Here is a 71,510-nt window from a genome sequence, read left to right as displayed (position 1 = left end):
ACAGAAGTCAAGCCCATATTCACACAAGATATAATAGAGGCAAGGAATAAGGTGGATACCCTGAGAATTAACAGTAAACACTGGAATTATTGTAATTAATTAAAAGAGACTATATTTTGAGATGGAGGGAACTTGGTGGGCTCACTTGTTTATAGGAGGTATACCAAGGTGTCACAGTGAATTTGACAGTGATATGTTGATGTTTAAAAAATTCAAGGAGGTGAAGCAGGCTCGAAAGAAACCACACATGCACCAGCACACACGCGTTTCCTCCTTCTCCCCATACATCTTTCTCTCCCTCCAGTCTGCTCTCCATCTTCCTGCTCTTCCCCGTCTCTCCTGGTATTGTTGATTTTGATAGCTTCTGTCAGTTTGATGCCGTGTTTACTGGTTGAGCTCTGCTGCTGGAGTGTGTGTGTGTGTCTCTCTCTTTCTCTGTCTGTCTCACTCTTACTTTCACCCTCACTCTCTCCATGGATGCTTGGCCTTGTTGACACACTTCACACTCCTCTGAGAGCAGTAAATATTTAAATGTGCTCACGTCACACGCATATACACACACATCAGCACTCTGAAGTGGGCACGGATGCACACATATACGCGGTTAAGTGGTGAAAATTTGTCGCTCCCTCCCTCTTTCGCTTTCACTCTGATTTTTTCGCTCTGTCTCTTTGTAAAGGTCTCATTACCATCTGAGAGTGAAGTGAAGATGAAAGAGAAGAAAGCAGAGGGGAGGGCGGCAAAGAGATGATGACAGTAGTGAGAGAAAGGAAAAGAAAAAAGAAAAGGAATAAAAGATAAAGTGAAGGTGATGGTGATAGACGAGAGGAGTTGGAGGAAAATGGCAGATTGACTCAACCTACCTTACACACACACGCACACATAGTCTGGCCTTTTAAATGACAGCCCTCTTGAAACCTCGCTGAATATTAATCATCACACACAGAATGTGTAATTTAAGAGATAATGCCACTTGAAACTCAGCTCTAATTTTCAATTAGAAAAGAGATGATTCAGGGAGTGGACCCTGTGACATTTACATCTGTGTGAGTGTGGGTTCAAGTGCCTGTATGCACTGTGTGCGCATATGTGTGTGTAAATCAACATCTGAGTATAGTCAAAGACAAAGGAAAGTTCCTGTATGTGTGGGCGTCTATGTCCATGTCAGAAATCCACTGACTAAAGACCCTGCTCTCATTCAAAGCATTTGTTTCAATGTCTCATATCCATATCCCATAGTGAGACATCTCACTCATGCTACTCTGAGAACCAGGGTTATGCAAGTAACCTAAAGTTTTGCTGTTTGAACCAAAGTTTTTAGCACTTAGCTGGAAATGGCACCAAACCTTGTGTGTAAATTCTTTGCCATTCACAAGTTAGTTTGGTCTTGCTTTCAGCCACATCTCTTAGCCCTACGCATGTGGTCTCAAAGGGATAGTTCACCCCCAAATCAAAAATACATATTTTTCCTCTTACCTGCAGTGCTATTTGTCAGTCTAGATTGTTTTGGTTTTAGTTGCACAGTGTTGGAGATATTGGCCACAGAAATGTCTGCTTTCTCTCCAATATAATGGATCTAGATGTCACTCAGCTTGTGGTGCTCAAAGTGCCAAAAAATACATTTGAAGAACTCAACAGCAATGTCTCTTTCCAGAGATCATGACTGGGTACTTGTGAGTAGTTTCATGTTGGGACTATTTTCTTTCACCCACCGTGCAGAACCAAGTGAGCATCTACTGCTAGCTCACCTAGCTAACATGATTTCTGAAAAGGGACAGTGCTGTTGAGTTTTTAAAATGTTTTTTTTTGTTTGTTTGTTTGTTTTTTGGCACTTTGAGCACTACAAGCCGAGTGCCATCTAAATCCATTATATAGTGTCCGCCTGAGGTGACGTTTTTCTGTAGGATGACGCAGAAGTTAGTGTTGCCCTGGTTCCCTCGTCACAAAGCCTATGGGATTTTCCATTGGATTTTAGATTATTGACGAAATAAATTCTGTGGCAAACACATGTTTATGATATTTTCTTCAGCAAGATGATCTCATGACATGAGCAACAGTTTAGGGAGTCAGCGCATGATTAAGAGCCGCACAGGAAAAATGCAGCTGTGAGTTGTCCTCTGAAATCGCTAACTGTGGCTAACAGTACTAGCATTGATGACAGAACATAATTCCTACAAAACTCATGGGTTGCAGTGCTGGGCCTAACACATTTGGTGCCCTAGGCAAGCTTCCCTTGCTTCCCGTTTTAAGACACATGAAGGCTTCAAAGTTCATGAGTGGAATATTTACTGACATATTTTAAGTTGTAGAACAAAACATGAAAGTCTCTTAAGCTTGAGTTAACCACAGACCTTATTATCAGGCATTGAAACAAAAACCCATTGACTTTGAGACAAGGGAACCAGAAGTGCTAAAATGCTAACTTATTTCCAGGTTTCATTCCTGGCTCTATTGGAGAGAAGGCAGACATCTCCACGGCCGATATCTCCAACACTCCTAAACTCACATCAAGACAATTTTTACTGATAAATAGCGTTAAATGTAAAAAAGTAAAATATTTGTTTATGGGGTGAGCTGTCCCTTTAAGTAATGAATTTCAGCCACATGATAACTTGTGCACAGAAAATGCTGACTACTGGTCTCCCCTCACCCCACCCTTGTGTATTTAACATTTTTCAGGCGACATTTAGGCTATTGAATAAAAGTATATGGACACTCGAGGCTACTGGGATGCTCTCTCCCTTGTGTTGTAACTGCAAAATACATTTCTGGCTACTGAGCTGCTCTGACTCCCACAGATGTTTGTAATAACTTAAGCACCACTTAGTTTTCACCTCTTTTTCCTCAAAACAGGAACAGTTTGTTCTTTTGTTCAAGCAGAGTTTTGTCACGTTAAGGTGAAATGTGTGTTTGTGAGTCTGCTTCTGTGAATCATCACACACAGAACTTTAAGAATATGCACTTTCATCTGGCATGGTTTGCAATTTTACCAGCACTGTTTGCATTATTGTCCCTTTCGAAACTCTGCCTAAAATCTACATTAATGCTTTGCAGCCAGTGCTGCAGTAATTGGTTCAAACTTGAAGAAGTTGTAAAACAAAGCTTATGTTTTCTGCGCCCCTTCATAATGCCCACTATTCATGTATTTATCCTCTCCCCTCCGGTTCTTTTTCCCTCTCCTCTGTGCCTCTTTCCCCTCATCATCATTTCTCCTCTTCCATCCTCCATCTTCTTTACCCCCCTCCCTCCCTGCGATCATTTATGGAGTGTGGAGGAGAATAAAAACAAGTTTAATGTACAGTAATACATCATGCCATGGCTGGTGTGCCAAGCGGCATCCATTTTGTGAAGCTGTTGTGTTCACTTAGCAGCAGTGAGGCTAATTATTGCAAATGGCAGCTGTTGAAAGGAGTATTAATGTGTCCTTTCTACATGGATACGTCCAATATTATGGGCTGATGAGAGTAGTCACGGGCTAAAGTTTAAAGAGAATGAGAGTGACAAAGAAACGGCGTAAACTGGATTGCGTGTTGTTGGGTAAAAGCCCCATAAATCTAACTGTATTCATTTTAATTAAAGCTGTCACCGACTAAAGGAACTGCAATCATCATCCGTCTTGAAGCCCAATAATATTTATATGTGGAGCATTTTGATGTAACAGCTCTTTGACTGTGAGAGATTGTAATTATGTGACCCACAGTGTGTCCAGAAGCGTGTTCTCTACTCTTGTTATGAGATCTATTTGATATTCCAAAGAAGAGAAATCTCACTTCATGTCTTTTTTTTTTTCTAGATAAAGACATTATGGGCTAAATGGATAATGGAAGGCATTTTTCATATAAATGTAATGGAGCAAAAAAGTAAACTTGCATGACAGATTATTATTTCGCTGTGTGGGGATTCTAATGACACAGTCTGAGCACTACTCATGAAATATTGCCCACACTAGGCCAGGAACAAGGAAAAAAGACAATTCTTGAAGGCTTCATCTCTAGCAATACAGCGGTGACTCCATGGGGGGCAATGTCAGTCTGTCTCCTGGTCCACTTTGGTCCAGACTGAAATATCTCAACAACCATTGGCTGGATTGGATAGACATTAATTGTGCTGACTTTGGTGATCAGACTGTGACTTTTCATCTTGTGCCACCATGAGGTTGACGTTTGGGTTTCTAAGTTAAATGACTCCACAGCTATTTGGTCATCATTGCTGGACCAGTGATAAAATTACAGATGAAGCTCAGCATGAGTCCATCAGGAAGACTTTCTTTATGCTTCATCCATTCACTATTCTCTCCATCCTGGAGTTATCCAATTAAACCTTGCCACAATCTCTATCAGCCAATCAAGGTGCTACTGCCAAATTTGAAATCTGTTCCCCCCTCTGCTGCTGTTAGCTGTCATTTTAGGTAGAACCATCGTGCCCTCCTCCACCCTGTTCACCTCCAGCCATTGTATCCAGAGTCCAGGACGAGCTCACCGAAAGCCCATTCCCCTTCTCATCCCTATCAACAGCACTTCTTCATCTTCTTCTTATCTTCATCCCACCACCTCTACCACCACCAGCGTCTAAGGGAGGTTCCCTATTCTACTATGTCTTCATCACCCTCCTCAAATACACCTTGATGGGGTCTAATTGCCAAAGACGTCACATTTCCTACTTATGTGCACAAGTGTTGAATATTCTTTTCACTAAGGATGAGTCTCTCTTGATTGAATGAATGAATCCATCGGCAAACTCTTAATTCTTGTAAATAAGTTATTATGCTCTACTCAACAGAAGTTTCACTCATCCTAGGAACCAGATAAAACTTTCGTGATGATCATTGTGTCATGGCACCATAACTTCCTGTAATAACTTTGCCAAGGGACATAGAAGTCTACCTGCAGCCCCTTATGAACTACATAACTGTGCAAAGGTGATCAGAGAGGAGTGCTTATGAAGCACGTCATAGACATTGTCAAATGCAACGGCAAAGAAAAATGCTGCATGCTAGTCTTTGTCTAAGGGCCTCATGAGACTTTTCATTCGATGGGACACACTATATGGGGTAAAATGACAAAGTGTTGCGCTCTTTGAGAACACACATTTCGGCTTCTGATACCCCAGGTTTGTTGGATCAAGCCAGTAATGGCTTAATGTTGTGGCTTGTGTTATAGTTCAACTTTTTTATGCACTGGAACTCATAAATAAATGTTACAGTCATGCAAGTCTTTTTAAAAAATCCTGATTTATGGTGGGTTTGAGTTTGGATTTGATTTTAAGGGGTGACTGGTAATCAGACATCAGATGTCAATTACTCATTTGAAAATTAAACATTTGCTCCCCGAGCCTTTTTATGAACTTGATGGGGTGTGTTTGGATATTAATACGTAACAATAAAAATCTATGGAGAAATGGGCTAATGAATCTTGTGGGAATTAAATCCCCCTCAAATCAAATTGAGGCGTATTACATCAATTTAAAGTAATACCCTTGTTCACTGGCTGTTATATAAGCATATCATAATTCTTCACATTGTCACGAGCATTCACGACACTGTGGCAGGCCGCACCAGTCTGTCAGCGTTTGAGGGTTTTATGACACAAGGCAACAGGCAGAACACTGTTCATCAAATAAAGTAAAGGGATTAAATATGTTTGGGGGTCATTAAAATGTCACAGAGTGAAAAGAGGGAGATTAAAAAGTGTTAGAGAGAGTGTGACGGGGCAGGAGGAGAGACAGAGATAAGAGAGATTTAGAGAGTGAAGTGCTGGGACACAGATAGAAGAAGGATCTCCCTGGAAGATAAAGAGAAAAAGTGAGAGTTGTGTGAAAGCACTTTTTCTGCTACAGGGTTTATGAGAGGTTCCCTCAAAGCTTTAGAGGAACACCTGTTCAGAGCTGCCTCCAGGTAAAACACTGCAACAGAGGTGTATGTATAGCATTTGTCCAAAACTGGTGTGTATTAAATGAGTGTATATGTGCATGCACTTGCATATTTGCAGCTAGTTGTCTTGTTGCAAGTGTGTCTGAATACCTAATGTGTGCACCGAGGCATTTGGGTATTACGTACGTATGTGTGTGCTGATAAGAGCTCTCACTCCATTCCATCTTCCATCCATCCATCCATCCATCCATCCATCCATTTTCATCCGCTTATCCAAGGCCAGGTTATAGGGGGAGCAGGCCAAGCAAAGCACCCCAGACATCCCTCTCCCCAGCAATGCTTTCCTCCTGAGGGACCCCAAGGTGTTCCCAGGCCAGATAAGACATGTAATCCCTCAAGCATGTCCTGGGTCTGCCCCAGGGCCTCCTACCAGTGGAAGGTACCCAAAAAACCTCTATTGCAAAGCGCCTAGGAGGCTTCCTAATCAGGTGCCCGAACCAAAAAGGTGCAGCAGCTCTACTCTCAACTCCCTCCGGATGTCCAAGCTCCTCAGCCTATCTCTAAGGTTGTGCCCAGCCACCCCACGGAGGAGACTCATTTCGACCGCTTGTATCTGCAATCTCATTGGTTCGGTCACTACCCAGAGCTCATGACCATAGGTGAGGGTTGGGACGTAGATTGACCACTAAATTGAAAGCTTTATCTTTTCACCACGACAGTCTGGCGCAGTGCCCTCATCACTGCAGACGGCGTGCCAAACCACCATTTCACTTCCATTCGTGTATTAAAATTCATCACAAAGTGGAGGCAGAGAGGTTGGTGAAGGCTTATTATTGTGGTGTATGCATTGCTTTATTACTTTAATAGGCCATTATTATAAGGAATATTAATATGAACAAGTCCGACACTTTATTACATTCATACTGTGATAAATGTTAGAATTAATGCGGGTTAATTATGTGTATAAAACAGTTTCCAGTTTGTTCCATCAGTGAGTTTTTCCATTGTATAAGAGAGACCCCTGCCGGCCAAGACGGGTCACTGCATTCTGACGACGTACTTCCGTTTCCGGTGTAAACAAACGAGCCAATATGGCGACTTTCACAGTGAAATAGGAGGCATGGCAAATTTCTACTGTCAGATATGAGTGTTAGTTGACACTGGACATGTTATAAAACACAATGGCTGAACCGAGGAGTGATGGGAGTTTCGCTCGCTACTACTGCACCGCCGGAAACGGGATGGAGACGTTTTTAATGGACGAGGTGAAGCGGAAGCTGGCAGCTGAAGATGTGAGTGAAGAGACAAATCCACAGTCACACCGGGTGTGCAACACTTCATTCACCATAGTTTAGTTTTACTGGTTTAATAGACAGATGTGAAGACGCCCTTTGTGTTGTGCCTGTGCTTTGAACCAGTTCGAGACAAAAACCTAGACTTAACTAACTTGTTAGCAGTGGTGGTAAGCAACTCAGTGCATGTATTCAAGATTCAATACTTTATTGGCCTGTCATTGTAGTCGATTGGAATTTGTTTCAGTGAGAAATAAATAGATAAAATAAGTGAAATCCGAACAATTAAAAAGAATAAAACAATAAACACAGCAACACCTGTGGGGGGGTTAGCAACAACATCAGCCCACAGATAAAGTGCATAATAAAAATACAGTTTGCAGCCTCATGGCCTAAAGGGCTGGATCCATAGTGTTAAGGAGCTCTGGTTTGTGTGCTGTTCTGGCATCTGGTTGTTCTGGTCTTAATGCTTCTCAGTCTTTTGTGAGAGGGGAGAAAGTTAAGAGGCAGCTGGGTGGGAAGGGTCCTTTAAAATCTTAAGGCCTTTCTTTTGTAGCCTGGCCTTGTAGGTTTTTCTGGGGCCCTATTCACAGACGTGCTGAGAACACTCTCAGAGAGCTCCTAACTTAGTCTAAACAGTTTTAGTAAGGAGTCTTAGCTTAGGAGTGATTTAGGAAAGTTCTCTGAGCAACTCTGAGCAAGGAAGGGACAGAAACTTTTATCTTAATGAGAAGGTGTGATTGACCCCAATGTTATGTGTTGCGCTTGCTTTTGATGTGATTGGTTGTCCTTTAGTGAGCCTGCAAGGTGTTTCCACACCCAGTGGAAATAAAATGAACTGCAGACTGTGAAAATGTTGGCATAGATAGATAGATAGATAGATAGATAGATAGATAGATACTTTATTCATCCTGAGGGAAATTCACATCTTCCAGCAGTATCCACAGATTGACCACAGATCTTTTAAGATAAAAGATCAGGAAAAATAACACTTTAAAAAAGGCATGCCGTAAATACTACTAATAAATAAATGTTAGTGTGATCATTCTGCTGGGGCCATATTCACAAAGCTTCCTAGTGCTAAGAGTTGCGCCTAGTGACAAACTTCTAGGAAGAGTCTTTGAAATGTGATGTTTTCTTAAAATTTCCTCTTATGGTTGAGACTAGGTCCTTGACAAGATAAAAGTTATTCACAAAGTGTCTTAGACCTTAAAAGAGCTCCTAAGGTGAGGAGGACTTTTAAGAGGTTCTTCATCAAAGGAGAAAATGGTGGAAACACAAAGAGGTCGGAGAAATATTCTCCAAACACTGGATGACAGTGAGTAAATGAAATGCTGCAGATAATATCATGCAGGAATAATATTTGTGGCTGATGTCATTAGGGATACACACACATTTCCCACCTAAGGCCATCACACCAGAAACAAAATGATCACAACACTGAGATATTTGGAAAACAGGAAAACTGCAACAGTGCAGCAGTGATGACTTGAGTCTGTCTCAACCTTCCATCAGCAGAGTGACAATGACAACACTTTCACAGTCAGCAGTTCACTTCATTTCCAACTGGGTGTCCACACCTTGTAGGCTCACAAAAGGGTATGTCTGTGACAACCAATCACATCTGTTAAAATAATGCATCGCACCTAGCAACAGGGTCAACTACACCTCCTCACTAAGATAGAGTGATCCTGATACATCTCATCTCATAATCAATTTTATTATTTGTTTTTTTGCCTTACCAGTTGCCACACTTGGTAAATATTTGGGATTTGTTATGTGGAATAGCACCTCTGCTCTTTTCTCTAAAGATTCATGTTGAATTTCAGAAAAGTGCATTATTTTTCATGATGTTAGTGGAGGTGATTTGTTTCAGGTGAAGTGGACCCTGTCTACTATAAAACACTGAGGGAAACTGAGAAGTATCAACACCTGATTTGTTTATTTTTTTTACTGTAAATAAGGATATCAGTGTCCACCTCAACAATCTAGTACCGGTTCAATATCAGATTTCAGTGTTTAATTTAAGATATTTTGAGACAAGACCGTTACCAAAGAGGCATAAATATGTAATTGGCCTCTTGGCTCCAGAGTGAAGTCTTTACACACTGACCTGCCCTTCTTGTTGTTGTGTGTGTCCAGGTGTGTCAGATGCCAGGTAAGGTGTTGTTCAGCTCCTCAGCAGGGATCAACAGGGTCAGTGAGCTGAAGGCTGCAGAGAGACTCTTCCTCCTGTTGAAGCAAGACTCACCTGTGCGGCTGTCTGCCCACATCAGCCCAGGTACCAGCCTCACTCATTAAATACACAGATACATGTAGTATAAAACATGAAGAATATCGTGCCAGATATTAATGAGATGCTGAAATCATCTAGGATGTCTTGTTTTACTTAATATAATTGAAAAGTGATTTTTTAACAGATGAATAATGTAGAAGTAAAAGTAATGGCATCATAATAATGATTAACTGATACTGACTTTTATGTTGTGTCCTCCATAACACTCATAGCAAAAGCAGCCTCTGTGCTGCAGTCCCGACTCTTGGGTGACAGCAATCAGTGGACCAGTGCTGTAATGACATGGAGCCGCCTGCAGGGGGAGCTGGCAGCCAGAAGGACTACTGCCAAACCACAGAGCACTACTCTGGGAGTGACAAGGAAGAGGGAGGGGGACAGAGGGAGTGAAGAGCCTCAGAGTGAGACAGTAAGGAGAGGGGGAACGTCGAGCGGAGAAACCTGTGGAGGTGAAGCCCAGACACTGGAGAAAAAGAGGAAGAGGGATGATGAAGACAAAAATGCAAAGAAAGAGGGAACATCTGGGAGAGAAAGAAAGAGACGGGATGATGAAGAGGGGAGGAGGATGGTTATGGAGTTTAGTAGCTGTGGACAAAAGGGAAAAGAAGGAATCACATCAGAAACAGGTTTGTGTGGCAGAGCATCAGTGTGTGCCCAAGCAACACCAGGACCAGACCACAGTGTGGACAGAAGCTGCAGGAGGATGGATGGCACGGCTGAGGACTCAACTGTGGAACATGGTAATAACATTTTTTCTTTTTCAGCCTCAATTCAACATGTATTAATTACACTTACTTTTAAAGCTTTTCATTGCTGTTTGCTGATTTTATTTTCCTGTTGCTTTCCATTTACTTTGTTGTGTCTTCCTCCTTGTAATAAAGACAAGACTACTGAGGGAGGAGATAACACACTACTGCAGCCCAGGAGGATCAACCCAGAGCCTTTGTCTCCTGTGTCGGTCTCTTTTAGGATCAGCTGCAAGTGTACTGGATCTTTGTCCAGATTCTTCAGCACACAGGTATGTAGTGGACGTTAAACTGCACATAACAAAGCAGAGGACAGTCAGAATGTTATCTCTGACAGGTGTGTGTATAGATTAAGAAGGAATAAAAGACATGGAACGAAAATAACTGTGTATAGTCTTCAGAGGAATATTGTGTGTTTGCATGCTGTGGCTAATACAGGAGGTGAGCAGAGTGATTGGAGTAGGTCTGAGCAGACTGCTGGGCTGGAGGGTTGACCTGAAGAATCCACAGCTGGAGGTGAACGGTTTTTATTGTGTTCCTGATTATGTTCTTTATGTCTTTATGAGCATAAGTGGTGATATCAAAGTTATATATCATATTTAATTACAGTAACTGCTCCCTGTGCTCTCCTGCCTTTCCTTTCAAATGTAACATCATTGGTTGTTTGCTCTTGTCTGCAGGTGCATGTGTATCTGAGTGATGACCACTGCCTGCTGGGGATCCCACTAACCAGGTTATTGACAGACACACTCTTCTCTTCATTTAACATCCATGGAGTTTTCTGGGAGGGGCCATCATTCCCCTTAAAGACACAGACTTTGAATAGCAATGCCAAACATGATTGTAAATACAAATCTCAGAAGCACTGGATGTAGACGCTGTTGTGGGGTATACATGTGTTTCTTATCGCAGCTTTAATTAATTTGATAAGCAGTTATAAATCATGGACCTCCTGTCTCTTTCCTGCAGGTTACCTCTTGCTAACCGGAGCTACATTAAAACCACAGGACTGAGGTCGACTGTAGCCTGGGCTATGACCTCACTGGCTCAGATACAGGTAGCCTGCTGCTGTATTCTTTATTCATGGTTTCTATATTTGTGACTTCTGGCTTTTGTTTATGTGCTGTATGCAACTCAAAGGGTATTATTAAACAATGTAAGCATGGGCTTTCCTTTGGTCTTTGTTGTCGAGAGAGATTTTGTGATTTACAGCTTTTGTTTGTTTGACCAATCCCCTAAAAGACTAGACTCGTTAAATGTGACCATTGAGCTGTGAAGCTGCCTCAGTAAAGCTGTCCTCATTGTAAATATGTTTGCTGTCTGTGTGCTAAAGCATTTTAGTGTACAGTAGTCACACTGTGATGTAATGCTGCCCCTCACTCACAGTATGCGGTTAACCAACTGTATGTACTGTACATTATCTCCTGTTTCCCAGCCAGGCTTCTGTGTGGTCGACCCGATGTGTGGGGTGGGAACCATCTTAATAGAAGCAGCACAGGAACACAAGGTCAGGACAGAGATCTACACAGAGCTCCTCAGGAGTCCTGTATGTCTCTCAAGTGTAGATGTGAACTTGGAGGTTTTGGAATTGGACAAAACATATGAAGCATTTTAAAAATGGTTCATTCCTGGTGCACATGGCTGCATATTTTATACAGTTGTTGACCGGTTCTCTGTTGTTTAGATATAAACTAATACAGTCTATCTGTAATATTTTCTGGTCACAATTGGTGCACATTTTCAGTTGTTTTCTGTGATTTAATACATTTTGTTTATTGATTACTTTTCATTTGACAACTCATCCCTGTTCAATTAAAATATCTAGGTTTTTGTTTTAAAAAATAAGTATCAAGATTTATACATTGCGTGTACTATTTAGTAATAGTAGGGATCGACCGATATGTTTTTTTCAGAGCCAGTACCGATACCGATTAATATGAAACAGAGATACCGATAGCCGATATTTACAACCAATATATGTCTGCTGTAAAAATCATTGATGACACAGAATTGAAAAAATAAACACTGACAAAACACTACATTCATATGCAATTAAGCATATATTTATTCTGAGAACTTTTCCATTGAAACAGTACAGGTTATTATAACAGCACTCATAAAAACAGTAAGTGAGGAAACGCTATCATGAGTAAGGAAACACCAGAGGCAGGATAAAAACTCAGAATAAAGAACGAAATAAGTAACAAAGTTGAAGAATATACCAACTGAATAAAAACAGATAAATAAATAAATACACAATAATCATAAATACAAAATGTAAAAAATAAAATGAAACACAATAAAATAATAATAAAATAAAATAAAGGAGAGCTCAATTAAAAGCCAGGCTAAAAAGGTAGGTCTTGAGTTTGCTCTTAAGAGCCTAGAGTGGTACAGTAGGTGCAGGCAGTGAGAAGCACGCCAGCAGGGCAAAACAGCTCAGCTAAGGAAAATAAAACGGTATATCAGCATATCGGTGGAAAAAATCACAGATACCAATAACCCTAAAAATTTGTTTAGGAATCGGCCAGGCCGATTATCTGTCGACCTCTAATTAATAGCATGCAGTGTGAACACCTTTACTATAATCTGATGTGTCACTCTCAATGGTTCTTCAGGCTGCCTGTTTCCTGGGTACAGACATTGATGATGGACAGCTGCAGAAGGCCAATGAGAACGTAGCATTTGCAGAGCTGGGAAACAGGATACACCTGCTGAAAGCTTCATCTATGAGTAAGAAACCTGCACTGAATGATCACTGGAATAATGTTAAGTATATGTGATCAAACCTTTTACATTAAGGTCATGATCATATCCAGAGAGACCTCCCGTGGGTGCCTCAGTAAAATCAATTTCTAGGTGGGAGTTGTATGGTAATGTTGACAGTGCATGCTAAAAATATCCCTGTGTCCCTAAATTAATGATAATTGGTTACAGATGTCACACTCTTATCATCATATGCGTGCCATGTTCAGGAATGTAAAGCATGCCTACCTCTGTGTGTTCCAGTGTATATTAGTTTGTACATGCAATTATAGATATGAAATTGCATCATTTATTGTTTTGAAATATGAAACACATTGGCTCAGAAAAATATATTGCCTTTTTATTAAATTTGGCTGTGTTTTTAAATAACTGTCACATAAACATAAAGATAGCTCAAATTAAAACACATTGTGAGCGCTGTTAAAGCGTTCTCAGCATGATAAATTTGTCACACTGTTACAAATGGAGTCATTAATCCCTCAGAGGTAATGAATCGTGAATCTCAGGTGATGAAGCATTGCACTTAATCCACATCTAGCTTTTAGAAATTGCTTTTATTTAGCTTTTATTTAGTTGTGGGGATCCAGCGCGGCATGTTTTGGATGGGACTCAGTGAGTGGGAGGTGAGAGTGAACCCTGCTGTCGTGTATTAAATTACCTCTTGGCTTGCCTGTCCTCCTCTGTGTGTGTGTGTGTGTGTGTGTGTGTGTGTGTGTGTGTGTGTGTGTGTGTGTGTGTGTGTGCAGTGCTGCCTCTGCCCAGTGCCAGTGTCGATGCTGTAGTCTGTGACCTGCCATTTGGCAAGAAGTTTGGCACCAAAACAAACATGGCTGCCAACCTGCCACTCATCCTCACTGAGATGGAGAGGTTTGTCCCACTGTGTGCCTGTTTCTATCGTTTCTTTTGGAACTGTTCAGTGAATCAGAAAATGGTACCAGTTTTTCTGTGTGTGTGTTCGTGTACCGTGCAGAATTCTTACCCTGTGAGTCCAGTTGCACATCAGAGTAGATCCTTAACTGTGTACAATGTAAATACTACATTCTGTCCTGTTACATTTAAAGTAAAATGAACACCTTTTAATTTGTTTGTAGACAAAAACATTGTCTATCCAAAAGAAAATGGTTCCAACTATAATCGTTGTTTGTGTGTTTAGAGTCCTCTGTATTGGCGGTTGCCTGGTTCTCCTACTGAGCCCCCAGTTATCCTGTCTCCTGAAAAAACTCCTGGCACAGAGAGATACCGGACCAGCGTCTCACCAGGAAACAAAGCCTCAAACCGGGATACAGGGCTGCCCATCTCCTTCTCCAACAAAGCAGCCGACATCCCAAATCCACCGGGAGGTCAAATCCCCACCTACCCAAGAAACAGACCCTCAGTCTGGGCTGCAGCATAATCTGCCTCCTTCTCTCTCCTCCCTGAAGCACCAGGCAACTTTTAGAGTCAGCTTAGGTGTGATAGATGGACTCATCCATAAATATGTCAAGATGGACTCTTGATCAGTGATGGTGGATGTTACATTTCTAAGTAATTAGTTGTCATGAAAATTAAGTCATTACAATGAAATGCTACACATTACTGGAACTACTTTGTCAGTCTGTTTGTTACCTCGCTGTTTTTCAATTGTAAATAATATGAAGGCATATATTTTTTGAAACAATGGTGAATTTTGAGTTTTGTGAGCTTTAAAATTTGTGTGAGCTGTGGATTAGAAGTTTTACCATTCGAGAAGTAAACCCTTTATCCACCTTCCTATCCTGCCCCAGGTAGCCAAAATGACCTGGCCCAGAATCGTCCAGAACTCGGCATGCTGGATGAAATTAGGCAGGCTGCGTCTGGTTGCCTGACTCGGCATGAATGACGCCCCAGAATCAGGCCAAATCAACTGGCCTGTCTCCGGCTGCCGACACTGTCATCACTGGCCGTTATCGAAAATGACGTGGCCCAGCATTGGGCCAAACTCGGCATGCCAGATAAAATTAATTGGGACGCCTCTAGTTGCCTGACTTGGCTAAGACTCGGCATGAATGACGCCCCAGAATTGGGCCAAATCAGCTGGCCTGTCTCCGGCTTCCGACACAGCCATCACTGGGCTGTTATCAAAAATGACGTGGCCCTGCTTCAGGCCAAACTCAGCATGCCGGAAGAAGTAAGGTGGGCCACATTCGGTTGACCCAGATTTTGCTACCACCAACGGGCCAGAGCCTGTTTGGTGTCATCTGCTGTTTCATCCGGCAGCCGTGTCTCAGCCGGAATAGGCCCGTGTTTACAATGCTTAATCAGGCCCAGATTTGGCAACAATCAATCATCAATTCGTCGAATAGGATCATATCTATGATACCTACACCTGGGCCAGATTTGGTAAAAATGAACAGGCCCAAAGCTGGCTCACACTTGGCAGCATGGAGCCCGAACACAGCCGAGTCAGCCGGCACTCAGCCATAATTGGGCCGAGTCCTACGGCTACCTGGGACATACAGTTTACATTTGAATCATCTTAGCTGCATTTGAGGGAACTTGACTTGCTCTGTAGGTCTTGGAGTAGTTATGTTCTTCAGAGTGTCATCAAATTCAACAAATAGACCAAACCAGAAATGTTCCAGCTTGTCTCAAAACTGTGCTCCCTATCCTGTCAGTAGCACTCAGCCCCAAGCCCACTGGTCCCTACTTAAGATGCAAATATATAATTACACTTACAAAAAGGCCTCAGTAATTTCCTGAGGAGTTTGGCACTGTGGTCTTTAGCAAACGTCAGTCAAACAGGAGTTAATAGCTGGTCTTCTAATCAATACATATTTGGTGCTCTTGAGAGAATTAACGACACTGAGACGGTGTGTGCCCATGTTCATGCTCAAGATGCAACATGTCAGTGCAACAGTGTGATGAATTTTCAATATTTTTGGACGTCTATCAGGCAGGAGAATAAGCTATATTAGGCTTTTGCAACATACATTTATTAGTATGATCAATTCATTGTCAGTTTGGGTCTTTTGTTGACCAAAATTATAGAATATTAGCAGCCTTAGCCTGTAAGGAGACTGAAGCGACAACAGTAAAGTTTTCTGTAACAGGAGTTTTGTTTTGCCTGTAACACAGACCCCATTAGCTGAATCACAATGTTGCCATCTGCTGCTGTTTAGCCCTGCTTAGCCCAGTTTACACAGAAGGGCCAGACAAGGCCACACAGGGCTTAGTGTTTTCATTCATTTCCCTCTTAGATGTAAACTTCCTGTGTTTTGCTGCCTGTGCAGATTAGAAAACGTGGCTCCACCTTTGCTGTATGGATCCAATGGTGCTGGGATGTAGTACAATCAATATAGGTGTGGGTTAGAATCAGGTGTGTGGTGTTTTATTGTCTGACTTTTTAATTTAACCCGCACAAACAAATTAACACGTGTTTTCTTTGTGGTATTTTTTGCTTATAATAGTTTTATTACCACAGTTTTGTCTTGAAATTAGTCGCAATGTTAAATTGCAGCTCCATCTCCCCAGTCAGACCACACTCCATGGAGAGGGTACGCCATGATGTCCATTGCGCATGCTCAATGCGCAGTGGAAGCCATGTTGGAGCTACAGTGGACTCGGACTGGGATTTTCTGACGCCGTATGTTTTTCCTAAAAAATCTGTTCCCATACATTGTTGGAGTTCGTCAACCGTGCGCTATCGGCGCCGTAATCGGCAGTGGAAATGATGAACTCCAGTGTCGACCTGTCCCGGCGGAATCCGCAGGAGGATTTCGAGCTGATCCAGCGGATAGGAAGCGGCACATACGGCGATGTGTACAAGGTAAAACTGCAGTGAGGGGAAGCAGCCACACACTTCCATTATCGGACACACACTGGTTAGACGTGTATAGCTTGCCTTTGCAGCCCTTCAGTGTTGTCGTAACAGTAGAAAACAAATTATGTGGCCATTATGAGCACCTTTGGGAAATACGTGCCTGTTCGTGTCGATGTTTACTGATGCAGCAGCTAATCTGCTGCCCATGCACCAAATTCCATTATCGGACACCTAGCCAAGATGATGTTTGATGACTGTTATTGTTTTGGCCTTTCTCCTCGGCTGTCTGCTGACATTATAGACACCCAAGTTATCCACAAAGAATGCCAATCACTAGTTAAACAAATTGGTTGCCGATAAATTATCAATAAGCTAAGCTAACGTTAAGTTTAACCTTTAGTCGGAACTCGAGCGCTTAGCTTTACGTTACGGTAAATCTGATGTTTGTCGAGCAGAAATCAGTTTGTAGCTGCTCTACAAGTGTGGGTCTTTGTAAAGAATTAACATATGCTACAGCTACACATTCACACGTTTTAGACTGTGGCCATTATCTAAATATTAAGCTAAATATTTACCGTTAAAATTAATCAACGACTGACTGAGACGCGTCCAGTAAAATACGTTTAGCTAGCTGTCCGAGAACGGACGCAGCTAGCTTGATAGCATCAAGAAGCTAACTAGGCTTTTCGCTGATTTGTGACAAAATAACAACAAGCAGTGATTTGTTACCTGTGTGGGAGCACAAACTAAAGCAGAGATAACTTAGTTAAGTCACTATTAACCGTAATGCTGCATAGCTTTTGCTGAATTTCCCCAAACTCTCCCGGTTTTGTCCTGATAGATTGACAGCTGCCTGCCTGGAAATCCAGTTTGGCTAAAGCGCTCAGAGCAGAGCAAGCTACAACAACAACCATCATTTCACCACTATTTATTGCTATTATTCACGTTTTAACACCAGTAAAAGCTAATTATCAACTATTAAAGAACTGGGGTGTTCATTTCTTTGTAGACTGTATGATTTATGTCACCGGTATAGCTGTTATCTGTGGTCCTACACTTCCAAGGCCCTGATCTGGGAGCAGGGAGCCTGCATCCTAAACAGGAGGCAGTTCCTGAAGTACAACCCAGCTCCACCACAGTCACTGGGTATCACCATGTTTATGATATGCTACATAGAATAATTGCAGCCTTAATCACATAACACAATTTAGTACAATACAATATACAGCAAGGCTTCCACAGCTCATGCAAAATTTATATGATCACAGAAAACAGTGAAGTAATGCTGCAGGACATAAAAACAAATTCACCCATGCAGGATGGGGTTACTGTAAATCCACTGCTGCAACGCCTGCACCATTGGGACAACTCCCACTGTCATCCCTGGGCTAATGAGCTACAATCATTATTTTATTTGACCTTAAATATGAACTTATTGTCTCATACGTGAAGTATAATCTAAACAAAAGACAAAGATCTTTATGTGCACAGTTGCGCTCAGGAACGTTACCATCAGCCTTAGAGACTGGATGGTTTAATGCCACCCCAGAGGACAGAATTTGTTTGTTGTGTAATTTAGGTGAAGTTGAGAATGAGGTTCACTTTTTGTTTTCCTGTCCTGTAGATGACAACATAAGGAATGTACTTTTCAGTAAGATGACCTCTACCTATCTTTATTTCTTTTGGCTGGATGATCATGAAAAATTTGAGTTTTGTTCCAGAAAGGGAGCCTTTTTGTAGCTGAATTTCTTCGCCATGCCTGGGATAGAAGGGAGAGTGTTCTGTTTCTGGACTGAGTAGTTAAGTAGCATGTATTTTTTGATTGTTACTGCAGCGTCGGTGTAATGGTGTCTTGTAAACCCATGAGGGTTGGAAGAACTTAACTGACACCAGGGCTGGGCAATATTTAACCTCCTGAGACCCTGCATCCTCCAATGAGGACATCACATTTTTGGTGTCCTGCACTTTATACTTAATTCTGCTTAACTCAGACCTGTTGTCCTCATTTGTGGACACTTTTCTGTCCTATCTTGTGGTAATAAGAGCAAAATACACTAATCCATGTAAAAACAAGATGGCAGCCATCTCTGCCAAGTCAGTCTGCAGCTGATCCTGACACTTGTTTATTTATGATTAATAATGTTTGTGGTTTGATATGGCAACTAATTTGACCAATTTTAGCAACAGTTACAAGCTAAGACGTTGTTAATTAGGAAGTAGTTGTTTGAGAAACATTGGGAATTTACCATCAGCTTGTTGAAAGACAATGAGACTTTATTATCATTGACAATGTTTACTTGTTGTTTTTTTATACTTAACAGATCCTACTGATCCCAAATAGCTTGGAGAAATAAAAAATGCATACCAAACAAAAGTTTGGGCCTCAGGAGGATATAGATACTATATCAATATCAGGATATTAGACTACATACCACCTTAGATTTGTAATATCGTGTTGTCCTTTTCTGGTTTTGAAGGCTGAGTTACAGTAAAATTATGTAATTTCTTGGACTTTCCAGACTGCCCTATTTTTTGCCTTTGCCTACTTAGTCATTATGTCCATACTGCTGATGATTATCAGAAATCACACCGTGTAAATTTCTTAGGAAAGCACCAAAAGTCAACTCTACAGCATCGTCGAAATATCAGGTATTTGGTCATAAATATAGTGATATTTGATTTTCTCCATATAGCCTAGTCCTATTTCACACCATATCAGATAAAAAATACCATAAAGCAGGGTTGGAATTGAACTTTTTTGGGTGGTTTCCAAAATTTACCAGCCTTTCAGTAGATAATTGTTGTTTTTTTGTCTGGTGAGTGAAGCAAATCTAGCAGCTACTCACTTATTCCCCTAATTTCCAACCCCTAATTTCCAACCCTGCCATACAGTGTAATAAGTTCAAGAGAAGCACACTATGAGTTCACATTGATACCTCATCCTTGATGGGTTTTGAGACCTTATCTTGTATCACCCTCACCCAGTTGATTTGCACATCAGCTCTCTATTTCAGGCAGGTTATGCAAGTTAAACATATACAGTCGTAGCTCTGTCGTTGTTTGTGTTGCAGCCACTCTGTAGAGGTATTTAATTTCACCGCTGTGTGTGGGAGAGGCTTTTGGCAGACTGGAGATTCATTAAACACTGTAATAGGACGAGATAATGTTTGGTTAACCTCTAGGCTCTTTGTGGTAATTACAGGAATATAGATGTATGCTAAAGACTGGAGACGTGAAATGTATCCAGTCTGTTTTAAAGGTATAGCTGCCACAAAAGTATATCCAAAAACACTGCTGTCTTTCGTATTTTTTTTTTACCCTTTTTTCCAACAGAAAAGCTAATCTTGTTTGTTTCTAATTTCGGTTCCGTATCTTGCCTTGTTGCAGACACATATGTCTGACAGGATCTCTTCAGCAGCTCAGTGCAAACTGGCCTGCGTCACAAACAGTGTGCTGCTGATTAACAAAAACCTTTTATCTATTTTACATTACATGACAGAATTATAAGTAAGGGATCCTCAACTTTGCACACAGCTGATGCATCCATTCATAAAGCTGATACACTGTAGAGAATACAGTTATTTTGAAGCTGTTTTGGGGTTTTGTTGAAGGACAGTCAGGGGCTCAAACCTGAAACCTCTGGATTAAAGGATGTCCTGCTAAGCACCAGGGCACTTGGTAAACCTCATTGATGCCTATATTTGGTTCTAGTGCTCTGTGAAAATCTGTGGCTTGGATAGGAATGTTTGAGGAGGAAACAAAGTTTGAAGTCGAGCTAGGTTGTTTTCTCCTGTGTTTGTGGCCTCGTTGTGTGTATTAGTTGGAAAGTGAAGAGGGAGAGTTGGCTGATAGTGAGGCTGGCCGTCTGACCACGGGATCACATGGTTGGTTGAAGAAAATTCATGACGCAGATTCAGTTGTTTCGTTCTGGACTGTATTCTTACCAGGAAGTAAAATACCTCAACAGCTTTGATCATTCAGTAGCAACGAAACTCTCCATTTGAACTCCAGACTAATGAAATTCTTCAGGTGCTCCTTGAGGCAGGGTGAGGCACGGCTGACTTCTGCAGACACCCTTGAAGCTGTAGTAAAACATTTAGGGTTGTGTGTACTGTGTATGTTTCACACTGTAATGATTATTATTGCGCTCACATTCCCAGAATGATTCCTAAAATTCTTCACAATACCAGTTTGACTTCTCGTCGTACAGTCCTGTTTGAATAACACCAACTAGACGCGTTCACATGTGAGTTACCATTCCTGCACACAAATCATTAGCTATGTGTCAATATTGGAGGAAAGCCACCCCACTCCAGTCGTATTGGAGGTGACGGCGCTGAGCGATTCCCAATTTTTCAACCTGTATTAGGCTGCGTCTCACGTTTGTTTTGGGCTTGTAATGCCAGCGGTTTGAGTCATTTAAAAGTCCACACTGAAAATTCCTGTAACATGAAACCAGTAAACTGCAAACAGCATGCGTATGTTTACCAATCTGACCAGTGTGTGACGCTTGAAACCAAGAATACAACAGAGAACAGTAGGGAAGAGAAATATCTGGCGTTAATGAGCTTTCTGTGTACGGCCCGCTCGCTCAGTGATGTTTAAGATTTGTATTGATTTGTCGATTTATGTGGGGGAAGTGGAGACGAGACAACGCTCTTCTTTTGCAGTCCCACTTGTCATTTACACTGCTTCAAAAGCGCTCTGATAAACGCCAGTATCGGCTCAATACGCTCCTCTGTGGACATGAAAACCTGCGTCAGGGGTGCTGCTGCTGTAAGAGCTTCCCCTCAATCTCTGCGCTTCAGAAGATGTGACACAGTATTTACCAATACACAGGATCTGATGCAACTTATATTGTTTAAATAGGAAGAGTGGCTCGTTTTCTCAAGGTGGCGGTGGCAGAGGATTGAGGAAGTGGAGGCAGGCGACGGCCTTCAGCTGGGATAGAGATCAGTTAATGACAAATCAATTTCGGTAGCAGTGTGGGCTCTAAAAACATGCCAGCCATCTGGTATTTTTGGACTCACACGTAAGGGGAAAGCAATGCAACCAGTTTGTGCCTGCTCACTGTTTTTTTTACTGTGAGTTTATCAGCACATGTCCCAAAGCTGACATGGCTATTTGAGGCATGTGATCAGTAAAAATAAAATAACATGATAAAACAGTATATTTGGCCACATTATAGGAAGAATTTCCTCTTCAGATCCCCTTAAACGCATTGAAATCTTACTGATTCAAGCCAAGGATAAAAGGCCTTCATCACTAGTCCATGATTGAAGCTATAAAGTGTCTTTCTGTGTACACATTCACGCTTCTAATGTATTTAGTACGAAACTGATGAACCTAACAGTGATAGATGTGGTGACTAGCGATTTCCTCTGGCCAGCCTCAGTGTGTGTGTGTGGCACAGCTGGGCAGCCGTGGCCCAGGAATGCAGGAATCTTCACTTCCTCCGTATGTGTGTGTGTGTCCGTGTCCTATTGTTTGACACTGGTCTAGCAGCATTCAGCACAACACACACAAAACCAGATGATTGTATCGTCACATGCATAGACACACATGCACAGATGGCCGCAGAGTCACAATTAAAAGCTGCTGGCCCAGAACCATCCTGTTTTTGTCACTGTTCCTCCAGTTGTCTACAGACGTCGGCCTGCGTTCACAATAGCTCCGAAGCAAAGCGAGGTTCCTGAAATCCTCTTTGGTCTCAGATCGGAAATTTAGTCCCCATCCTGGCAGTCTGGTTTCTGTTCGGCCAGTATAATTAATGTACTGTGCAGGAATTTGTCTCTGTGCCGCTGGTGCTGTGACATATTGATAAGTTGCATAGTTACACAGTAGTTAATGACACGGTGTAGTGGCGAGAGACAAAACCAGATGTACTGGTAAAAATAGCCTTCTGAAGTCATTTAATATTCAGCCACTGTACTTTGAGGCAGCAGGGTATTACGTTCAGTCTCTGTTTTAATGTTACAAAATGAAACAACATTCAGAGAGTATCTAGCCCCGGTATTATGCCTTGTTTCCGAGTGAAACAGGATAGGCAGGCAGGATATAACGTTGGGAGGAATTAGATTTGATCATTGAAAAGTGGGCGTGTCATAACAGCGAGGCCCTGATGGTTAGAGAGAGATGAAGTCCATCATATGCTCCATGTAACATTAGCTTCTGGAGCAGTCCACTGTAAAATGCCTTGCACATAATCTGGAGCATCACAGGCGCCAGTTTCCTCAAAGTAAATTAATTCTAGCCAGCAGGCCTGTGACCATGACAGTTTGGGAACGCAAAGACACACTGACGTAGCATGCTGTTGCTAACAAGCATACATAACCTTAGTTCTGTGAGGCTAAAAGTTGCAGATTAATTGATGGGTGGATGTCATGATATTATTGGTTGAAACTTGTCAGTACTAGCTTACGTACGAAGAAACTGTTTTTCTGTGTATATTTTTTGTATTTTTTGACAAATAGGTGCACAATATGGCTGGGGATGTGATCTAAAAGAGTTGAAAAGGCATGCAGGATTGTTGGTTACTGATAGTTAACGTGCTCGCCAGCAAAAGTGAATGCCAACCCCAGACCCCCCTCATTTGGTGTTTCACCTCACTATAGCCCTTTTTAAACAGGAATTACAAGTGCAAATTTGCAGGAAAGCCCAATCAGTCTTTTTTCAGCATTGGCAGTATAAAAACAAAATCGGGGAGTGCAGCTAAATGCCGCCTACCTACTTTTGTTTATACAGAATGTGCCTTTTTCAGGGCAATGGGGGGCGTGAGCAAGTAACAAAACATGTAGCTCAGCTTGTGACGTATACAGTGACGTGGGAGGGAAGCCGCGGCTGGTCAGTCCTTCAGCGATTCTCTCGTAAGTTGGCGCGTCCTTCACCGTCCCCGTCATCTCAATTCTTTGTCTCCCCAGTTGCTCATCTTTACAGTGTCTGTCAGGTTTGCGTTTCCCTCTTGCTACTGGCTGCTTGCTAATTCCTGCTATCAGCTGTTTCCTGTTTATCCACTGCCAGTGGCTCGCACGTGCAGCGTCATCAACAGCCCCTCCCATTGCGGAAGGCTGCCTCGGTCTGTTTAAACTCTAAGGGTTCCGCCAATATGTCTACCCTACGAGGCAGAAAACTGGGCACCTCGGATCAACTCACCAATCGAGCTCTGTGTGTCTAAACGCTCGCAGCTTGCCGGCAAAATGGCCCAACATTCGCGGAAAATCTGGCAGTGTAAAAGGGGTTTATATTTGCGTTTTGGGGTGTGTCTCCTTGGACGCCTGCTGCTTATGGTGTGGCGCCTGAGGCCTGTACTGCGAAGCAGAATTTGAAGTTAGCAAGGTAACTTAAGGGATAACTCTGGGTTTTCAGTACTATGAAGCTGGTTCTCTTTTTACCGGGATAAATCACAGTGGTAACTTATGCTGAACAGCTAACCTCCTCCAGAGCAGGTTATGTTCAGAGTATCAGATCACAGCCTGTCAACATCCAGACCTCTGACCAATCAGATCACTGACTAAGAAAGTATCCATGGACAAAAGTCCGGAGTGACAGGTAAAAAAAGAGTAACCTATATGTTGTTAGAGGTCAGTAGTAATAGTAGGTCATTTCATTGTTCCAGAGCTCTGTTTCCACGGGTTGTAAAACAGAGCTTCTAAGAAATGGAGAGATCGTTTACACACTAAACACATGATTTTAGCAGGATTTTAACTTTTGCAAAATTTATTTTAGGCTGTATTGACAGTGCTGCTATTTTACACTCAAAATAACACGAGACACCTGTGTGATGAGAGCTGGGAAAAAATATATTTTATGAAAACAAATAATCCACACACTGTTACTGGGCTCCATTTATTATAAATTCAGTCAGCTTGACCTCAACAGTCCTTAACTAGGATACTTTTACACCCTGTACTTCAGTAGCAGAAACAGTCTGGTGTTTTATGTGACATATTCATCATCATCCATGTCAAAAACAAAGAATACTCTATACTAATGCCACCTAAAGCCTAATGGTACCTACACATGGATAGTATTTTCAGTATTTCTACATTTCCGTGATAAGATTACAGAGTACGTTTTATGACGTTTTACTGTCTCCAGAAGTATTGCAGAAGCTTCGGTGCCATTTTATCTCATATGATTTACAGCAGTCTGCTTCATTCATGGTTCTGATGATGTCGCTCATAATGAACAGCTCCGCCTCTTTCACATGAACGCACTCATGGCTGGACAGAAAAACCCACAGTTGACTGAACAAGTTGATAACCAGCTTTGTAGTGCCGGTTTTGAAAGTTCTGCACAGTTGGCTGTACCTTTAAAGGCCCAGAAACAGGGAACTCAAATAGCCCCCAATCAAGTACTGATGTTAAGTGTAGACTGAATTCAAGGTTGCACAGATGCATTCACAGCCAATAGTTAAATATTCCATAGTCAGTCCTCTTCATAGTCTGTCAGAAGTGACATGACAATCTCCTGCTCAAAGCCCTTAATGTATTTTAGCTATGTAAACAAACAGCCAAGCCAACATTATCTTCAGCCAGGGCTTAACCAGCTATTTAAAGCACAGTTTATCCATATTAATATTGTTAAATACAAGACCCAGAAGTATGTATTTGCTCCTTTTTTTTTTACTGTACGAAGTGATTAACAAAATGTCTTCGAGGATAAGCTGCTGGTTTGCAAAATGTCTCCAGTGCAGATGGTGAATTGTGTGACACTTCTCTGCAGGGTGGGTCCACGCAAAAGGAACAATGGTGTGACAGGTGAAGAAGTCTGTGGGCCTTCCCCTGCAAACACACATTTACAGCTCTGTGTTGCTGCTTTTAAACTGGAAACGCTTCACTCAGCAGGTTTTACTCCTCTGAATTAGAGGAGCTGTTACTGTCAGTCACCAGGGTCTGAATCCCTCTGTAACCAGCCTGCATTGTAAGTGCAATAATGCGTAGAAATCTTTATGGATGAGGACATGTCCATGTTGGCTGACACCCAAATGAATTAGAGAGTCTGCCTCATCACTGGTAACCAGGCAGTGATTAAGTCTTTGTGGCTTGTTTTGAGCACCTTGGTGTTCATACCTCTGCCGGGGTATAACTCTTGTTAACCATGTTAGCACAAGTGCCAATTCCTATTTTGAGATTGTACCCTCATGTGATGGAGTTGTCAGTGCTCAAACCTGACTTGGACTAAATAATTGTGTATAACCAGCTGAATGCTTTTGAGGAAACATTTACATGAACACTGAAGGGTGGCAGGGATATTTATGTGTGTTGTTTGGGCTGTCGCTGCTCGTGATGTGGGAAAAAAATGTGTTTTACTCTGACTCCTCTGTAACAGCAACTACGCACTGTACGTGCATTTGTACACACACGCTGTTTGGGTGGGTCAGAGTAGCAGCAGTGTGTGAAGTGTGTGGTATGTGACTTCACAGGCCAACACCAAATGTGGATGCCACTGGCACAGAGGGAGAATTAGTCACATTCATCAAATGCAACTTTGGTAGAGCGTAAGATTACTTGGTTGTTGAATCACTAACCTCAACCTTGTTTCAAGTATGTTCTCAAATTATGTGGCATAATTTAAAAGAGCCGGGTGATGAGTTCAAGTTGTTTCAGGATTCAATTTCAAACTAAACAGCAGTAGCGCTGTGATTTTTTTTTTTTCTTTCTTGCCTCTGGCATTGATTTCACTCATTCCATATCAGTTTTTTGCTGTCAGCCCAGTTGAGCTGTATTGGAAACAAAAGCCATAATGCTGCAACTGGCAACACTTGCTTTAAGAAAGAAGGATCTCAGTAGTGAATGCTGGGTGCAATGACTCCTCTGGGTGGATGATTTCGCAGTGTATGGAAGAAGGCGCTGAGAGCTTAAAGGTAAAGTTGCTTTGCTGAATTAAAGTGTCCCTGAGAGGTTTTGGATGACTGTGGTTTGTGAGTGTTTTGCTTGAGCGAGTGGTTATTTTGTTGGAAGACAGGTGTGCTAATTAAAAATGCTTCACTGCGTTTTCGCCTCACCTGTTCCCCTCCTGGGGCCATGTGTCACTAATGGTTGAGCTGTGTGGCTGTTAAGGCTGAGCTCTGTTGGAAAAACAAGCGGCAGAGTTGTGCCTTCAGCATTGTGACGAAAAATGACAAATGAATTACGTTTTACACTCAATTTATACTAATTAAAAGATGCTTTTGCAAATAGGTGATAGCCATAAATTGTTGACATTTCAGTTCCTGGGAGGGAATGATAAGATTTATTTTGAATACGAAACCTGGGCGGTGTGCTCACTGGGAAGTACAAAATATAAAAATTGGAAAAAGCATGTCAGCATGTGTTACCATGTAATGTCAGTAAGTGAGTAGAAAGCTAGCAAAACACTTATTTTAAAGGTCAGAGAGGCATGGTTGTGATTGGAAGGTCACCGGTTTAAAGCCTCAAATCTCTCGGAAAAATCTTGTTGGAGGAAGTGAATAAACAACTCCTGCAGTAGTTACTGCCTCAGGCCTTAACACCCCGACCCACTGTGGTGGAGCTGCTCCGTGGCTCTCAGCAGAAGGCTCTGGCTGCTTCTACACATGTAAGTGAGTGTGAACAACCCCCCGGCAGTTGTTAGAAGTAAAAACCGTTAGTGAACTTGTCTGTTTAAATAAGGGCTCGAAAATGTCAAGAGACAGACTGATGATAAGTTTTCCAAGTCGTCCCACATAATGTGTGACACCGTCACAGGAGAGAAGGTGACCAGGATGAGAGAGACAGTAATGAGCTTGCTAAAATTTCATTCATAGGGTTTATCATAGGGTGTTCTTAAAGATTTCTCGGAACCAGGGTAAACAACCCTATTAAACCCACCAAATCTGCTTTTCAGACATTTTAGTTTATCCTTCCCCAATGAAAGTGAAAACATTTTGGTTAAATTGAAAGTCTAGTCTCTAATTTGAAGTGTCCGTAATGAACTTAAACCAATTTCTAATGTTTTTATTGTTTAATCTGTCAAAATATGTCTGGCATGGACTCAATATGTACCTAACATACCCTTTATGCCCATAAGTCAAAAAAATCGTGCATGTGATTAATTTAGATTAATTAATCAGAGAGCATGTCATTAATTAGATTAATTTGTTTTTAATCGCTTGACAGCCTTAATTGTATCTAACAAAGTTTATGAAATAGTGAAAAGTTGCATGTTGCAGTATCACAACAAACCATCCAGAATATGACTGAGGATATCAGAGAGTAAGTGGGTGAATCCTCAGACAAGAACCTGTGACCTGAGGTGACTTATCTCTGCTACAAGGACCACTAACCTGAGGTAACCCCTGACCTTATCAGACAAGTCGCCCGCCAGGAGTCATCCTCACAAGACCAGATTAACTGTAAATGATACGAGAGTCTGTCAGAGCTGTCGTGAAGGAACACTCGTGCAAAGTGCAATAAGCCAGCGACCTAAGAACGAAACCAAACAATGCCCCCGTGTGTGTGTTCTTACAGTAGGTGATGGATTACAGCTCCCGCTGAGTGGGATGATTAGCATGTTGAGGTGCTTTGTGCTTAGGCTGGTCTTGTTTGTTTTTCATGGTCAGAGAGAGGAGAGAGTGAAATGCCACACTGATCCTCCACTGAGCAGGCCATATGCTGAGTATATGACACACACACACACACACACGCACACACTCTCACGCAGCCTAATAGAGGTGTTAATGATGGATATGAGCTAAGTCTCTCCGTTACTGTGTTACAGTAGTAGAAGCCCACACCAAGCTTGTGCTCATCTGGCAATACGATGCATGGAAACAACTCCCTGCTCCTACCTTCTAAATTGGTTGGTCGCTTTTTAAGATAATTTTCATTTTTTAAATTTATTACAAGTTCCTAAACAGCCATAGGCCTCTTTGTAAAAGGAAAAATACTTCCCTCAGTGTATTGTTTTGGTATCAATACAAATACTCTGTTGCTGAATTGACAGAAGTATCAATAAATAAATATATTTTTTTAAGAATAGTGAGCTCTGTTCCCAACATGGCATCCTTAATCACTTTCCTGTTGCCCTGTGTCACGGTCACGCCCAGTCATCTGTGCCTCAACATGTAACAGTCACCCTCCCAGGCTTTGTCAGTGTACTGGTATTATCATCAGTCATACATTCACATGGCATTTCAGCTGTTAGATTTGGAGTTGTCACCCAGAGTAAATCAAAATGAGCAGAATAACTTTTGTTTTTACAACCATTAAATGTAACTAATAAGATTAGTTCTTTAGATTCAGTGGTTTGTTTGTTTGATGATTTGGTAGATCAGTGTTTGTTCAGTTATCGCTCCATCACTTAAAGGATGTTTCTGAAATGTCAGAGAATGATAGATTGTCTGCCGTGTTGTGGCTTTTTTAATTTTACACTGAGAAGCCCAAAGAGGTCGTCATTTATTTATTCGTACAAGAAAACTGTTCGGAGCTTTCAGACCTAGAGTTGTCTTGCTTTGGTCTGAATCAGGGACTAATCTTGTTACAAAGTTGTATAATTGCCTAGAGTTGGTTCATGTTCTCACAGCAGCATTTACAAGCAGACCAGATCAAATGCCTTGTGTGAGAAAGCTGCTCTTGATTGGTCAGAATTTCCATGTGGTAAAAATCCAGGAAGTAAAGCAAACGTTGAAGAAGAGTACACTTGCAAGATAAATGTGACACTTTCTAATGTCACAATGGAGGGACAACTACGCAGGTTGATTTTAGCGCTGCTCATCGTGGACTATATTGCTGTCATTGTTCATTTTAGTCAAACCATACAGTTTGAAAACGAGGCGCGGCTCCAACTAGAAAACAATGTTTTGATGCATTGGATGTGCTGAATGTGCATATTAAGGCAGTACAGGAGGAGGTGCACATTAATAATCCTCCAGGACTGTAACATGCTCATGTTTAACCCAAACAATGTGTCATGTGACTGCAGTTGCTTCACATCCAGGTCGGAACACGTTCTCACCACAAACGAACCGCACCAGAGTTCGTTTGTAACCGGACTGAGACCACCTCTTCAAGAAGGTCTCTGTCTGGTTGTTTTGCTGCACACCTGAGTGTGATTGCTGTGTTCACACCTGCCCAAACGCCCCGCACTTAGGGGGCAAACAAACTTGAGTTCAATTGAACCAAACCAAATAGGGCAGGGTTCATTCAACCAAAAAACCCTTTTGTTGTAACTGATGATTATAATAGTATTTTCACCGTATACTGTGAAACCCTGATATTTTCTGAGATATGGTACTGTGAAAATCTCAGCCACCATTATTAGCACACGAGTGCAGGTAATGTGATTTGTTTCTTTGCTAGTTAGTCGTTGATCAAACTTGCAACCCTTGGGTCACACCAGACGGCATGTTTCAGTCGAGTCGAGTCAGGCTGTGTGTTGTTGCCACTAACTGTGGCACCGAGCGCTATGAGTCATCTCTGCTCTGTCTGCTGACTGAAGACACACTGTCTCTACTCTCCACTCGGCTTCTGTCTTTGCGTCTCTTTGTATCTCCTCCCTCCCGCTGCAGCTTTGTGTTGGCGTGGGTCGGCCTCTTGTCATTCCCCTTTGCCTCTGTTCTTGTTCTTCACTTGATCTTCCTCTTGAGACAGTCTTTTGCCTTCCTGTTAGACAAAACAAAAAAAAATCTGCTCTTGCCTTTAATATCACTGATTCATTTTGATAGTGCAGTTGTTTTTCTTGTGGTTATCCTTGAGTTCTTTGTTTTATTGTGTCTTCTCTTGGCTGTTGTGTTTGTGCAATGCTCTTGTGTGGGCAGTACTGCCTTGTTAGTGAAATCTGAGGTTCTGTCGGTGCCATTTTTTCTTTTTCCCTCAAGCCATGGTGGCTATCACTGCTCGTGCTGACTAAGCAGTACAGTCTGCACATAATGCATCATCCTATCACTGAGAACTTAAATGGAGTTTGACATTTGTCAAAACTTCTCATGATGATACTGCAGTAGGTTAGGGGCAGTGATGAAGCCAGTGCTGCAAGCCTTCCTTCAATTATAGCTAAAGTTTGTCCTTCTAATGTACAACACGTTTGATTTTTAAGCATTTCTCTGGTATTTTTTTTAGAAGGCAGTAAAGAGCTTACAGGAAATGAGGAAGAGAGAGATGGTGGATGACATGCAACAAAGGTCTGTGGCTGGACTCAAACAAGAGACATTGGGTGTACATAGTGAGCGTCTCAGACCTCTAGGTCAGAGGTTCTCAGTTGTTTTTCAGCCAAGAACCCCTTACAAGATACTGTAGAATAGTGGTTCCCAACTGGTCCAGCCACAGGGTCCAGATTTAGTTCAAGGTCCATATTCAGCGTCATACATGTGTTGTCATGTCATCAAGCTGGTTTGCTGTCTATCTCAAGTAGCTGTCCATTACTCCTCACTCTACAGCAGGAAACATCTCAGAATAAAAGCTCTGTGCTGGACCGTGACCCATACACTGCTGTAGAAAATATAGCGGGAAGTGGACCCACTCATGTACGTCCTTTGGAATGATTTGACTTAGCCTTTTTTTTTTACGCTTCTGTAGTCTTTAATTATTTGAAAGAGCAAAACACAAGAGAAATGTGTAAGAGATATTAGACATGTATTAAAAGTATCTGCAGCATCTCAGCACAGAATACCCAAATAACAATGCAGCTGGCTTCAGTTCAATTAGCTGCAGGTAACACTGTACCTAAACAAAATATAAAAGGCAAATCAAGAGATAAGGGCTAATTTGAAGTGCATTTCAGAACACACACATTTCAAAAGAGGTGTGAAGTCAAGTGCTTCACTCTAAGAGCTTACATAGGCTAAATGAAAGGCAGGTTCAGATTGTTTTCAAATAAAATACAATGTGTTAAATGATTTCATGTCATGATAATTTAAATAATTGAATTAGAGAATGTTTCATGGACGTTTTGGTATAGTGCCACAGATCCCTGGGTGTCCCCAGACCCCATTTTGAGAATCACTGCCCTGGGCCAGAGGGATAAGCGCCCCCAGCACTTTTTAATCATCAGTTGGTTTCAAGATACATCTCTAGGATGCGCTGAGATGCATCACCAGTGATGTTCCCAGGGTCATAGGGGGTTTCAGGTCTTTCAACATCAGACCCCCTCACCCAGGTGACCCATCCGGGGTTGATCAAGTCCCGGCAACAGCAATCCACAGCTCACCCTCTTTATCTAAAGCCACCGAATGGCTTTCTCTGCGGCTTCAGTAATGGAGACCCCTCAATTGACTTGAGATTCTTCAAGTCGAGCAGCTGATTCCTTTTTGTTTGTTTTTGTCAGTCAGTATGCAATGTATTTCTGGCAATGTTGCGGTGCCCACTGATGAAGCTGCAGAGTGAGCACTCCTCGCTCTCATGCTGCTCTTCAGTACAGGCAGCTGCGGACCCAGACCCACAAAAAGTCTGAGTGAGACGAAGGCAGCTGCCTGGAGGAACAGATGCATTGCCCTGTCAGGCTCTGAGATAACGTTATCTTCTGTCTTCTGCTTAGAAGTGGTGAATTTACAGCTCACAGCAACTTCATGTGAAAGTCTCCGGCTTTTGTTTGACGTGTAGCGTCAGCACATTTCAATCCCTCGTTAGCATAGTTAGAACTTAGTAGAGCTCTCTTGGCTACTGACTGTATTACATGAGGGTAGCTGTCACCCTAAACGTCTCGGCGAACCCTGTTTAAACTCTCAGTCAGGTGCAGCCCTACATATATTCTAAGTAGTTTTAGTCTTGTCTTTATCGAGATGAAGTCACTTAGTACAAACATCTGAGAACGGAAATTGAAATGCTCCTTATATTTTTTTATTTGGAGAAAATCTCTGTCCTCGTGTGATAATATCAAAATGGAATTGATTCAAATACCAGGGGCTTTTTTGTGTTCTTATAAAAGAGTTTATCCTCCACCTGTCCAATAAAGTGAACAGGCCAGAATGTGAAATGTCATGTCTTCCCCTCTAATGTTGGATAAATATGCAGGTGAGGCAGCAGCCAGCATCGGGGTAGATGGGGGCGTCTCTGTATCTGTTGGTCTCTGCTCTGACACCAGAAGTGTTTGAGGCATGACACATAACTTCAGGATGTTCATGGTGTTGAAGCTCTTATTTTGTCTCAAAAGCTGAAAGTCTTGGTTCCATCAGTTCACTTTAAGTGTCTTTCTCTCTCACACACACACGCTCTCTCATTCTCACACACATACTTCTGCAGTGTCACACACTCGCACATTCTTGGCCTGAGAGAAGCAATTCATGTCCCCTCTGAAAGGCCATCTTTTATTCATGTGTATTTCATATAGAATTCCCCTCCCGCCTCGCCAGCGCTGCTGCTAAATGTAAACACAGCTCAGCTATTTATAGACAATCAGCCCCAGTATCCTGCAGAAATCCCGCTTTACGACAAATGTCAGCTTTTCAGGAATACAGGAAAAACCGTCTTGATTTCCTGTTGAAGTCGACACATTCCTCCGTCACCCCGCCTTATCTGACCGTGGGTTGTGAATGAGCTGTGAATGAGCTATGCATGAATTGTGGTATTTGGAATTTGCTTTGAACTGGTTGGGGGTAACACATTGAATAATTAGTATTCTTGCTAGTTGCATTAGAAACATAGCATTCGTAATTCAGGACAAATACAGTGAGTGTGTTTCTGATGCTGATTCTGCATTTAAAAGCATCAGATGTGTCGATAAGATAAAGGATGAGGGATTGTGTGTCTGACAAATGGATTATAGGTTTTTGTAAAGGGGATTCAGCCTCTCTGAATTAAAGTATTAGTTACACTTTTCCATCATACCTGCTGTTTCTCCCGTGGAAATGTCTCCATCATAGCTGTATGACCTTTTCCACAGGGGGCTGCGTTAATGAGAGGATGAAATATGATCCAAGGAGGCCACTTTGAGCAACAGATCCATGAGTTTGACGGTTAAATACTAGTTAAAACTAGTTTACACCACCAGGTGGACGGGATTTTACAAGTTATCACAGCTGTAATCAGTTTATCCCTCATGTCAGGCGTGAAGAGAAATGCAGCATTCATGTTATCTGATTATCAACACACATTGCTTGATGACATCGCATTGCGTTGTGGCAAAAGTTGAGCCAGGTTCAGCTTCTTTGCTGGATTGTCAGATTTCCTAAACATCACATAAACCTGGTGTCTGTAACTTAATAACTCATGTCCTCTCTTCCCCTCCTATAGGCTCGTAATGTCAACACAGGAGAGCTGGCTGCTATCAAAGTCATCAAACTGGAACCGGGTGAGTTATCTCATCTTTCTTTACCCTCCTTTATCTCCCCTTTTGCTGATCTATCTTCCCAACATCAACCTTTATCTCAATCACCTTCTATTCTCTTCTTTTTCCTTTCTCCTGTCCCCCCTACCTTTTTTTTTATTTAGCGTTTCTTTCCTTCGTCAGGCTCCTTTTTATAAACCTCTTTCCTACACTCAAGTGCTGCATGGTTTCCTTCTTCCGCTCTTCCAGTAAAGAAAGGAAAACATAAGAAAAAAAAGCTTAACGAGTCACAGGAAGTGGGGGAATGTATCATCGCGCTGTTGCTAAATATTTGAGGTCTTCAAGTGTGGAAATTAAAAAAGGAAAATAGGTTGAAATCTGCTCTGCTGCTCTCCATCTTTTTGCACTGGCCTCCATGAGTCTGCCACCATATTTTAGCCACACACACACTGACACAAACACAAATCCAAGAACAAACCCACCTCTCCTCTTCTCTGTTGCTATGTAAATAATGACAACCATGTCAAGCCTGAAAGGAGCAGTGTGTGGGATTTTGTGGCATCTAGCGGTGAGGATTGCAGATTGCAGCCAGCTGAACTTTTCTTATGTGCCAAGCGCAAACTCTCGCTTAGGATTCCTTCAGTGTTTATTGTTCAGGAGGTTTTCCCACTCTTTATTATCTGCCAAGGTTTCTTCTTCTCCAAATGGGCCGCTTGCCCGGCAGCGTTTGCTCACCTTTTTTCGGTGATAACTTAAAGATCCAGGTGTTCAGGAGGTTTTTACAGGGAGCCAAACTAGTTCTCTTCCTCTCCAAAATAATCAGACGCAATAATTTAAACCAGTAAAACCACTGGATAAAGCAATTTCAGCTTACAAATCAGTGTTGTTTTGACGCTGCACGTTGTGGAGGAGCTGCTAAATACAGTGGCCGATGGGGGAAAAGCGAGAACACAAAAGGCCCTATCTAGAGCCAGTGTTTGGTTTGTCCATTCTGGGCTACTGTAGAAACATGGTGGTGTGATATGGCAAACTTTGTGCACCAGGACCCACTCCCTATGTAAATTTGAAGGTATCAAAAACAGGACGATTCTTATTGTCAGGTGATTATACACTAAAGAAAACACACTTATTATATTAAATTCCATTTCTATCACTAAATCTACCTACGTCGTACACACTGGACCTTTATGTTACCAGTTTATCACTATGAAAATAATTTGTGTGTGTGTACACATGTTGTCTCTAGGTGAGGACTTTGCTGTCGTCCAGCAGGAGATTATAATGATGAAGGACTGTAAACACTCCAACATCGTAGCCTATTTTGGCAGTTATCTCCGGTAAGTGTGTGTCAAATGAATGATGATATTAAAGCTTTGTACTATAGCATGTACGCCTCTTTGTTTGTCAGAGAGAAACGAGAGATGAGCTAGTGTGTGTGAGACAGTCAGAGCCAGATGGGTGAGAGCAGAGTCCTGGCTTGTATGAGTGAAGATGTACTGACTGTTCTCTGTGTGTGCGCGCAGGAGAGATAAGTTATGGATCAGTATGGAGTACTGTGGAGGAGGTTCACTGCAGGATATCTATCACGGTGAGAACAACCTGCACCCAAACACACACACACATACACACACACACACTTGATGTTAACTGTGGTGTTTTACCTTTTGTCACTCTGTGATATCCATCTCTCTGTTTTCCTTTCCTTTGTCTGCATCTTGTTTCACTCCTCCAGTAACCGGGCCTTTGTCAGAGTCACAGATAGCCTACATGTCACGGGAGACCCTGCAGGTAACGTTTGCAGCATATTAATTGTCAGTGTAATTATATTTTTGACGAAATTAATGGCCATGTCTTGGGAGATTAAACATCTGCTCAGCTTGAACTTCTTCACTTTCTTTTCCTGTAAAATGATAAAAACATGGACACCAAAATCATTAACAAGCTCAGCTGTTCACTGGCTCTAGAGCTTCATGCTAACACATTAGCATTGATTCCACTGAGTGAGACTTAGCTACTTGCTGTACATAGTTAAAGTCAGTAGGGCTGCCCGCAAACAGTCGACCAAACGTTAGTCGACCCGAAAGGTTATTAGTTGGCAAAATGCAGGAAAAACAAAAAGTGAAACTCTGTTAGGAGCTGCACCTCATCAAAATAAATCCAAACCTATATGACTGGACCATGTGGGAATTTAATTTGAAAGGACAGACACAGGAAGTGTCCACGCTCAGCAGTCAGACAGGAGTCAGGTTAATTTCCAGGGCTGGTACCTGCGGTTATTCCACAGGCTAGTTAATAACGTGTCGGGCAGGAAATCCAAAGTGTGGGATCATTTTGAGAAGGTGAAGGACGAACCCAAGGTGATATGTAAACTCATCTTCATTGGTCGACTACAAACATGATGTATCATCTGAAACATGGAAGTAGCTACATGCCCATTAGCCCACAGCGTCATTAACAGGCGGCTCGCTCAGTGTGTGACGTGCACTTGTAGATAAAATATAGGCCTATATTAATGAAGGTTCATTAGTACGGTTTTGTATTTCTCTGTAATGTAGCACAGTGTTAACAATGTTACTGATACTATTCTTTCTCACACCTTCAACTCAAACCACCAAAATATATCATTTAATAATTAAATTGATATCGTAAACGTGCAGGCGATTAGTCGACTAATGAGCCTAAACGACTAGGAGTAGTCTTAGTGGGGGGCAGCCCTAAAAGTCAGAAAACTACCATGAGCTATTAAAGAAATTAGATTTGTATGTTACAGTCCAAAGACCAAACTGTGCTCTACATGTGCATTTTAAAATTTATATATCATCCATTCAAACTGAAACATAAATTAGACATAAACAAATATTGAAACCAAACTGGAACTACTCCCCAAAGCACCACAGCTGCATAAAATTAGAGAGGAAACACTGCAGAGTTTAGCATTGTACACTGGAGCCAGTCATCTATCAGAGACACTCGTGATGTGCCAACTGTAAGTTGAGCCAATCTCCCAAACATCTGATTTTCATTTAACCAGCAATTGCATATCTAAATATCTTCTTTGACAAATATTTAAAAATTGAGCTTTATTCTGTTTTTCAGTGCCCTGTTGTCATTTTGATCTCTGCTTATGTTTTTCCTGCAAGCGCCTGTAACACCAACTGCTGTGATTCTGTTTACAGGGTTTGTACTACCTACACAATAAAGGCAAAATGCACAGAGACATCAAGGTGAGTTTGGAGAACACTGTATGAAATATGCATGTCAGCAAAACTTTAAATTATTAAGGCCTTTCCGAGTCACTTCCTGTTTGAATATTGCTCGTCAGTGTAGCGTAGTTCAGCACAATGGCAACACAGACGCCTCAAAAATCACCTCAACATTAATTTAACATGTTGTTAATGAGGAGAAGGGCACATACAGTGATGCTGAAATGATAATTGATCTTTAAATTATTGCTGCGACACAGCTTGTGGTGTTTGTGTCGGGGGAATGATTATTGATTCATAGCTACAGGCTGTGTTGATCAATGACAAACCACTTTGCAGCTAACAGCGCTGCTGTGCGCCTCTCAAGTTAATTTGAATTGACCTGAAGTGTGAAACTTGTGTTGGATGCTGATGCGCTGCGTGTTTGTCTCTGACAGGGAGCCAACATCCTCCTGACAGACAACGGCTATGTTAAACTAGGTGAGTGGAACACGCAGAGCTCCTGCAATCACCTTCTGCTTCAGGAGACTGAGTCTGAACCGCCTCATTTGCTGACTTGGTTTCCTTCTCTCTCTCTCTCTTCTCCGTCCTCCCCTTCGTACAATCATTTCTGTTCCCACTCTCCCACTTTTTATTTATTTCTTCCTGATCACATTCTCCCTTTCTTCGTCCTCCCTTTTCATGTTATTCTCATTTTTTTTCTTACCCCCCCCCCCTTTTCTCTCTCCATAGCTGACTTTGGTGTATCGGCCCAGATCACAGCAACTCTAGCCAAGAGGAAGTCGTTCATCGGAACTCCGTACTGGTTAGTTGTTTGTTTTTCCTCCATCAGCTCCCTTGATATTGCGTATGGATATCCATGCAGGCAGAACAACTGTATAAAAATCCAACTTCCTGCTGGATGTTAGAGCCCTTTGATCAGTTGGGGAGAATGTGAGAATTCAATAAATCATCTGATGTCAGGTAATATGAGGGAGTTTGCCTAAAGCTACTTCACATTGCACAACTTTTAAATCATCAGAACGCTCTACTGTTCACACTGCACAACTCGCTGTGTTGTAATTGTGAGTCTTGAAGTCATTGTGGTTTTCACGCAACATGACTAACCAGCGACACAGGGTCACACAGTACAAGCACTGCAAGGCCTTTCACCAGTAGGAATCCTCAATGTCAAGTGGTGCAAGGGTCGGACCACCACTTTGGGCTGGTGGGGGAGTTTCTTACTAGAAAATCTCAAAGTCAAAAATTGATAAAGCACGGTTCCAAGTAAGTAATTATGCTAATAACTTACAAAAACATTGCATACAGTGTTAAATATACAGGCTCACACACCTTTCAAAGCACTGCTGCACCACTTGTCTGTGTTCTTAACCCATGTCTTGCGCTCTCATTAGCTGTAGCTTCCTGACAAAGTCCCCAACGGGTCCACATGTTTAGCATGTTAGATATCTGGAGAGCGTCTGCGATGCATCAGTGAGCCCCTCAGCTTGTATCTTTGAACAGTTCACATAGCGCTGGAGCACCGAATTGCAACGCCAAATTCCGTCTAATTGGGGATTTTGTCTGAGAGCTCCGAAAACTGTCTGAGCGGGAAAACAGGGCTAAAATGATACAGTGTGAACCAGGTATAATTGGTCATACAACAGGGATGTACCACAGTGTGTTTCCTACATGTTTCATGTATTTATTGCGTTAGCTGACGATTTCTAGGGCAGCTGTAGAAGAATCAGACTCCTTTACAAAACCCTAACAAACCAGGAATGAAAAGCATTTTTGGGTCTCGTACTGCAGAAAATTCACATTTTGTTCATGTGTGTAGCTGTTAAACCTGATTTGGTACTTGGTAAAAAACAATACAAGACTTTTTACTCCCATTCTTTCCCTTTTTTTTGTTTTATTCTTAGTATTTCTCATGCCCTCCTTCTCTCTGTCTCTCCACAGGATGGCTCCAGAGGTAGCAGCAGTGGAGAGGAAAGGAGGTTACAACCAGCTGTGTGATATCTGGGCTGTGGGCATTACTGCAATAGAGCTGGCTGAGCTACAGCCGCCCATGTTTGACCTGCACCCCATGAGGTAGAGGAGTCTGTGTGTGTGTGTGTGTGTGTATGTGTGTTTAATACCTGGTTGGGTTGTGATAGTGTGATGCTAGCAGAGTGGAACTGCAGCTGATGTATTTTTGTGTGCACGTTTTGTAATTAATAACATGCTTATCGTAGATTAGCTGGGCTAACCGCTAGCTGTTAGCTGTTAGCGGTGTCTGTAATAACTCAGTAACTCAATAAATGGTCCATGAAAAAAATACTTTTTCCAGCGGATATCTTAGTTAGGCAGATGTATATGCATCAGTGGTAGCTTTTATCTTATAATCTTGTCATAAACCAGCGTAGTTTGAGGCTCTTACACCATTATGTGTCAGTTCTCTGCTGTAAAGACTTAATCTTTGTCTCTCTCCTTTTCTTCAGGGCTCTCTTCTTAATGACCAAGAGTAATTTCCAGCCTCCCAAGTTGAAAGATAAAGTCAAGTGGTAAGAGACCACCCTGTCCATGATATCGTTTTGTCCTCACTATACATCATGATACATTTACTACAGAAGCACCACCATACTCGCTTGTTGCCGACCAAAAGATAAACCTATTTTCTTTTTCTCTCTGTCTCTCCCTCTTTCTTCTGAACGACAGGACAAATAACTTCCACCATTTTGTCAAACTCGCCCTCACCAAGAACCCAAAGAAGAGGCCCACAGCTGAGAAACTGCTGCAGGTGAGCAATGAAACACTAGTCCATGTAAAGTTACCCATCCCAGCTGTACTGGTATTTATGGATACACACTACAGATTAAACCATTTCCACAATAAACTATACAAAGCATGAATTACTACAGTGGCTTATTAGATATAAAATACGGGTCATACACACCAGGTGTGTGCTTCTACTGATAAAAACTTTATTGTTTATTACATAAACATAAAGATGTAAACAACAGAAGCCAGTAATAAAATCCACCTGTGATAATATTTAATTACAGGGTGTTGGCTGTTAAATACATTCTCACTAAAGCCACAGTGATTAGACATCGATTAATAGGCCGGTCAATAGATGGTAATTTACTGAATGAAAGCTCTGATAAGCAGCCAGTCAGCAAACATCTGTCACAGCCTGTCACACAAGAGCACGTTAATACCTTTGTGTTTAAATATCGGTCAGACTGAGTGTGAACACATGAATAATGAAGTCTCCCTCTTGGCTTTCTTCCAGCACCCTTTTGTGTCGCAGCCTCTCAGCAGGACGCTGGCGATAGAACTGCTGGACAAAGCCAACAACCCCGACCACAGCACCTTCAATGACTTTGACGACGATGACCCTGAGCCAGAGGTAACCTTTGACCTTCTCAGGTTTTGCTTTTCAGACGTGTCATGAAGCTTGCAGACGGGTCAGCAGAGTAGTGATTATGTTTTTGCTGGATCTCGCTCCTTTTCCTTCCCTTCAAATGGTGCCCTTCTCTCTCCTCATTTGTTCCTTAAATTCCTCCCTCATCAACCGCCATTCACCCTCCACAACCTCAGTCCCTCTTTTCCCCGGCACATGTGACTCATCTTTCTGCTCTTTGTCCTTCTCCCTCTTTCCCTTCCTCGCCTCCTCTGTGCTCTGTTTGTTCTCCTTGGCTTTTATCTTCTCTTTTCGTCTGCTCTTCTTCCTCATTCCTCTTCTCTTCCTCCTTGTAGCACTTCTCCTTTCTCTCTACTTTTCTCTACTTCTTTCCCCCTTCCCTTTTCTCTGCTATCTTTCTGTCTCCACCCCCCACCCTCTACCTCCTCCTCAGTTTAAGTACAGGGGTCATTTCCTACCCATAAGCCCCGGTGCTCGACGTGCACCCCGTTTTGCGGCCCGTAGGAAGGTACCAGTTTGGGCTGCGGTGTCTGCAGTGATGTCATTCTAACACAAACGATACTGTCATTTGTTTTTTCACTTGGAGGACGACCACAGAACTGAACGAACAGATTTCCATTCACTTCAGTGTCTCCTGCTGCTGTCATGGAAACTGCCGTCGGCATGCGACTTATCAGAGCCTTGATGGATTACTGTGGCAGTTGTATAATTAGTTCACCATGTCAGTGAGCACTTGTGTTTAATGTCACTGATTTTCTGTTTACATGCATTTTTTAAATATAATTATACAATTAAAACTATATAGTTTTATAATCACAGTTTTCATAGTTTTAAAACATTTAATTTACTTACACATGGATGCATTTTTGGCCTGTTGAAGAATGCTGCCATTGTTTTATGGCTGTTGTAGTGTTTTTTTTGTTGTTGCTAGTTTTCATTTTGGGAAATACACTTAATCACTTTCTCGCCAAGAGCCAGACGAGATGATTGATACCACTCTCATGTATATGGGGGAAACAGTCGGACTCTGTCCAAAGGGAACAAGATCTGCCTTATAGCGCCTCTAAAGCTCACTAATTAACGCAACATTTTTTAATCTGTATAAAACCTAATGTGTAAAAACAACCAATTTTGTTCTCTTTGGACAGAGCCAGGCTAGCTGTTTCCGGCCTCTATCCAATGCTAAGCCAACCACCTGCTGGCTATAGACCGAATCATGTTTGTTGACAGAAACTTCCAGATAGAAAACCCTCACATCACGTACATAAATTGAAATGGTGCTGAGCAAATGCTGCCTCAGTGAGTTTGTTTTTAGGCACCTAAAAAAGGCCCACTTAAAACAATCAGTATCACTTTAAATGTACGCTATATTTAGAATATTTTCACCGCTTTATCTTGCCATCGGTCAGCTCTTTCTAAAAGGGAACTGAAGCCGTTATCGCAAAGACACCATTGACGAAAACAGTCATTTTACTAAGCAGAATATGAGAGTTGCTGATCTACTCCTGCCTCGATTGGTTTAAGCTGTAAGGTAATGTGGAGAAAATATTCTAAATATAGCGCACATTTAAACTGATATAGATTTCTTTTTCCTTGTGAGCATTTTTAGGTGGCTGAAATATGTTTTTGTGCAGCCCCATGTCCACAGCAGTACATTGCTTAGCTTTCGGGCTGGTAGACTTAGGACGCATTTACACTGCCGCTATTTAGTCCGCTTTAAACAAACCCTGGTCCGCTTCCACGGATAGTTCAGTTCGTTTGGAGTGGTGTGAATGCTCATTCGAACTCTGGTGTGGACCAAACAAGCGAACCCTGGTCCGCTTGAAAACTGGGGGTCTCGGTTCACTTGCCAGTGAGCCCTGGTGCGGTTTGCCTACAGTGGGAAATGCAAACAGACTATCCAGCAAACCAAAGAGAGGAAGTGACATAGAACGCAGTGCATTTTGGGTAGAAAAAAACAAAGCCAACAGCACAAACCGGGGGAAGCAGAGGTTAAAAAAGAAAAAGTTGGAAAATGTCTCGTGGGCNACTGGGGGTCCGGTTCACTTGCCAGTGAGCCCTGGTGCGGTTTGCCTACAGTGGGAAATGCAAACAGACTATCCAGCAAACCAAAGAGAGGAAGTGACATAGAACGCAGTGCATTTTGGGTAGAAAAAAACAAAGCCAACAGCACAAACCGGGGGAAGCAGAGGTTAAAAAAGAAAAAGTTGGAAAATGTCTCGTGGGCAGACGTGGAGTAGTGAGGAGGTGCAGGCGCTTATTGATATATGGTTAAAGGACTATATATCGCAGTTTCTTGTGGCTACCCACAATGGATTTCCGTTTTCGGTCCTGGCCAGTCGATGAGCCCCGTTTTCTTCTTCCTCATGCTTTTTTTCTTCCTGGTCAGTGGTCGTTTAGAGCAATACCGCCCCCAAATGAGCAGCTGTTGTAACTGCGTGGCGTTGTCCAGGCAGTTTGGTTCAATTTTAAAAGTGCAGTGTGAAAGTGAACCGAAACAAATGAAGGTATGAAATTTTTCGGCATTCCCTGCCCAATCGAAATGATTCCCCCAGACTATCCTGGTGTGAATGCGCCCTTAGTTTATCAAAGATCGTAGCAAAGCAACACAGTACATGAAAGAACACCAGGTATGTCTGACCATTATGTTTTAACACTGTTTCTTTAAATGTTACAGTTACGGCTGAAAATGACAACAAAAATTACAAACACGTATCTCTGCAATTCAAGTCAGTTGCCAGTTGCCCACCTGGAAGTGATTTTTATTGTTAGCGGGACGTTCAGTAATTTGGTCTATAGCTTCATATTTACCATACACACGAGAGTGGTCTCAACCTTCCCGTCTAACTCTCGCAAGACAGTGAATAAACAATATTTCCCAATATTTCAAATTATTCCTTTATTTCACCTATATGGCTGTAAGAAATATAATAGTTTTGTAGTGACGCACACTGACCACACTAAAAAATAACCCATGCCCACTTCCATGACAACATTATTGCCATCTTGGCTGAACCGTAGGAGATCACTGAACATCAGCTCTTTTCATTGTAGTTCTGTGGCCGCGGCCGGCTGATAAAGAAATGGCTCGGTTCATGAAGATGGCTACCAAAACGTGACATCATCACACTCCTTAGCATAATGCATCCAGACCACATCCAGATTAGGTTGTATTTCAACAAATAGTGTTGAAGGAGAGAAATTACACGCGCATCAAGTAGCTGTAAGAAGTAGAAAACAGTGTAAATGAAGAAAAAATACCTGCACGCTAACTCCATGCCACAGAAGTTGGAAAAAGACAATATTTCGATAACACTTGGATGGTGTAAGTGTGCAGGCATTAGCTTTTCTTCAAACAAACAGTGTTGACATTGTGGTTTGATAGTTACCTAGTAGCTGAAGGAACTTTTACTTTAGGGAAAATATTTGAACATCTGTGAAAGTGAAAGTAAATTTTCCCGTCTGTTGCTCTGAGCATCTTAAAATAGACAGTAAGCATTGTTTTACCCAGCTCTGATTAAAAGATCAAAACTCATCTCTAGATTTGGCAGTTTGGAAACACAGGATACAGGATGCATTTTGCAAAGGGTGGGGAGTTCTCAGATATGTCACTTATGGCAGCCATCTTCATCTTCCTTTGCCATTACAGTTACTAACCATGAGTTCTGTGTTATGGTGATGATTACACCTATAAACGGTGGTTTTAAAGTGACTGGTCTGTTTCGGATGTGGTTTTGATTGATGCGTTTTTGTCTTGGTTTGTTTTTTGCCAGTGCGTTACAAGCATGGTTTGAGGTTGCTGTGGTTCTTAGCTTGCCTACAAGGATAAGCTTACATCGTAAGATTAAATACGAGAGACATGAAGTCAAGGAGAATTTGGGAATACTGTATCATTGTGCAGGCTGCTGTGGTTTCATTCGTGAATGACCAGTTTGTATGCACACAGTGGCCATGAAACACCAGAGAGGACACCAGCTACTAGCATCACATACAGTAGTTGAATCAATACATTTTAATGGACACGACATTGGTTACAGTGCAGATTATTAGCTAGTGTGCAGTGCCAAGACTGTCGGGGTCAGCTGTTTGCCACATGGGTCACCTACATTAAAACATATGTCATCAAAGTAAGTATGGACATCCTCTAACATCCTCTAGCATTTATATAAAGAGGCTATGTGACCTTACAGGGACTCGTGAGGACAGATTTAAGGGGAAACATTGATGTCGTTGCCAGGAAAGGTTTGTGTGTCCCGTCGACTGTGTTGCTATGTTTTGGTTGTCTGGTTGCAGAGTGCGGCTGGCTGTTTTGCTGTGTCATCAAATCCCACCCACAGGAAATAGCAGAAGGATTTTTTTTTAAGGCCTATTGTAATCTTCTCAAGGACTGTGTAAACTACTACACTGTGTATGTTCTTTGAGCAGCGTTTTGACTCTGTGTGTGTGCCCTCTCTTTCCTGATAGTCTCCGGTCTCTGTTCCTCATCGTATTCGTTCCACCAGCAGGAGCGCCAGGGAGGGAAAGACGCTGTCGGAGATTAACTGTGAGTTCATACACAAGGTCGAAGTGAACAAAACAGAAGCCACCAGCACTCCCTAACTGTTTGTGTGCACAGTATTCTACAATCTCATGCCTTTGCCTCTGTGTTTTCTCTCTTTGACCTCCTCCTTTCTCTCTCTGACGTTCTCTTTCTCAGTTGGTCAGGTGAAGTTTGATCCTCCCCTGAGAAAGGAGACGGAGCCTCATCATGAGCCGGTGAGTTGTTAGCCGTGGCATATGTTTGAATGAGTGTGTGTGAGGGAGTGAGAGTATGTTTGTGTCACTTCACCAGTATCAGCATGGCTGATCCTCACCAGCTCACAGGAGGTACCCCAACCAATCCATGTTGTTGTCAGTCTGTGTGGAACCAAAACGAATGAAGCCCATCCACAGTTCACATGGTAGCTTGAAAGCTGAGGCATTTTAAGTAGGGTTGTCCCACTGAGTGTCTGGCCTCACTTTTCGGGTCAGGGTTAGGAGCTTAGATGCCCAGATGGAGGTCAGAGTAGAAGCACTGCTCCTTGGCTTTGCAGTACTCAAGCTGAATGCTACAGGCGTCTGATCAGGATGCTTTTCTTTGGGGAAATTCTGGGCATGTTGAAATTGGAAGAGACCCTTGGATGGAACCAGAGTATGCTGGAGGGATAATGTGTCCCACCTGGCCTGGATTGCCTCGTGATCCCTCTGTGAATGCTGGACAACGTGGCTGCAGTGAGAGAACATCTGCTGCCTGCCACCATGACTCAGACCTGGATATGCAGCAGAAAGTGGACGTATGGATGTATTTGCATCAAGGAGTATCTGTCTCCCTTTTGTCTTTGGCACGGTGGTAACACTGACTGACAGCCTTTGACACGGACACTAGAACTGTGAAGCACTGCAGAGATTAGCTTTCTTACAATAGTGCCTCCTGATTTTCATGGATGGATGGACACATATCTACCAGCTTAGACAGAACTGTAGGGGCTGATGTGTCTGTGCATACTGTTAGCGTGAAAATGGTTAATTTAAATAGGCTGGATTTTGGCATTATTGTCAGCACTGACCTTGATAAGATGTGTATTGTTTGAGCTGTGGCTGCTGTGTGCTAAGTTGATTTTTCTAGAAACTGGCCCTGCTGTTGCCCATCACTTCAAGGCCCAATCCCATTTTGTGTTTTTGAGTTTCCCTTTGTCCCTCAGAACAGAGTGACAGGGGGTAGTGGTTGAAATCTTAACCTATGAAATGGGACAATCCTTCAAGACCCTGATACGTCATCGATGGTGTTTAGGTAAAGAGATGCGACCAAGGCAATGATGATATGATCACAATGACATTTACCATTTATCTGATTGGGATAGAAAAGCATGGACATTTGCTATTTGTTCACAACTTGAGTTTTACACTATCAGTCAAACAAGTCTTCAAATAAATGAGATCACCGCTTTATTGCCAGACCATTAGCAGTGCTCAGTAGGCGTACATTAGCAACCCATGCTCCTACGTACCCTGCCAGTCTGTACCTACCTAATATCACTTACTAGAGGAGTGGTAACAAGTTCAGCAGCTTCGCTGGTGGACCTGACTTCATTTGGGCGTCAAAGCAGAGGAATGCAACATTGAAATGTGTCAAATTGTGGGACTGTCATATATGAATCAGCAGCAACAAATTTAAGGTTAGCTAGCTCATTAGTTTCGGAGACATCAGCATACTACTACCGTTTTTGTTGTTGTTAAGCTTGTTAGAAATAAAAGGACCATAGGACATTGAAATGACAAACTAAAATTCGATGGAAATTTTTAAATCTTCAAATCGATATCCAATCGAAGAAAATACATTTTTGAATTTCTTTTATTGCTTGTGCAGCCATCTTGCCAGGAATTTCTCATAACACTCGGTTTGGGGTTTGCCTCTGAAAAATCTCCGTTCGTAGGACCATGTAGCTGTTACACTTTGCCGAGCCCCTCTGTCCCAACAAGAATTAGGACACCCTACACCTAAGCGTGAGACATAGATTGTGTATTAAAGATGGATGACATGACAGCTCCCCAAAAGTGAAGCCAGAACATCTCAATTGCAGGTCATAAACCCTGTCCCCTCCAGGTTAGCGGATAGATCATGTGCCAAACTTAAAGATCAAAGTACATATCAAATTACTTTCTTCCCCAAAAATGGTGTCTGTCATTTTAGGTAGTTCTTATCACGCTAATGTATGTTCAAGTGTTCGGCTTTCTTTAAAGTTTAGTTCAATAAGTTATTTGATGCTATAAAAAGAGGGTTTGAAATCGTGATTGACAGCTGTGTGTGCCAATCGGTGCGTTCGTGATCAGTGGGGCTGCTCATGATGGGTTGGATGGTTGCATAGGTGGGAACTCAATGCCACTGAGATTGCTACTGAGCAGACTCTCTAGTGCAAAATGGCAGCAGCTGTAACCGGGATGTTTTGGTTTTATTTTGTACAGTGCGATTAAGTGGAGACGCCTCACCATCTTTATATACAGACTATGGCGTGGGGCACGAAGGGGCACAGGCTAGGTGGTAGGGGTAAAGGCTGTATTAGGATGAAGCCTTACAACTGCTGAACGAAGTGTTTGCTTGTGGACCAATGGGATGGTGCAGGGTTCACACACAGTCACAGTGTCTTGTTGAAGTCCTTTGCTCCCTCACTCCCTCCCACTTTTCCTGTCCTTCCTTTGCAACTTGCACTTTTTCCACCAACTCCCTTTTATATTCCGCCTCCCTTTAAAGTGAGAAAATCGATCATAAAATAATCATTCTTTCCTCTCTCTCTCCGTCTATTTATCCATTAGCTTGGACTCATGTCAGGAAACATAGTCACCAGTGTAGGTCTTTACAACATTCATATACATTCATGTCTTCGTCCTTCAGTTCCTACCCTCTCATTGAAAGCAATATAATAACGTGGGATCTCTCTCTGTCGTGCTGACCACTGTGATTTTTAGCTCTCCAACATCCATTCATTCAGGAATATGGTGCTATGTGTAGCATTGTAAACTCAATAAATCATTACCACATTTTAATATAATATTAATAACATGATTACTGATTAGCAGCAGCATATTGTGGCATCATTGCTCAAAGGAGACTCTGGCAAACGCAGATGGGGCAAGGACTCCATGGCTGGAGTAGATTTCAGCATGTTTAACCTCTGTGTCATACTAAACAAAAAAACAAACACACCCATAGCAACACTCTGGAACCTGGATTAAGGTAACATATGGTCTTAATTCAAAGAAATACCACCAAGAAAACCACTGGAATAAGACGGAGGCTACTAATTGTTTCATTTGTTCACTGAAGGAGGCAACAAAAAGCTATCAGTATTTATTTTGTATTTTTTAAGCTTCATGTAGCATGTTTGTATGATATATTAATGTCTTAATTTATGGTTGATGCTACAGTGGATGGTCCCGAGGAATGGGGGAGGGGTGTGTTACGAGTAGCAGCTGCATGAGATGCCCGGAAAAAAATGACCACAGCTCCACATCCAGGGGCACGTGGACGCTGGAGGGAGGCCGACAGAGGGCTGATAGCCATGGGCACAAACCCTGCTGACCTCCATCCCTCCTTCTGGTTCTCTGGCGGAGGAGCAGAGCACAGCCTGGGTCAGTGGGGCTGACTGGAGGCTGCTGAGGGGCGGTGCGATAAATTCAGGCGGCTGAGAGTCAAACCAGGGCTCGTGGAACATGCTGGAGGCTTTACCGAGGCTGGAGAGGCAGTCATGGCAGATGAGAGGAGCGCCAGAGCCCGGAGAGCATATTGGAGAACCAGAGGGAGGGCGAGAGGTCTGTGGGGTTCGTGCCTGTGGCCCAATGCCTGCTGTCGGCTGTCCTCCAGTGTCCACACACCCCTGGATGTGGAGCCTCCAGCATGCTCTGCAGGCCCTGGATCTCCTCTCAGCCACTGTGACTGCTTCTCAGCCCCGCTAAAATATGTTTTTTGACAAATTAAACTATCCACAATGATGGCAGCAACTTCTGCGCTGCCTTGCCCTATCATGGACAATTGATGACGTAAGAACCAATCACAGCAGGGCAAACAGAAGAGCATCTGTCCCCCATCCCTCCGGACCATCCACTCTAGCACCAACCTCCATTAATGTCTCTCCTCCTCAGTTTTGCTGATTTTTAACACCCATCTTCACCAGTTTACTCCCTCCCTCCCTCCCTCCCTCCAGTTATACCCCGATTCATCCCCTTCTTCTCCTCAGATTAATATTACATTATCTCCCTCCTTCTCTGTCTTGCTGACCCACGGACTTCAGAGCCCATTTTGGCCTTAATCCATTTTTCATCCATCATCCTCTCTCTTGCATCCGTGTCTCCGCCCCTCCCCGTTCCCTCCATCAGTCCAGGTTAATGTATTAACTGAGGTCTCTCTCGCTCTGTCTTGCTGACCAGTGTGAATCTGAGCCCTATCTGGACTGTGTTGAGGAGCTCTACTATACCGCGAGATCTAATCTGGTAGTACTCCTTCTATCTGTCTCTCTCTCTTTCGGCCTCTCCCTCTGTCAACCTACAGCACATTGGCCTTTTTTATATATCTAATCTGTCTTCATTTCTTTAACCTTTTGCCTTATTTTTTTTATACCGCCCTCTTAACTCTCTCCATATTTCGCTTTGATTTTTAATCCGTTCCTGAAGGACAAGTCCTTGTCCTTCCTTTTGGCTTTCTTGCTTTCTGGGCCCTCGCTGTCTCTTTTATTTATTTATTTATTTATTTATTTATTTATTCATTTTCCTTTATTTATTTATTTATTTATTTATTTATTCATTTTCCAGAGTGCTGGCTGTTTTGGCTGCTCCATGTACAACATGTATTTTTGTTCACTTTCACAGTTTTGTTCCATCTATTCTGGTCCGTCCATCTGTTACTGCTCATTTTGTTCTTCTTGTTCCAGCCTTGGCTTTTGCCTCACTAACTGGTGTTGTGGTTGTCATGGTGATAAGGGTCCTCTGTGATGTTGTTGTTCTTTTCGTTGTTTTCAGACATGTGTACAATACACACACACACACACTCAAACATTGCAGTCAGTCAAATCAAAATTTGTGTCCGATATAACACACACACAAACAGACGAAGGTCAGACTATGTTACAGTGCTGCACCTCTGAAGGGTGGTAGTGATGCAGCGCCCTGCTCAAGGCCACTTGGGTTTGGACACAGGCATTCCTGCTCACAAAAGATAATCCCTTGTACACTAAAATCCATAAACATACACACATGACCTTTAATGTTTGCTGTATTGTACCTAATATTCGTTTCTCTCTGCAGAATGTGTGTCTCTCTTCTGTACTACTGCTTAAGTGTTCTCTAACCTCTTGCGTCCTGTAGTTGACCAGAGCAGTGAGGCCTCTTTCATGTGTGTGTGCGTCTGTATGATGTCTGTCTGTTAGTCTGCAGTATGTGTGTTTCCCTCTGCATGCTTGTTGTATTATGTCATTATCTTTAAAAATGTTGTGACACAATGCTGCATTCACATTGTGGCTTCATAGAAGAGATGTGAATCCAAGATTTCAGTCGTTTCAGTTGGAGAATGGCGCGAAACTCAGCCAGTGTACCTGGTTTAAAAGGTGCAGGAACATAAAACTATATGAAGAGTGAATCTTCAATGCGTGTAGAAGACACATAGACATACCTGACTTCACAGTGAAGATTCATTGCGTAGAATCTTCAAGCAATAAACTGGGAGCCACTTTAACAGTGGTTTCCAATGACTCCAGGGGTGGGAATCCTCCCTATGGGGTCCCGAAATCTATTAGGGGTCCAGTGAACAGCAATTATCCAAGCATGGTAGCGACAGTAACTCAGTATTGCAGCGCTGTCAGGCTCTGGATATCTCCATTTGCCAAAGACAGATACTCACGGGCGAATTGACAAAAGGATTGTGCGGCTTTTGCATTCGCTAAACCTTCACAAATAAGACAAAGCACGTGCAAAGGGTGAAATGCACTCCTAACTGCGCTGCCAAGCAAAAACAGAGTGCTCCTTTCCTATTTGCACATATTTAAATCAGGTACATATATACATTTGGCGCAAAATTGGCACCTTTCTATGCAAATTAGCTTCATTGCAGTTCCACTTCACAAAGGTCAGCGCTAATAGCCACAGGCAGTGACAGTGGAATTATTTGCATCTTCAGAGAGTCTGTGATAACTGGAGCGCATTTATAAGGGGTGTCACACCCAAACTTTCCAGTGATCATGGCAGCCAGCGTTCAGCACTTGTAGCTTGCAGTCTGAAAATTTCAGTTGTCTTTCTCTCTGCGATTATTTGACCTCCTGAGTTCTTGGCGCAAAGGCAACATGCATGTTCCGCCACAGGTGCAGGAAGGGCAAATTGCACTCTGTGGGCATGTTTGTGCTGTAATATCATTAGTGCAGTATTTTTTTGTGAGTCAGATTTTGAGATGGGGCAGATAGTGGTTTCCAGGTGATGTGCAATTCATGGTGCTCTCAGCGGCTGCAATCCATTGTGAATTTACCTGTCAGTATTTATTTATTTATTAAGACTTTGTAAGGTAATGTCTTTTTTTTAAGTGCCTCTCCAAAACCAAAACACAAGAGTGTTTATCTGCTCTAACACGCCTCTAAGATGTGACCGTTAGCATGGCTGGCAAATGACTTAATAGAGTGCTACTTTCAAGAAATAATGAGCACATCAACAAACTAGGTTACATTAATTTGTGGAGTTACAGGTTACATTAAAAAAGCCCTTGTCATTTCCCAATTAGATTTTAGCCTATCTTTATTAGCTAGCTATAAAATGTGCTATGATTAATGATTTTTTTTTTTTTTTCTTGTGACATACTGGATACTTTTGGTGCCCAAAAATGAGTCCACATACTGTAGACGCCATAACTTGTGATGACAGGTCATGAGACGTTTCCTCCTTTTACCACAGGACAAAAAGGTCGAGGAAAAACGGGTTAAGAACCAATTTTTGTGTCATACAAACTGAGCGGATATGTAAAAATTAAAAAACAAAAACAGCAGGATGACTGCAGGTCTATACGTGTGTCAACCTGCTATCCTTGTTGCTCTTTCTAATAATGAAAAAGAAGGAGTTCATTGGTTGCTTTACTCTAATTTTGTTTTGGCTAAATTATTCTGTTACCCACCTTGCAACTGAAATTCCATTTCAGGTTTTTTTTAATTGTATCTGCAAATCCGTCAAACATCTTCTTTATCAGAACATGGCTCACATCTTGTTAATAATATATAGATTTTTTTAGGCCACAATGTGAACTCAGCAAGAGTCAAATCTATGCACTTAGTTAGCCATATGCTCACTGTGTACATCTGTGTATCTATTAAACTTAAATTATTATATCTAGCAGTCTAGCAGCCCTGCAATACTTTGACTCCTGAACAAGGCTTCAGTTGTAGTCACTATTTCAGTCAGTGTGGTTTATTGTGGCACTTGAGAAATCAAATACAGTAGCACATTTTAAGTGAAGCAGTTCTGAAGTGTTATGTCACAGTATTAATGTCAGTTGTTTGTCTTCTAGGACTTGCAGCTGGAGTATGGACACGATTCACCAAGTCTGCTGGGAGGAAACAAGTGAGTCATTTGCTATCCTTTTTTTTTGGGGTGATGTTTATTTCTTTCTGTTCTTGCACCTCCGTCTCTTTATCTCTGCTACCTCTTCTTCTTTCATCTGCAGTTGCAGTTAGTCCACAGCCTTTAGGGGAGGATGACTAACAGGGAGAGCCAGGATGTGAGATAGGGCAGGTTTTCTGTCAGCTGTAGGTTTGATGATTTATTCATAATTGCAGCTGGAGGATGTTCTGTAAGCTGTGTGTGTTTGTGTGCTTTCAAGTGTGCTTTGTAAGCAGAAAGCTCAGGTTCAGATCAGGGTAAAGTGTTCCTCAAGCATGTAGATTTCGTTCTCTCATTTATCTCCATCATGTTCTCTCATTTGTACTTTTCTCTTCGCTCGTCTGACAAACAGGAGTCTTCTCAAATCTGTGGAGGAGGAGCTACAGCAGAGGTAAGTCAGACCCCTCTCATATCCTGATCCACTCAGGACCTCTTGATTTGCCGTTTTTCTAACCACGCCCACCCATCAGCCAATCATTGTTAATGGCAGGACTAATCGGGCCAATCACACGCAACTAACGCTGTTGTTAATGACTCCAGGCTGTCACTGCTCTGAGCATTTTGGATTCCTCTGGGTTTTATTTTCCCTCTGCGCCTTGCTTCACGCTTTGATGTCATCAGGAGACGGCTGTGCTTCATAGGGGCTTCCTGCAGAGCATGGCTCACTCACACACACACACACACGCACTCACACTCTCATGTGTGCGCTCACACACACACACATGCGCACGTACAGTATATACAGTACAGTCAAAGCTGCAGTGGGTGTCTAGCAATGTTAATGGCCAGTCTCTGGAGTCCAGTCTGTTTTCTCTTGCCCTAAAGATAATTATAATCACAGTGCTTTGCTATTTTCTATGAGACAATCTGATGCGACCAATGCGCTGCAAATCCTCATGTTGTGAAAAGGTCTGCTGAATTAATGTTTTATATATAACCTAGATATGTTGAATTAACAGAGTTCTGAAAGACTGTTTGGCCACACACTTAAAATGTAGTGTCTTTAGTTTGAGTTGCTCCCAGTTTTGTCTCCTTTAGTGGACAGAGGTAGTCGTAGAGTTGACAACAGTGATCTTGTTTCAGTCTTTGAGGTTATAGCTTCATTACAGCTCCTGTCACTAGTTAACAGACCTGGGTAAAATGCAGTTTATGGTTTATTTTAGTGAATACAAGAGTCAGTTTGACCAAGGATTTCTCTCGTTTCTGGTTTTGTCACGGCAGATTTTTAAATCTACTTCCTGTATCTAAATACATGAAAAGGGTTAGTATTATGTATGTGGCTTGGAGTTGGTTCTAGCTGGATGGCATAAATGTATCCCAACATAAACAGCCCTTGTTAATACTGTAAATTCTCAAATAAAACCAGTATTCTAAAACTGGCATGGTCTCCAAAAATAGCACAAACAAATAAAAGGCTAGTCTTTAATTAAGTCCCCAGGTAAAAATCTTCCAGAAGGAGCAAAATGACCTGTTGTGTCATGGATCTCATTGTCAAGATTCTCTTTTTACAGTAATGCTGTTTTTATTTGCTAATTGATTTCAATTACTTCCACTTTGTTGAGGGAGAATAATCATATACACATCTTGTAGGTGCGAGGCTATCCACAGATAGCGCCTACACACTCTATGCCACAAAGGTTTTAATCAAGACAACAGAAAAAATGTTCAGAGGTCAAAAAGTTTGGACCTTACAAAGATCCGTGTGGGATCAAAATGTCTCCATTAAACTTTTGTGGCATGGAGTAAGTGTGCAGGCATTACTTTTTTCCTTCATTGACTTCTACTTTGCCATTCTTTAGATCAAGTGAAAGCTACTCTCTGTGAAACACAACACTTCCTGTGCAGATGTTTCAAATTAAAAACCTTCCAGTGGCTCAGAAGGCCAAGAGTTTTAATGTTAAACATCGACAGGAAGTGTTGAAAAGAATGGCAAGGTAGACACAATGGCACTCATCTTTTGAGAGATATCGGTATTTCGATTCGGTTTATTTTCAAACTCAAATCTAAAACAGGGAGATGTCTGTTAAAATATTCTCAAACAGAAAATCAGTATATACCTGTTTCCACCAAACACTTTCAGTATGGTACCTATGGAACCAACAGTAACCCTTCAGACATGGTACCTAGACCCTAGTGTTTCCACCACAAACAGTACTCTTAAATGTGGGCGGGGTTGTTGTCACTCACTGCTCCGTCCAGCGCTCACTGTATTTCCTCCTTTATCAGTCTGCACCTGATTTATCGTCCACAGAACGAGGCTGCATGCCAACATTTTCAGAACAAAATAGAACAGGCTGCAGTGAGAGTCTCTCTCCATGGGGTATTTAAAAATAGCAGGTTTGTGCATTTAGTCCTTCTCAGGCAAGCTCAGGGGTTTAGTGTTGCTGTAGCCCACAGGAACGACGCTCCACAACGTTTTTGTTTTTTTTGTCTGAATGAGGATTGGAACAGTGGTTACATGAGCCTCAAAACCAGACACAACTCAGCCCTGAGCAGAGTGACCGTCCTCTACTGACCAATCAGACTGCAGTGTTCACAGCTCCACCTTTTAGTACCAGATCTGTGTGCTAGGTACCCCAACAGAGGGGGGACCAAACATGGGGACGGTACAGTCTGGTTCCATTGGTACCATCCACAACTTTTAACTGTGGAAACGGAAAAAAAGCGTACTGAACTGAACTCTATTGTACCGTTCTGCTCGGTGGAAACAGGGCTCATGTCTCTGATGTGAACCAGTTTGAAATAATGAGCTAAATAAATATTTGAGAATTTACAGGATATAAATTGTGTTTAGGTTCCTGTGAATTAACTGAGAGAACCCATAGAGTTAAAGTCTACTGTGTAGGACGTTGTGTAGATCTGTAAGGACTGTATAGATTTGAACGGTACAGGTGAGTGTCAGCAGCATGTTGTTGCCATGTTGTTCAGGTAGGAATGATTGGACATGTAGTGATCTAATGATTTGTCAGCAGATTGGGAGTCTTCTTTTGTGTTTGGATCTGTTCAGTCCTTTCAGATCTGCCCAGGGTTCAAGGGTTAGAGGTAGTTTGTGGACCAAGCTTCACTCAGATCTCCCTCCCCTCTCCCTCCTTCCTCTATCCTGTCTTGCCTCTTCCTCCTCCTGTTGTCATCTCCTACCTCCTTTGCTTGCTCCCTTAATCTCCCTCCCTCCTTTACCCTCCCTGCCTCAACTTTCTATTTCTACTCTCTTCCTCCCCTTCTCCCACCCGTCCCTTCTCCTTTCTTACCTCCTCCCCTCCTTATCTTCACCTCCTCTCCCAGGGGCCATGTGGCACACTTAGGGGATGATGATGATGAGGATGATGATGGTGCAGATGATGATGAAACTCACACTCAGTAAGTTCTCTCCCAGTCTTAGAAGCCCGGAAGCCTCTCCCTCCCTGTCTTGGTCTTTCCTCATTCCTCCGTCTTTTCCTAGAGGAAAGGATGAGGAAGAGGAGTAAGACAAGGCGGAAGGCTTCCTGTCTTTGCCACAGTTTCATCAACGCATTTCTATGCAGCACACCCCGCCATCACGCCACATATGCCACCTGTGTTTGTGTGTGTTTACAGCCTGTTTTCTTTGCCATTGTTGCTGTCTTTGTGAAGTGTACTAGCTACTAACAGTAACCCTAACCCCCAAACTCACCTGACGGCAGATAACAGAGAAAGTTTGGTGTTCATCTTTCCGTTATTTCAACATTTTACCTTCGTAGATATGCAGGGACAGCGGAAAACTTCTGCTATGTGTAGGGCTAAACACCACAGCATCAAAAAGGATATTGTAGCTACATGTTAACTGAGCTATATGTGAAATTCTGGAACATCGTATCTTAAATTTGCACCGAAACCTTAGCTGTTATTCGATGCTTCAAATACGAGGTCTTGGTTTAGTTTCAGTGCTCAGATGACTGGTCCTCGTGGCCTTGTCTTTCTGTCTGTTGTCTTGTTTTGTTCTCCACTTGCATCACCATCTGTGTGCCTCCTTGCTGTGTGTGTGTGCGCGAACGTGTGCGTGTGCATTCACGCTGTCCTCTCCTGCCTCTATAAAACTGTATATCTGGCGTCCGGCCTCATCCCTCATTGTGTAAGAGCCAAATGTCTGCGGCGGACCAGAGCGTTCCTTCAAGACATATATTTTCCACTGCAGTCAGAAAGGCCTCAGTACTTAGCACAAACACACACACAGAGTACAATGAATACAAAAATAGAAAGGACCCGAATTCCTAAATGGGCTGCGATCAATAGCAGTGTAAAGTAGAATCAGAGCAGCATTTCCTGGCTGTGACATCACTAAATGAACCACTGGAGGTTTAAACCTACACTTTGAAATTTCCAGTATCTGGCCCTGATCACGCAGAAAGCGTTTTGCAGGTTGCAAAGATGAAGTTTTTTCAACTCGAGGCGTTCAGAGCACTCCGGCAAAAACTCCAAATGTGTCGCAACTCAAAAAAACACGAGCAAAACGCTGCTAAAACATGTCCTGTGTGATCAGGGCTTTAGTCTGTCTCCAGGAAAACAGTTGTGGAACGAGTTTCTAGGATCAGTCAACCGTGTTACAACTCACCTGCTTTCTTTTGAGATGCGTCTTTGCCACCTTCCCCAGTTTCTGCACCCATGGGTGTTTTCTTCAGCTCCCTTACACGCTCTCCTGAAGGAGGCTCTTTGCCATTTGCCACCCACCACCCACCAATCACCACCATGCCACATTTTCCAACATGCCAACACAGTGTTTGCATTCTACCCTGAACATGCTCAGTCACAGACATGGATGTGTAAACTGTGTCAGCTACTGATCAGGCTTTACTGATACAGTTTACATTATATAATATAAGTCATATTTCTGTTGACTACCATTCAACTGATTCACTGACTTTGTTTACATGCACACTCTTTTGAGAATGTTGAATAATAATAATAATAATAATTTGAATGATCCCTTTAGCATTTTCTGATTAAGACTAAAAAAGTGTGCATGTAAACACTTAAGTCACTGCGATTCACTGTCATTGGTGTTCCTGTATTTGTGCTCACTGTGATTGGCCCTCAGCCTTTTCTGTTTTGATTTGTGTGCTCTGATTGGTTCTTTATGTGTCAGTCATTAACACGTAGCTCAATTTATCTTTATATATCTTAAAGGCAAAATGGATAAAGTCTCTGCAGATACAGTGCTGCTCTGTGGTCAAAATGATCATTCTCTTTAACAAAGCATAATTTATAGAAACTAAATTTGAAGTATTTCCAACAGAGAGTTATGTAGCACTTTCAGCACCACTGGCTGTAAACCTTTAGTGTTTCAAAGTCAGCACTGCTGTTCTCAGAGACTTTACACATGCTGCATCTGTAGTTGTTCTTAATTATCTCTAATGATTCAGTCTGTTTGTATGTAGTGGTCAGGCTGTTAAAGCAGCTCCCTTGTGTCTGTCTGTCAAGTGGTGTCGGGCTGTGGTTGTACTTGTCATTTCAGGGTTTCTTTTAACATCTAATCACTCCATTAAATAATCTAGTCTGGTCTGGGTGCACAGAAAATGTCATGTCTTCATTTCAAATTTTAAAACTAGATTTTAACAGCTTGTCTGTACTTAGTCTATGTGTGATCCAGTCTGTTTACCAAGAACTGTGTAAAGAAACTAAAACTAAGATTTAAGAATGAGTTTAGATACTAAAATATGTGATTTTATGAAATCTGTGCTTGATGGTCAAAGCGAAAAATGGATTGAAATGGCAAGTTTAACCATAGCCAGTGACTCAATATTGTTTTCAGTGCAACTTTGTTTGTAATAAACAGCAGGTTTGAGTGTATTTTATGTGTTGTGTGAAGCAGAATGTCAAAGTTTCTCCTCTTATTCTTCAGTAAATCAAGCACTATCATGAGGCCAAAGGTCCCGCCTCCACTTCCTCCCAAGGTATGAACACCTGAAAGCATCCATCAGCCACAGTCATTTGAGGATTTGTTTTAGTGAAGTCTGTTTAATGTCAATAAAATCAGGAGGTGCCTGGTTTTAAATTAAAAGTTGGCCCTTTTTCCGTTTCTGTTTTTCCCTTCAGCCGAAGTCGATCTGCTCATCCCAGCCCCCGCAGCAGCAGCAACAACTAAAACACGACGACAGCCATTCACACAGCGAGGACGACGGCGGAGGCGGAGGGACCATCAAGCGCTGCCCAGTCCCACAGACGCCAAGCCCCGCCAAGCCCGCCTCCAACGTCCCCCCGCGGCCCCCGCCCCCGAAGCTGCCACCCCACCGCCGCAGCAGCCTAGGTAACGAGAGCCCGAAGCGCACGGACGTCGAAAACTCTGCCCCAGAGGATGATGGGAGCTTTAGGCATTTCTGGGAGTGGCTCCACACGCCTCACACAGAGGAGGAGCTGGAGGAGGCTTGGGAGGTGCTGAAGGAGGTGAAAGAGGAGCAGGAAAAAGAGGAGATAAAGGATAAGAGTAAGAGCAGCCACTTGGTAGATTGGTAGTGTCCGCAGACCCTGTTGTCCCCTTCGACTGGTTGTGTGGTCTCCCATTAGTCAGTCCTCGTAGTCTGATTTCTTTGTTCCATGAGTCCATTAATAACAGTGCTTTGAAATCTTTTGTTTGTAGCTCCTTCCGTCCATCAGCTCCTGCTCAGTTTAAGTGTTTGTCTTTTTTTTGTTTTGTTTTGTTTTGTGAAGCCTGATTGGTTGTTTAACACAATCAATCAAAAGCTAGTAGTCTGCTACCACTACCCCTCGCTTCCTAGGAGGAAGAACGAAGAGGAGAAAACATTGTCCTGGCAACGAAGCATGATAGTGATGTTTGGTGTTTGTTTCTCTGTTTTTTAATTTCACTCATTAGATTAAATTTGGTCTTTCTTGTTCCTGTTGGCAGCTTTATAAATGTGAAGTCTAAAATCTCAGCTAACTTAATCAAACTTAAGGAAACACTTACATCAGAGCACTAGTTTAACAATTTAGGGCTGCCCCCCCTATAGTTAACCAGAAAGGTCATTAGTCGGCAAGATTGGTCGCTTAGTCACAGAAAAAAATAACTCCATTAGGAGCTGCACCTTCTCAAAATTAATCAAAACCTTTATGTCTGGACCATGTAGGAATTTACTTTGAAAGGACAGACACAGAAAGTGTCCACGCTCAGCAGTCAGACAGGAGTCAGGTTAATCTCCAGGGCTGGTACCTGCGGTTATTCCACAGGCTAGTTAATAACATGTCGGGCAGGAAATCCAAAGTGTGGGATCATTTTGAGAAGGTGAAGGACGAACCCAAGGTGATATGTAAACTCATCTTCATTGGTCGACTACAAACATGACGTATCATCTGAAACATGGAAGTAGCTACATGCCCATTAGCCCACAGCGTCATTAACAGGCGGCTCGCTCAGTGTGTGACGTGCACTTGTAGATAAAATATAGGCCTATATTAATGAAGGTTCATTAGTACGGTTTTGTATTTCTCTGTAATGTAGCACAGTGTTAACAATGTTACTGATACTATTCTTTCTCACACCTTCAACTCAAACCACCAAAATATATCATTTAATAATTAAATTAATATTGTAAACATGTGGCTGACTAGTTGACTAATGGTCCTAAATGACGACTATTGGTCAACTAGGAAAATTCTTCATCATGGGCAGCCCTAAAACAATTACATTCACTTTGAGGCAGGTTTTTTGTCCCTGACGACAACAACAGACCAGAACATGAGAAATGGAAGCTGAACAGGAACTGAAACACCAAAGCAGAAACAAACTAGTTTTAACTTAGTAAGGACACTTCTGAGGGAATGTACTTACTAAAAATATCCAGTATGATTGGTGTATTTGGAATATTCCCAGCATCCCCAGACTGTGCGTCAGATCAAGGTACATCAAGATATTTTAGTTTATATTTTCATTACACTGAAGGAGAAAGCCAGTTCATGATAGCCACAGTTCAGTAAAATCTGCCTTTAATTCCCATAATAATCTTGGTACTAAAGTTAACAGAAGTTTGTTAGTTTTGTTCACCTGTTTGCTCCCTAGATTAATCGAAAGAAGGTGGGTCATATTATAACAAGTTGGCTGAGGTTGACAGAGCTGTATTTGAGTCCAAGCTCTTCTTATTTGTGCTCTGGATGTTTTACAAAGTATTTTAGAACCAACTTTCTCTCCAGAGATGTTAACTGTGGTGTTAGGTTATGTTTGATTAGGAAACAGATTGGAAAACCTGGATAAATTAAACAAAATTAACATTAAACAAAGATGAGAAACACAGTTATGCTGGATTGCTCCTTTAAGGCTTCAGCTGGCACACATTCCTTTATGTGTGCATATGTGTGAGTGCTGTTCTCTCATGAATGGACATGTTTTTTTTAATAGCTGCTGCATAAAGGTCTGATTATGTTTCTATTTTATCAGCCAACTCGTACTGTTTTTAACAGAGTAGGATTTGCAGATTTGTAGCTTATTTGCCAGAGTATTGGAGTGGTAGAGGAAACAAACCTGTGAGTCATTAGTGACCAAGTATTGCTGACTATCTCGCAGGTTGTATGTGGTGCATTAACACCTTCCCTTCGCTCATGACTATATTTGATCCTCTGTATTCTTCCTGCTAGTCTGCTCCCTCCTTCCCTCCCTCTCTGCTCCCAGTAGTCTGTTTGTTACTGTTTCAGTTTAACTGTGTCTCCAGTCCTGCAGGTTAGATCGCATTCATTGAAAAAAAAAAAAAAAAAAACATGTATGAGAAGGTGTCAGTGTGATTGCAGTTTTTTTTCCATTCACCTTTTGCCTTGAACACACAGCTGCATAATCACATGCTCTCTCTGTGCCTCACACACACACACATTTACTCTCTCTGAGTGTGTCCGTCACACATTAAGGTGTGTTTACCTTGTTGCAGGGAATGGGTTGAACACAGCGCCACACGGTGGTGGGGAGAGGGAAAGTCCAGCAGACAGACAGTCCACCATGCCCCCTAGTGTCCCCATACGGAAAGACAAGAAGGATGTCCCGGTAAGCTGAGTAGGCCCTGCAGCAGTGGCTTGATGAAGTTCATGTGTGTCCAGATGTTGGATGTTTCACCAGATTTGCTCTCAATAATGATTGTAAATAACAGACATAATGTTCTGGCACTCTATCGAATGTGATTGGCTGTGTTTTGTCACATCCTTTTCGTTGCACGAGCAGCTCCTGGTCAGTCAGGGTGCCTTTGCAAAGAATGGGTGGGACTTAATCACCTCCTAATGCTTATTGATACGTTCTGTGGCTGTGCACCTATTTGTTCTGTGCTGTCTGGTGCAGGTTCCCCTCACGCACACCTGGCGTACATAGCACTACAGCAACAAGCACGTAGCATGTAATTTCACACGTGTGTTGGGATAGAACTGTCTGGAAATCCCACCTCCTGGCTCAAATCTGATCAAACCTCTGCTGCCTCTGTAGCGTCTGCAGTGCCTGGCACATATACACATTGTCCAGGGCATCTGTGATGCATCTCTGCAGCTCTGCGGAAGCTTTTCTGCAGAATTATAAATTAGGCATAAGACAAAGTTGTTTACAAACCCCAAATTTGCAAGAAATGTTTACCATCTGCAGGAATCAATGGTGCTGTTAGAAACCTAGGGAGTGTGTCTTAATGTGCATCTATAGCTTCATTATTTCCGATATGTAAGATCGCTCTAAGTGTATTAGGATCATTTATAATCCAGTGTTGACTGACTTTGTTGTGTATCTGTCTGTCACAGAAGCCAATCAGTAATGGCCTCCCCCCGACACCCAAAGTCCATGTAAGTAACTGTCTCTTTTTGCGCTTTTTGGAGATTCTGTCAGTAGCACCAAAGGCTTCAAGGAATGATTTTCAGTCTTTGTTAACTGCCCTGTCTGTAAAATGATGTGAGCATGTCATAACTTGGGTGTGATTTTAGACACTGATTTTAACTTCCAGAAGCTCTGTCTTTTATCACCTCAGAAATATATCCAAAGTTAGATGCTTCTTGTCTCAGTCAGACTCTGAAAACCTGGTTCATGCTTTTATTTCCAGTAGGCTGGAAACTGTATCGCACTTTTTGCTGGACTGACAAAGCAGACATCAAATGAACTCCAGCTTATTCAGAATGCAGCAGCCAGAGTTTGAACAAAAACAAAAATGATGTATCTTAAGCACATTGAGTTTACGCTTGTCGTATGAAATGTGCTGTATAAATGAAGTTGACTTGGCACTTTTAGAAAACATTTTGAGTGGTACTGTGCAGGGGAACAGACATTTTGATTTGGTAAAGTCAACTTCACGAGGACATACCATCATATTTAATCACCTGTTTCACATCTTTGTTGCATTACACAGTATTTTCCAGTTGGTTTACTCTGTAGCAAACCAGTCAGGTGTTTAAACAGAACTATTCACACCTCCTGAAAGCTCAACAACCTGGAAGGAATATCTATATTTCGCTCAATGAGGTGTTCACTGCAGAAATGTCAGCTAATCATCTGAGTTCGTCATTTGCATCATATCATCTTCTCCCGTTCGCAGATGGGTGCGTGTTTCTCCAAGGTGTTCAACGGCTGTCCTCTGAAGATCCACTGTGCCACCTCCTGGATCAACCCCGACACCAGAGGTACCCAACAGGAAACCAGACGCACTTACATTCTGAATCAAACCACCTGTCAGTGATTCTTCAGTGTTGTCTAATGAGAGCTGTTGCCTGTTTTTGTGTTTCAGACCAATATTTGATATTCGGAGCTGAAGAGGGAATCTACACGTTAAACCTTAATGAGCTGCACGAGACCTCGATGGAACAGGTGGGACTGGAGATCACGCATTTTAAGATAATATTAACATACTTAATGATGGTTTCACCCTCTTTTTTTTACGTCTTACATCAAAAAAATTGTGATAATTTATTGAAGCTTGTTTTGTTATGGTACTTATTCGCTGCATCTTTCTTCTCTCTCTATCTTGTATGTCTGCAGCTCTTTCCCCGGCGGTGTACCTGGCTATATGTCATGAACAATTGTCTTCTTTCCATATCTGGTGAGCGATGACACGTCTGCGTGATTGAATTGTTTCTAAGTTATACAAATAGTTTTCTGTTGTTTGCAGCAGGTTTAGGTCGTGTACGTTTTTCAATCTTTACTTTTGGTTTCATCTCATCTGTTCTTTTTTCTTATTCTATTGCCGTCTGTTTTATTCCACTCCAGGAAAAGCCTCTCAGCTGTACTCCCACACTCTGAGCGGCCTGTTCGAACAGGCCAGACAGTTACAGAAGTTACCAGTAGCCATTCCCACACACAAGCTGCCTGATAAGATGATTCCCAGGTAACTCTCCGAACAGGAAGTCAAATGTATCAGTCATGTAAATAATAAAAGTGTATCAGAAGGAATAAGAAATCCTTTTTACAGATCTGTCTTTAGTCATAGAAAACTGGACTATCTTGTAATGAAAACAGAACATGTCAGTTTAGCCCCGTTTCCACCAAACACTTTACATTACAGGTTACTAAAAAAACTCTCCACGGTATGAACAGTGGTTACATGAGCCTCTACTGACCAATCAGACTGCAGTGTTCACAGCTCCACCTTTTAGTACCAGATCTGTGTGCTAGGTACCCCAACAGAGGGGGGACCAAACATGGGGACGTACAGAACGATTCCATTGGTACCATCCACAACTTTTCACAGTGGAAACAGAATGAAAGCGTACTGAACTGAACTGCTTGGTGGAAACAGGGCTTTTGAACCATCTGTGCCACATGATGTGAACCTCAACACAAAAAGCCTGCTTTGAGTGGCTCTGATTCCTTCCTTTGTCTGTTTACAGGAAGTTTGCGGTGTCCACTAAAATTCCAGACACTAAAGGGTGCCAAAAGTGCTGCGTAGGTGAGTTTTAGTGAAGGGTGATTTTTATTTTTTGTGACTCAAAGTAGTGCTTCTTTCATGACTCTGCAATAACGCAAGCACCAGGCTGACTCTGTTTAACTGGACTTCTTTTCACAAGACACAAAGATGTCAGGGGTAGTTATGAGTTTAAGATTCACAGTGGACCAAGATAGGAAATTTAAAGTTACTTATCGCTGTTGTTGTTTCTGTGCAGTTCGTAACCCGTACACAGGCCACAAGTACCTGTGTGGAGCCTTTCAGTCTAGTGTCATGCTGTTGGAGTGGGTGGAGTCCATGCAGAAGTTCATGCTCATCAAGGTCAGTTTTCAGTCTTTGAAACCTCCCATTTGTGTTTCCTGACCTCCTGTTGTAGCTCATTTTATTACAGAGTACACACATGCAGCACATTTTTAAAGGTTGGTTTAATGTCTTCTGAGGTTAAAACATTGAAGGATGTTTAGATATAAACTGTTTTTTTAATTTAAATGTATTTAAAGATAGCACTAGATGCAGATAAACTTGGATCGTTCGTACATGTTGCACTGTTATAATGTTACTGTCTAAATCAGTACAGTTTATTTCTCTAGCAGAACATACTGCTGACTTCCTTCTGTGGCAACTTCCCTCTCTTACCTACTGTCTCTTCATCTCCTCGACAGAACATCGACTTCCCATTACCGTGTCCGTTGGAGGTCTTTGAGATGTTGGTGGTCCCGGAGCAGACGTACCCTCTGATCTGCGTGGCCGTCAGTAAAGGCACCGAACTCAACCAGGTGGTCCGGTTCGGCACCGTCAACCCCAACTCTACCTCCTCCTGGTTCACAGAAGCAGGTGAGTGCAGTGTGACCAGTTCTGTTCCAGTTTGTTAACTAACAGCGCTTGATGTGCTCTGAGAACTAAAACAACTCTGCCCGTGTATTTCTCCCTGCAGACACACCACAGACGTGTGTGATCCACGTCACACAGCTAGAGAGGGACACTATCTTAGTCTGCCTCGACAGTAAGTAACACAGTCATGTTTTTACACGTCTGTGTATTTGCACTGTGCAGTTTTTCACTCCGTCTCTCCTTCTCTCTCATTACAGGGTGTATAAAGATCGTGAACCTCCAGGGCAGGTTGAAATCCAGCAGGAAGTTGTCAGCTGAGCTCACCTTCAACTTCCAGATTGAATCCACGGGTAAAGGAAAAAGAGCCACATAAAAATACAACTCATGACATAGATATAGAGACCAAAATATCTTTCATTCACTGAAAGAATGAGTGATATTTCATACTTGACTCTACATGCTTATCCTCTTGTGGATTTGTACAGTACAAGCTGATTTGAGCTTCACAGAGACAGTCCTTCTTATTGTTTCTGTTTCTCTGCAGTTTGTCTCCAAGACAGTGTTCTGGCCTTCTGGAGGCACGGCATGCAGGGACGCAGTTTCAAGACCAATGAGGTGAGATCGATGTGGAGTGTTTCTGTGTGTGTGTGCCTGTGTTAGAGGAACATGCACAGTAGATGGAACCTTCAGACCGTATAATGAGGTTCACTCTCAGGCATCATGGCAGGATGTTATTTAATCTCACAATATAACAGGATTTTGATTACCATTGTTGTCGCAGCTGAATTACTAGAAGGTGAGTGATGCACGATATTAGATTAACAGTGTAGATGTCAGACCTGCAAAGTCGTGAAATTAAAGGGGAACTTTGACATTTTTCAACATGGACCCTATTTTCCGATGTTAATGTATCTAAGTGACTAATGGAGAACTATATTTGAAACTGGTCCAGTAACGAGCGAGAGCGCTGCAGATGACAGTATTGAAACAGGCTGCAACATAACCACCGACAGCATTCGTGCACCGTCCATCTCTCCACTTAAAGAGCTTGTTTTTGCCAGTGACAGGCTCAAATTGTTGTTATAAATGTTTGAAGACATTATGGAAAGGATCCTTACAGAGATAGACCTTTTTTGTTTAAGCGTAAGATCATTTTTGTTTAACCAGAAACAGCCCCAAAATCACAATTGACAAACTCACCAGACTCTATTTGAATAAACAGTCATTTAAGAGTGTATAGAGCCAGCATGTTTTCACGTCTCCCTAGGGGAATTATGGGTTTATTTAAACCAAACCAGAGTTGGTTAATGTTGGAACAATTAAAGGACAAACCAACAGTGTTTGTGAGTTTTATGCTGGGATTTTTTTTTTTTGTTTGTTTTTGTTTTTTACTTTGAATGAAGTGTGTTTTATGATAATAAAATTAGTGTTTATTTTAATGGAGTCTGGTGGGTTTGGCGACAGTGATTTCGGGGCTGTTTCTGGTTAAACAAAACATTAACTTTATTTAACAAAAAGGTCCAGTGCTGTAAGAATCCTTTCCATAATGTTGTTAGACACTTAAGCTGAAAACACACTGATGCCGGCAAGGCACGTTATTACTGCTTTTACTGAAAGATCTGTACTTACTCCATCCTTGCATTAGCTTAAAGTCATGTTTGGACAGCCCCTAATTAAACTTGATTTCTCACCTGAAGAGCCAATGTCCAGAGCTACGACTCTCCAGGCAGTATCTTTTTGGTCATTGCCTTCATGATAACGGAGATTGGGGCTCATTTAGCTCAGGATATTTTTCAACCTCAACATCGAGTCTCATCTATCTTCATCACACACAAGACAGCAATAGAGTTCTCCTTGTGCATCAGTGGTGAGGAGAGGAGTTGAGCTGACACAAGAGCAGAAAAAAAGAGATGTTGGGGGAGCTGGTGTGTACAAGCAGAGAGCAAGTGGGAGAAATGCGATTAATGCAGGGGCGGTGAGGCTGGAAATAGGACAGTGGCGTGAAGTGTCGTGGGGCAGTGCATCCAGGTGTGCCAACACGTATAGCCACCGCCAATGTGGGGTTGTATAAAAAACATAAATAGGGGCGTATTCTTTGGCACACAGCGTTTGCCATCGGTGTTTTTGACCTCTATAATGACAAGCTGAGCCTGTCAGAGGCAAAAACAAGCAGTTTTTAGTGGATATAAATTGACACTGCGCTATTGCCCCGAAAGATTACATTGCAAACTGTTTGGTTGCTGCCATCTGCAATGCTCTCACTCAATACTGGACCAGTTGTTCCCATTACTCACTTAGAAACAAAAACATGGGAAAACAGGGTCCAGGTTGAAAAATACTGAAGTTACCCTTTAAGCCTAAATTAGCTATTTTTTATCATGACTTAAATAATGTCCCTATTTAATTTTAAAGATACTTGAATTTTAACTGGTGTCTCCCGTCAAGCTCTGACCTCTGTCTGTTTTTCTCTCTTTCTCATACACTCATCAGATCACCCAGGAGATCTCTGACAGCACACGCATCTTCAGACTACTGGGATCAGACAGGTGAGAACACACACACACACCTTCTCACTTATATACATCACACACACACGTTTAGGTCTCTGTTAACACCCTCTCTGATGTCTCATCACTGAAGACGTTCTGACCGAAGAGATCCAGAGGAAAGAGGTCGCACTCGGCCCAGGTACACCCACTGCTCGCTGGCCCCTGCCAGCTCAAATCACTGTCTCTTTCTGTCGGGACTCTCGAGGTCTGCTTGTTGACAGATGTCACTGATCAGGAGTATTAACACCGTGTGAGAGGAGGAGAGAGTGTGTCTGAGGAAATTCACTTTAATGGGGATATAACCTGTGGAGTCACGACAGCATAGACACCAAAATCATCCTTGTCTGGGCTGATGCTGCACGCTAACACTGGTTTTAACTCACAGGAGGAAAGTAGCAATATCACAAAATTAAAACAAAGCAGTTGCAGCAGCTCGTAAAGGAATACTTGACCCACACGATGAGCATTTGTATATTAATTACTCACCCTGTGTCACGTTGAACTCAAGAAGAAAATGTGTTTTTCATGCCTCCAAGATGAACAGAGAATCTGAAAGAAAGAACTGAGAGCATTCTAGAGGGGGCGGGAGCGCATTTACCAACTCCTGCAGTGTAACGCAAGTGTCATCTAGCGCTTTTTTTTTTTTTACACCACATGTCACATTCACCCATTCACACACTGGTGACCATTGAGGCATGCGCTCACAAATTCACCGTAACACATGGTGAGTAATTGATATACAAACGGTCTTTTTTGGGTGAAGTACACCTTTAAGTGTGTCATGGACTGATAAAACCTGCACGAATATAATAGTTTTGACCTACAGAGAATGATTCTTGGATGGTTTTGGTGTTTATTGTGTTGTTACCGAGCAGCTGAGTCCCTCTGAGTTATGATGTGTGAATGTGTGAGCCTTTGGGTCCCTTTAAAACAGTATTAACAGCTTTCTCTCAGTTTTCCTCAGGGTAAACAGTGTACTGTGTGAAGGGTTTACTGTTGGAGCAAGTCATCTCCCTCTGCTGCCTTTTTCCAAATAACAGGGCTTTTACAGGCTTGGACCATATCCTGTGTGGGCTGCTGGCTGGCTCTAACATATTGCTACAATAAATCCTGGGCCTTTACTATGTCGTCATACTTTATTTTACTCAGCGTTGTGTTTATTTGTGCCAGAAGCAGGCTGGCTCTGGGATTTAACGGTGACATAAAGACTGATTCATGTTTTGTTACCTGCTTGATCTAAACTGGACCTTCTGTGTGTGTGTGTGCTTGTGTTTTTGGCTCTGTTTGTCTTGCAGGGTGGTGGTGCTGGAGAGCAGGCCTACAGACAACCCCACAGCCCACAGCAACCTCTACATCCTGGCAGGCCACGAAAACAGCTACTGAGACACACACAGACACACACACATGCACATAAACACACTCTCTAAACAGCCTACCACTAATGCAAACAAGGGAGTGAGCGACCGGGAGACACACTCAGCCCCAACCTTACCGCTAACCCACCCACCAGACCTCCTGTGTAACTGGGAGACGAGCCGTTCATGGGTGCAGATGTGGATTCCCAGTTGTTTATAAATGCACCGCAGTGTTATATGTGTATTAGTTAAGCGTGTTGTAGTAGGGCGGCAGGTTGTGGAGCCGTTCCCGCTGTTAAAACCGCTGGTCCCAGGCCAGTTTGGGTTGAGATAGCCGCGGGAATCTGCACCTTAGTCGAGCGACTTCAACCCAGAATCCTTCCTGACACCATCCCACCTTTCCCTGCATACTGCACACTGGGAAAACCGCATCCAGCACAGAAGTCTGACGCCAACACTACTTCTACTACTAGTTCTACACATACTACTACTACTACTGCTACTTGCGCTAAAGCTTCACAGAAGAGCCATCTTGCACAGAAAACCTTTCATCGTCCTTCCCTCTGTCTCCCTTTTTTTTAAACTACACCTTTATTTATTGTGGCATGATGTAACTTTAACAACCAGGATGGCTTTCCTGTTTTATTTGTTTTTTAAAAAAGAAAAGAAAAAAAAAAGAAAACCGACTAAAAAGCTTCGCCACCTCTGCTAGCATCGAACTCCAGTACCCGTCACCACACCACACAAGTGCTTAATTGACCTCTATTTAATTGTTGTAAATATAAATGTAGTATTTTTTTGACAGAGACGAACACTAAAAAGACTGGTCATGTAGATAGGCGTGTGTATAGTTGCTCTGAGACGAACAGAGAGAGACAGGCACGGAGGAGTGAAGGGGCGGTTAATTCACTTCCTGGTTCCCTGATCACGTGACGAGGGCGAGGAAGCAGAGAGCCCTGCGGTCTCCTCAGGTGGACAGCTTTAGCAATCCGATATTACTCGAATAATCCGGAGCTCAGGATCGAACAGAGTGAAACACAGGAAGCAGCACCGATTGGTCATTTTAATTTTGCATGCGCCACCATCAAAACTTCCTGCTCGTTCGCACCATAGCAACAGTCGTCAGGGCAACAGAGGTTACAAATTCTGCTCATTTTAAGTTTTTCCAGCCGTCATTTTATGTTAACGCTGTTTTAATCAGAAAGCTTTTTTTACTTTGCTATTTTTTTTATTTTTATGGAACCACTGGTGTTAAAAATTTGCACAGAGACAAAGGTATTTGATAAACAAATGTGATGTCATTATAATATATGACCTTGTGTGTATGCACAGTGTGTGTGTGTGTGTATGTGTGTGTGCGTAGGCATAGAATATGCACATACAAGTGCGTCATGTACAGATCTGGGCTTTAACAAGTGACAGTGGTGTTTATCAGGAGAAGGCCGCCTGACAAGAGCAACAACGGATATTAAAAACCAATTTTAAAAAAGCTGGATTTACACAGAAGGAAAAATTATTTATATTTATTCAGTAGAGCTGGTTTGTATTAAATGTTAGCATTACAATTAGCTTCTGTGGAATGTGGTTTGACATATTTCACCATGAATAACCAGGAACTATCTAAATAATTAGTGTCCGGAAACCCCTCCTTGTGGTACTCCGAAGAGGACAAAACAAACACTACAACTTGTTTTAAAATACTGCTTGAAGAATATCTATCAAGAGAAGACAGAATCACATTTGGGCCAAATTAAATGCAAATAAAGAGCCAAAGCTTCCCATTCTTAGCTGGCTTCTGTTCTGCTAGTCACTAAAACAAAATGGCTTCTCTCACTGAAAGCTTCTGTGTACATCCAATCATTTAATCCTTTTAGTCATATTCGGAGAAGTGTTTTAACTTCGGCCTTCATCGCTGTGACTTCTTTAAAGGCCGACATCTGTATAAGAGATCACTACATGCATGTAGATGTGCACCGTGTGGTGTGTAGGAGCGTCTACATGTGGCAGTACACTACCAGTCTTTACAAGCTGTGACACTAGAGGTTGCTTCAGAGGACATGAACACTAGTTTAGCTGGATTTAACCGAGGCACCATCACTGAACCTGAGATCTTACAGAGCTGAAATGTTTCCGTTCATGTGTCAAGTTTTCCATTCAGTTCTTCGTTCTCTCTCTCTAAAGAGTACAGCTGATATCTAAACCAGCCACAAAATTAACAAGTTGGAAAGGTTAAAAGCTGCTCCTCACACACAGCATTAAGTGATGT

At 42.3% G+C, this 71,510-nt stretch overlaps 2 protein-coding genes across 13 annotated transcripts; both read left to right on the top strand.

The window, feature by feature from the left end:
• The first annotated feature begins 6,953 nt into the window (after positions 1 to 6,953).
• thumpd2 (THUMP domain containing 2) lies at positions 6,954 to 14,537 on the top strand. Of its 2 annotated transcripts, XM_050071771.1 has the most exons (12): positions 6,954 to 7,161; positions 9,304 to 9,442; positions 9,670 to 10,130; positions 10,164 to 10,194; positions 10,336 to 10,472; positions 10,639 to 10,716; positions 10,881 to 10,933; positions 11,170 to 11,257; positions 11,636 to 11,707; positions 12,819 to 12,933; positions 13,713 to 13,833; positions 14,120 to 14,537. In XM_050071771.1, exons 1-12 carry the CDS (start codon positions 7,051 to 7,053, stop codon positions 14,460 to 14,462), a joined length of 1,749 nt encoding a protein of 582 aa, XP_049927728.1. In that variant the 5' UTR covers positions 6,954 to 7,050; the 3' UTR covers positions 14,463 to 14,537. The 2 variants fall into 2 exon arrangements, with proteins under 2 accessions (XP_049927728.1, XP_049927727.1); XM_050071770.1 differs by having other exon boundaries at positions 9,670 to 10,194.
• Positions 14,538 to 16,520: 1,983 nt separating this feature from the next.
• On the top strand, positions 16,521 to 69,926 carry LOC126407084 (mitogen-activated protein kinase kinase kinase kinase 3-like). 11 transcript variants are annotated; one of them, XM_050071762.1, is made up of 36 exons: positions 16,521 to 16,750; positions 33,910 to 33,967; positions 35,190 to 35,280; positions 35,467 to 35,531; positions 35,676 to 35,731; positions 37,120 to 37,167; positions 37,584 to 37,626; positions 37,879 to 37,951; positions 39,088 to 39,219; positions 39,609 to 39,671; positions 39,826 to 39,907; positions 40,403 to 40,519; positions 40,968 to 41,042; positions 44,999 to 45,077; positions 45,231 to 45,289; positions 49,475 to 49,537; positions 52,584 to 52,636; positions 53,028 to 53,066; positions 55,958 to 56,032; positions 58,530 to 58,581; positions 58,724 to 58,934; positions 61,537 to 61,649; positions 62,381 to 62,422; positions 63,166 to 63,250; positions 63,355 to 63,434; positions 63,606 to 63,666; positions 63,834 to 63,951; positions 64,454 to 64,512; positions 64,727 to 64,830; positions 65,172 to 65,343; positions 65,444 to 65,512; positions 65,598 to 65,690; positions 65,885 to 65,955; positions 67,831 to 67,886; positions 67,981 to 68,028; positions 69,185 to 69,926. In XM_050071762.1, exons 1-36 carry the CDS (start codon positions 16,652 to 16,654, stop codon positions 69,270 to 69,272), a joined length of 2,892 nt encoding a protein of 963 aa, XP_049927719.1. In that variant the 5' UTR covers positions 16,521 to 16,651; the 3' UTR covers positions 69,273 to 69,926. The 11 variants fall into 11 exon arrangements, with proteins under 11 accessions (XP_049927719.1, XP_049927712.1, XP_049927715.1 ...); XM_050071755.1 differs by having other exon boundaries at positions 58,724 to 59,111; XM_050071758.1 differs by lacking the exon at positions 40,968 to 41,042 and having other exon boundaries at positions 58,724 to 59,111.
• The last annotated feature ends 1,584 nt before the right edge of the window (positions 69,927 to 71,510 follow it).

Source organism: Epinephelus moara, chromosome 19 (assembly GCF_006386435.1).
Source record: "Epinephelus moara isolate mb chromosome 19, YSFRI_EMoa_1.0, whole genome shotgun sequence".
Classification (NCBI taxonomy): domain Eukaryota; kingdom Metazoa; phylum Chordata; class Actinopteri; order Perciformes; family Serranidae; genus Epinephelus; species Epinephelus moara.
The sequence above is the reverse complement of the archived record's forward strand: the minus strand, read 5'-3'. Positions and strand labels throughout refer to the sequence as shown.

Coding starts and splice junctions, on each gene's coding strand:
- LOC126407084 (XM_050071755.1), top strand. CDS start 16,652: ATGATGAACTCCAGTGTCGACCTGTCCCGGCGGAATCCGCAGGAGGAT. Junction 39,908..40,402: donor CAGCTGAGAAACTGCTGCAG/GTGAGCAATGAA, acceptor GCTTTCTTCCAG/CACCCTTTTGTGTCGCAGCC. Junction 63,251..63,354: donor GATCAACCCCGACACCAGAG/GTACCCAACAGG, acceptor TTTGTGTTTCAG/ACCAATATTTGATATTCGGA.
- thumpd2 (XM_050071770.1), top strand. CDS start 7,051: ATGGCTGAACCGAGGAGTGATGGGAGTTTCGCTCGCTACTACTGCACC. Junction 11,258..11,635: donor CCTCACTGGCTCAGATACAG/GTAGCCTGCTGC, acceptor CCTGTTTCCCAG/CCAGGCTTCTGTGTGGTCGA. Junction 12,934..13,712: donor GCTGAAAGCTTCATCTATGA/GTAAGAAACCTG, acceptor GTGTGTGTGCAG/TGCTGCCTCTGCCCAGTGCC.